This window comes from Salvelinus sp. IW2-2015, linkage group LG32, assembly GCF_002910315.2.
Source record: "Salvelinus sp. IW2-2015 linkage group LG32, ASM291031v2, whole genome shotgun sequence".
Taxonomy (NCBI): domain Eukaryota; kingdom Metazoa; phylum Chordata; class Actinopteri; order Salmoniformes; family Salmonidae; genus Salvelinus; species Salvelinus sp. IW2-2015.
Genome location: NC_036871.1, coordinates 8,408,052 through 8,464,080, shown reverse-complemented (window position 1 = coordinate 8,464,080; position 56,029 = coordinate 8,408,052). Strand labels below are relative to the sequence as shown.

At 41.7% G+C, this 56,029-nt stretch overlaps 2 protein-coding genes and 1 pseudogene across 5 annotated transcripts; 1 reads left to right on the top strand and 2 right to left on the bottom strand.

Annotated features, from left to right (window-relative positions):
• Positions 1-444: 444 nt before the first annotated feature.
• LOC111956387 (E3 ubiquitin-protein ligase TRIM69) lies at positions 445-5,826 on the top strand. Of its 2 annotated transcripts, none has more exons than XM_023976854.2 (11): positions 445-555; positions 1,040-1,155; positions 1,835-1,894; positions 2,027-2,116; positions 2,213-2,329; positions 3,716-3,853; positions 3,973-4,107; positions 4,199-4,250; positions 4,677-4,703; positions 4,811-4,837; positions 4,950-5,826. In XM_023976854.2, the coding sequence occupies exons 1-11, from the start codon at positions 537-539 to the stop codon at positions 5,480-5,482; spliced, it is 1,314 nt and encodes a 437-aa protein (XP_023832622.1). In that variant the 5' UTR covers positions 445-536; the 3' UTR covers positions 5,483-5,826. The 2 variants fall into 2 exon arrangements, with proteins under 2 accessions (XP_023832622.1, XP_023832623.1); XM_023976855.2 differs by having other exon boundaries at positions 455-555; positions 2,027-2,107.
• Positions 5,827-14,092: 8,266 nt separating this feature from the next.
• On the bottom strand, positions 14,093-20,694 carry LOC139023508 (protein DVR-1-like; annotated as a pseudogene).
• Positions 17,609-55,329, bottom strand: LOC111956741 (F-box-like/WD repeat-containing protein TBL1XR1). Of its 3 annotated transcripts, none has more exons than XM_023977306.2 (16): positions 54,952-55,329; positions 53,802-53,863; positions 43,468-43,573; positions 40,094-40,239; positions 35,312-35,546; positions 34,275-34,407; positions 32,671-32,812; positions 32,107-32,170; positions 31,899-31,940; positions 31,678-31,775; positions 26,755-26,937; positions 26,269-26,343; positions 25,932-26,059; positions 25,362-25,527; positions 24,905-25,006; positions 17,609-21,707 (listed from the first exon to the last, which is right to left on the bottom strand). In XM_023977306.2, the coding sequence occupies exons 3-16, from the start codon at positions 43,523-43,525 to the stop codon at positions 21,681-21,683; spliced, it is 1,599 nt and encodes a 532-aa protein (XP_023833074.1). In that variant the 5' UTR covers positions 43,526-43,573; positions 53,802-53,863; positions 54,952-55,329; the 3' UTR covers positions 17,609-21,680. The 3 variants fall into 3 exon arrangements, with proteins under 3 accessions (XP_023833074.1, XP_023833073.1, XP_023833076.1); XM_023977305.2 differs by having other exon boundaries at positions 55,113-55,329; XM_023977308.2 differs by lacking the exon at positions 31,899-31,940 and having other exon boundaries at positions 55,113-55,328.
• Positions 55,330-56,029: the final 700 nt, after the last annotated feature.

Sequence of the window (56,029 nt, the reverse complement as noted above, 5' to 3'; positions counted from 1 at the left end):
ACAACGAGTTTGCGAGTTGTCTTGAACGTGGCATTTGTTTTGATACTGTTTCCCCTTATGACAATGACTGGGCTGCTCCCCACAGGTCGAAATTATAAACCCTGTCTACTTTTTATTCTTCACTGTGTATGAGTTTATTCTGACCTCTAGATGGCATGATTTCTCATTTTATATGCCGACACTGTATGTTATATATATTTATATGGGTTATCATAGGAACCTAACTTTCTGAGACAAATCCATGCTTTAATTGTACAATATTGTACTAGTTTTTAGGTTGTTTTATACTGTAGTAACAGTAATTGGAATAAAGCTGCACTACTGTGTTCCATTTCACTTTCTGTTTATTCATTTAAAGAAATAACATTGTTTGAAATGAACCAGTGGGTGCTAGTGGGCGGAGATTCGGAAACTGGAAACAAACCATCATCAAACAAATTCTTAATTCTGTGGACGGCGGTGAACAACAGGACTCCTGAAAATTATTCTGCATTCTATACTCTCACTGGGTTTTAAAGCACTATTATAGGAAAAAGATGGCTTCACAGACAGATTGTAAGTTGACATTTTTTACATTTACATAAACAATAACAGCTGTTATATCAATTTTCTGAAGTGTTATTATAGTTATTATAGTAGCTATTTAAGCTATTATTTGACCATGCTGGTCATTTATGAACATTTGAACATCTTGGCCATGTTCTGTTATAATCTCCACCCGGCACAGCCAGAAGAGGACTGGCCACCCCTCATAGCCTGGTTCCTCTCTAGGTTTCTTCCTAGGTTTTGGCCTTTCTAGGGAGTTTTTCCTAGCCACCGTGCTTCTACACCTGCATGCTTGCTGTTTGGGGTTTTAGGCTGGGTTTCTGTACAGCACTTTGAGATATCAGCTGATGTAAGAAGGGCTATATAAATACATTTGATTTGATTTAGAAGTAGATCAACAAAGAGGGCAAAGTGCATCTTTTGAAGATATTTATCACAAAAACCTTTTTTTTCCTACACCTGACTCACAGCTCTTTGTTATTAATTGTTGCAGCGATACTGAGAGTTGGTGGCAGTTGTGGCAGCATTGGAAGAATTTGCAATAAAGAGAACAATCCCAGAACCTGTTCTTCACAATCTTTCAACAAGCCATTAATGTGCTTACACAAGGTGAGAAAGTCAAATGTTTAGAGAATATAATTATTTTGTGGAAATTGGCTTGTCATTTAGTTTTTACTGCCAATGCATGCACTGCGTATCTCAGTGGAACGAGCATTCCTTCTCAGCTCAGGGTGTAGTGCCACAGCCAAGATTTGATATGCTTTTGTTCTCACCCTGTCATTATGTGCTGTGTAGTTTCTGGTAAACAACTCTTACCAGAAACGGGTAAGGAAGTTTCAGTTTCAGTTTTGATCACAGGCACCTTTCTTGACACGGTTCACTTAATAAACCAATGTTTCAGTCACGAATGTCTCATCTGACGAAACAGGAACCCCAACACGGGTTTAAATGAACCTTAACATATTGTGAAGGAGCTCCACTATCCAGAATGTTCTTTTTGTCTATTAGTTAGGACTCAGATTATTCCTTCAAGTATCTGGACAGCATTCCACAGGCCAACGATTATTTTCCGAAGCAATCTTAAGAAGTGAAACAGGTTATAGGCAAGGCAAGATACAGATAATCAACCATGACATCTGTTCTCGGCAGGAATGTATTGTGATCAAACGCGTCTTTTCAATGCCAGTAGTCTATAGTATGGAATGTTCTTTGAAGTTCTTTTGACTTCACTTTCACTCTCAAACCAGCAACAGTCATCGTAATGTCCACACTTTGTTCTATTCAACAGTTCGCACAGGGGAAGAAAAGCCTCAAGCGTAAAGTACTTAAGTTGTTGGCACAAATAAAGGTAAGGTGAATTAAATACGTAGTATGTCTACTGCTTAGACAAAGTAGACATGCCACAGCAGTATCACAATGATGTGGGGTAGACGGCAGCAGAATCCTTTCAGCACTCAATTCGTTGTCCCTCTTTCCTTAGGGAACGGACAAGGAGAAAGAAGATTTCACCTTTGATGAGTCTAAATGTATCATCAGAGAGCTTGCTGCTGAACTGAGCAAGGTAATTCAGGTACGTCAGTCTGTATAGAGAAAAGAAGGTATGTGATCATATGTTCTCTTACATGGCCACGAGTCATAATCAGTTGTCGTGCACCGTTCCTCACAGATCAGCAACACCTCCCTTCTGACCAGAGTGAATGAGGATGGATCTTGTCAAGAGGAGCGTCAAGACTTTATACTGCAGTGGGCTGAGGAACTGAAACACTCATCGCAGACACAACGGGTAAATAACACATACACCATGGGACAGTTACCACGGACTCATATTAAGCTTAGTCCTAGACTAAAAATAATTTGAGATGTTGATCCAGGACTAAGCTTATTCTCTGTCCGGGAAACCGCCCCCATATGTTGGAGGTTCACCTGGCGCTGGTTCAAACACAACACTACAAGCAGTATAAGTACATGTCATGTGCATACAGTGTTGACAGCCAGTTGCTCTGGATGAAGTAACATAGAGTGTTGACAGCCAGTTGCTCTGGATGAAGTAACATACAGTGTTGACAGCCAGTAGCTCTGGATGAAGTTAACATAACATAACAGTGTTGACAGCCAGTAGCTCTGGATGAAGTAACATACAGTGTTGACAGCCAGTAGCTCTGGATGAAGTAACATACAGTGTTGACAGCCAGTAGCTCTGGATGAAGTAACATACAGTGTTGACAGCCATTTAGCTAAAACTGGAATTGAAGTAACATACAGTGTTGACAGCCAGTAGCTCTGGATGAAGTAACATACAGTGTTGACAGCCAGTAGCTCTGGATGAAGTAACATACAGTGAGCTCCAGAAGTATTGGGACGGTGAAACATTTGTTATTGTTTTGGCTCTGTACTCTAGCACTTTGGATTTTAAATGATACAATGACTGCCATGATTACATATGGTCCTGAATGAATAGTGAATAATGATCGTTGAGAAAGTTACAGATGCACAAATATCAGACTCCCAAGACATGCTAACCTCTCACCATTACAATAACAYGGGAGYTTAGCATTTTTMGGGGGGTWTGATATTTGTGCGTCTAACTTTCTCACTCATCATTATTCACGATTCATMCAGGACTATCTGTAATCATGGTAGCATCCACATTAATGAAGATGTGTTTAGAAACGTATGACTTTTGCAATAAAAGTGACTCCAAAATGACACAATACATTATTTACCATTTAATTTCTATTGGGCACAAAATAATCTGAAACACAACCAAAACAAACCGCAAATGCATCCAACAAGTGTGTAGAGTTACAAGCTTGATGTAATCATTGCGTGCTAGGAATATGGGACCAAATACTAAACTTTTGACTACTTTAATACACATATAAGTGAATTCGTCCAAATACTTTTGGTCCCCTAAAATTGGGGGACTATGTACAAAAATATCTAAACGGTTCACCTGTTATGGATGAAAATACCCTCAAATTAAAGCTGACAGTCTGCACCTTAACCTCCATAGTCATTATATAATTTAAAATCCAAAGTGCTGGAGTACAGAGCCAAATTAACAACAACATTGTCACTGTCCCAATACTTTTGGAGCTCACTGTATGATTTACTGTTGAGAAATGCAAACAGAGGATTGTAATAAACCACCTGTTTTGCTGTTTACCAGACACCAGCAGGGAAAATCACAAGACACAGGAGAAGTGACGACCTTCCAGATCAACAGAAACCAGACAGGGAACAGAAACTGAGGGAAGCCACGAAAGCCCTGTCTGAGTGGGCCTGGAGACTCAAGGATATGGAACAGGCGAGAGGAAGACCTTAAAACTAAAAAAGAACCACAGAAAATAATCTGTAACATTACAATGATAGATATTACAAGGAGATTATCCTACAATATCACCCTATGTCTCTGCGTCTCTGCAGGACTCAGTGTGTCCGGGTGAGGATGTGTGTTCAGTACTGCAGGATCTGGAAAGACAGTGGAAGAGGGGGAAGCTTCCCAACATGCTCCCTGTCATGGACTTCCTCATCTGGAGCATAATACAGGAACAGSAGCAGGTCAGCCATCAACAGAGACTTATTGAATGTCTCTTTAAGTGACATTTAAATACGGCTGAACTGTAATATAACATGGCTGTTGTTTTCACAGGGTTCCATTGTAAAGCATTGGCTCAGAAATAGACAAAAGTCCAGAAGTCGAGGTGAGTGTTCTGCTACGAAAATAAATAGTTGCACACTCATAATATATATAGACRCCCAGTAAAACACCAACGTTTCGGTATCACTGTGCCTCTAGGTTTCAGAGCAAGTGACGTYACCGACRGAAAGGCTMCTAGCTCGCACCACCGCTAACTAGCTAGCCATTTCACATCCGTTACACCTCCTTCAGGGTGTTTTACCCAATAAATTACTGGGAGTTTATATYTAGAGAGCGTGCGACTCTCTTTATTATTTTTTTTATAGCTTACAGTTTATTCGCTGTTAGTCAGCACCTCCACACAAAATAATATTCTCTTGGTGTGCTCCAGCTCKWGCTTTTTATTAGGTTATTAAATAAGTCAACACAGATCGTACTAATCAYTTCATTTATCTAATATGTTTTGGTTTTCTWKATGTTTTTCCCMTAGTGACTCTGAATCGCGTTCCTGACTCAAGTACGTCAAATCCCACAGTTCACCTCTGCTTAAAAGAAATGACAAATTAAATGTTTTGTAGCTCTTCCTTGCTAACGTGATCCTAAGTGTTGCCTGTTTCATTACAGTTTGGACCTTGATTTTGAAAGCATCAGGTTGGTATGGTTTATTGCCAACGCAAATATTATTCAAATGAGATAAAAACCGAAAGACTTGTTTCATTGTTCTGGTATGATTAACAGCCTCGTTATTTCAATATCTTTGCAGTTGAGATCACTCTGGATGAGAAAACAGCCAACCCAAATCTCCTACTGTCCGCTGACAGGAAAAGAGTGAAAATGGCCACCATCATTGAGGATGTTTTCGATCCCTGGGATGGATACAGCCCTAGTTCCCACAAGTATGATGGCTGGTGGTGTGTGCTTGCAAAGGAGGGCTTTACATCTGGGAGACATTACTGGGAGGTGAGAGTCGGGGGCAAGGCAGAGTGGAGGATAGGTGTGGTTAGAGAGTCAGCACCAAGGAATGGCTTTGCAAATCTGAACACAGAAGCTGGTTACTGGAACTTGCGTCTGCAGCTTGGGGAGCTCATGGCTCTAAGTGCACCAGTCGTTAAACTGAACCAGTCACCACCCTCTAGGTTAGGGGTGTTCCTAGACATAGAGGGGGGACAGGTATCCTTCTATGATGCAGAGGAAAGATGCCACATTTACACTTTTAATGTCAATTTTGATAACTCTGGAAGGATTTACCCTGTGTTTGMAACCATTGAGACAGACAAAGAGCTGGTTATTCTGTAGGGAAAATAACTTGCTGCAAGCTGTCCGGGTTACTTTATGGACATCTCAATGTATAGTTGCTGACTGTCTCAACTCACAATTCCTTGAGATTACAAAAGGTGTTGCTCAAGAGTCCATTTTAGGGCCCGTATTATTCACACTGTATGTAAGCAATTGGGGGAGAACAGCCTTGGTCAGAGAGGTGACCAAGACACAATGGTCACTCTGACAGAGCTCCAGAGTTCCTCTGTGGAGATGGGAGAASCTTCCAGAAGAACACCCTTCTCTGCAGCACTCCACCAATCAGGCCTTTATGGTAGAGTGGCCAGACAGAAGCCATTCCTCAGTAAAAGGCACATGACAGCCCGCTTGGAGTTTGCCAAAAGGCACCTAAAGGAATAAGACGATGAGAAACAAGATTCTCTGGTCTGATGAAACCAAGATGGAACTCTTTGGCCTGAATGCCAAGCGTCACGTCTGGAGAAAACCTGGCACCATCCTACAGTGAAGCATGGTGGTGGTAGCATCATGCTGTGGGGATGTTTAAAATATATATATTATATATTTCACCTTTATTTAACCAGGTAAACTAGTTGAGAACAAGTTTACATTTATAACTGCGACCTGGCCAAGATAAAGCAAAGCAGTGCGACAAAAACAACAACACCAGAGTTACACATGGAATAAACAAGCGTACAGTCAATAACACAATAGAAAAAAAGAAGTCTATATACAGTGTGTGCAAATGGCATGAGGAGGTAAGGCAGTAAATAGGCCATAGTAGCAAAGTAATTACAATTTAGCAGATTAACTGGAGTGATAGATGAGCAGATGATGGTGTGTAAAGTAGTGATACTGGTGTGCAAAAGCGCAGAAAAGTAAATAAAAACAATATGGGGATGAGGTAGGTAGATTGGGTGGGCTATTTACAGATGGACTATGTACAGCTGCTCAGATAGCTGATGTTTAAAGTTAGTGAGGGAAATGTAAGTCTCCAGCTTCAGCGATTTTTGCAATTCGTTCCAGTCACAGGCAGCAGAGAACTGGAAGTAAAGGCAGCCAAAGTAGGTGTTGGCTTTGGGAATGACCAGTGAGATATACCTGCTGGAGCGCGTGCTACGGGTGGGTGTTGTTATCGTGACCAGTGAGCTGAGATAAGCCGGAGCTTTACCTAGCATAGACTTATAGATGACTTGGAGCCAGTGGGTCTGGTGACGAATATGTAGCGAGGGCCAGCCGACTACAGCATACAGGTCGCAGTGGTGGGTGGTATAAGGTGATTTTGGTAACAAATCGGATGGCACTGTGATAGACTGCATCCAGTTTGCTGAGTAGAGTGTTGGAAGCTATTTTGTAGATGACATCGCTGAAGTCGAGGATCGGTAGGATAGTCAGTTTTACTAGGGTAAGTTTGGAGGCGTGAGTGAAGGAGGCTTTGTTGCGAAATAGAAAGCCGATTCTAGATTGATTTTGGATTGGAGATGTTTGATATGAGTCTGGAAGGAGAGTTTACAGTCTAACCAGACACCTAGGTATTGTAGTTGTCCACGTATTCTAGGTCAGAACCGTCCAGAGTAGTGATGCTAGTTGGGCGGGCGGGTTCGGGCAGTGAACGGTTGAAAAGCATGCATTTGGCTTTGCTAGCATTTAAGAGCAGTTGGAGGCCACAGAAGGAGTGTTGTATGGCATTGAAGCTCGTTTGGAGGTTAGTTAACACAGTGTCCAAAGAAGGGCCAGATGTATACAGAATGGTGTCGTCTGCGTAGAGGTGGATCAGGGAATCACCAGCAGCAAGAGAGACATTGTTGATATATACAGAGAAAAGCCCGAGAATTGAACCCTGTGGTACCCCCATAGAGACTGCCAGAGGTCCTGACAACAGGCCCTCCGATTTTACACACTGAACTCTGTCTGCGAAGTAGTTGGTGAACCAGGCGAGGCAGWCATTTGAGAAACCAAGGCTATTGAGTCTGCCGATAAGAATACGGTGATTGACAGAGTCGAAAGRCTTGGCCAGGTCGATGAAGACGGCTGCACAGTACTATCTTTTATCGATGGCGGTTATGATATCATTTAGTACCTTGAGCGTGGCTGAGGTGCACCCGTGACCAGCTCGGAAACCGGATTGCACAGCGGAGAAGGTATGGTGGGATTCGAAATGGTCAGTGATCTGTTTATTAACTTGACTTTCAAAGACTTCAGAAAGGCAGGGCAGGATGGATATAGGTCTGTAACAGTTTGGGTCCAGGGTGTCTCCCCCTTTGAAGAGGGGGATGACTGCGGCAGCTTTCCAATCTTTAGGGATCTCGGACGAAACGAAAGAGAGGTTGAACAAACTGGTAATAGGGGTTGCAACAATGGCGGTGGATCATTTTTGAAAGAGAGGGTCCAGATTGTCTAGCCCAGCTGATTTGTACGGGTCCAGGTTTTCCAGCTCTTTTAGAACATCTGCGATCTGGATTTGGGTGAAGGAGAAGCTGGGGAGGCTCTGGCAAGTAACTGCGTGGGGTGCGGAGCTGTTGGTCGGGGTTGGGGTAGCCAGGAGGAAAGCATGGCCAGCCGTAGAGAAATGCTTATTGAAATTCTCGATTATCATGGATTTATCGGTGYTGACCGTATCGCCTAGCCTCAGTGCAGTGGGCAGCTGGGAGGAGGTGCTCTTGTTCTCCATGGACTTTACAGTGTCCCAAAACTTTTTGGAGTTAGAGCTACAGGATGCAAATTTCTGTTTGAAAAAGCTAGCCTTTGCTTTCCTGACTGACTGTGTGTATTGGTTCCTGACTTCCCTGAACAGTTGCATATCGCGGGGACTATTCAATGCTATTGCAGTCCGCCACAGGATGTTTTTGTGCTGGTCAAGGGCAGTCAGGTCTGGAGTGAACCAATAAGCAAAAGGGGCATGCTTATTTAAGATGGTGAGGAAATTACTTTTAAAGAACAACCAGGCATCCTCGACTGACGGGATGAGGTCAATGTCCTTCCAGGATACCTGGGCCAGGTCGATTAGGCAGGGCCTGCTCACAGAAGTGTTTTAGGGAGCGTTTGACAGTGATGAGGGGTGGTCGTTTGACTGCGGACCCATAGCGGATGCAYGCAATGAGGCAGTGATCGCTGAGATCCTGATTGAAAACAGCGGAGGGCAAGTTTGGTCAGGATAATATCTATGAGGGTGCCAATTTTTACGTATTTAGGTTTGTACCTGGTGGTTTCCTTGATAATTTGTGTGAGATTGAGGGCATCTAGCTTAGATTGTAGGACTGCTGGGGTTGTTAAGCATATCCCAGTTTAGGTCACCTAACAGAACGAACTCTGAAGATAGACACATATGGTGTCCAGGGCACAGCTGGGAGCTGAGGGAGGTCTATAACAGGCGGCAACAGTGAGAGACTTATTTCTGGAGATTCATTTTTTAAATTAGAAGCTCGAACTGTTTGGGCATAGACCTGGAAAGTATGCCAGAACTTTGCAAGCTATCTCTGCAGTAGATTGCAACTCCTCCCCCTTTGGCAGTTCTATCTTGATGGAAAAGGTTGTAGTCGGGTATGGAAATCTCAGAATDTTTGGTGGCCTTCCTAAGCCAGAATTCAGACACGGCAAGGACATCAGGGTTGGCGGAGTGTGCTAAAGCAGTGAGTAAAACAAACTTAGGGAGGAGGCTTCTGATGTTAACATGCATGAAACCAAGGCTTTTTTGATTACAGAAGTCAACAAATGAGAGTGCCAGGGGACACGCAGGGCCTGGGTTAGCCTCCACATCACCCGAGGAACAGAGGAGAAGTAGGATGAGGGTACGGCTAAAGGCTAGAAAAACTGGTCGTCTAGTGCGTTGGGGACAGAGAATAAAAGGAGCAGATTTCTGGGCGTGGTAGAATAGTTTCAGGGCATAATGTGCGGACAGGGGTATGGTGGGGTGCGGGTACAGTGGAGGTAAGCCCAGGCACCGAGTGATGATAAGAGAGGTTGCATCTCTGGACACGCTGGTTATACTGGGTGAGGTCACCGTATGTATTTCAGAGGCAGGGACTGGGAGACTAGCCAGGATCGAGGGAAAGATGAACGGAGCAAAGTACATAGAGATCCTTGATTAAAACCTGTTTCAGGGTGGCTACTTTGAAGAATCTCAAATATAAAATGTATTTTGATTTGTTTAAGCCTTTTTTGGTTACTACATAATTCCATATGTGTTATTTCATAGTTTTGATGTCTTCACTATTATTCTACAATGTAGAAAATAGTAAAAATAAAGAAAACCCTTAAATGAGTAGGTGTGTCCAAACCTTTGACAGGTACTGTATATAAATATGGTATATCAGTTTTTTATTTTTAATACATTTGCAAAAATGTCTTAATGTCTTAACCTGTTTTTGCTTTGTCATTTTGGGGTATTGTGTGTAGATTGATTAGGAAAAAAACAGTTAATCAATTTTAGAATAAGGCTGTAACGTAACAAAATGTGGAAAAAGTCAAGGGGTCTGAATACTTTCTGAAAGCACTGTATATGAACGCTGCTGCCTCTTTAAATCTTTGATGATTCTACAAGTGATGTGCTTTATTTGAATGGTTTTCTTTTATAATATGTACACATATTAATGAAGTATGGAATCAATGTATATAAAAATAGCCTATTTATTTATTTTTTCACCTTAATTTAACCAGGTAGGCTAGTTGAGAACAAGTTCTCGTTTGCAACTGCGACCTGGCCAAGATAAAGTAAAGCAGTTCGACACACAACAACACAGAGTTACACATGGAATAAACAAACATACCGTCAATAATACAGTAGWAAAAGTCTATATACAGTATGTGCAAATGAGGTAGGATAAGGGAGGTAAGGCAATAAATAGGCCATGGTGGCGAAGTAATTACAATATAGCAAATTTAKATTTTAGGACACTGTGGTTTCTACATTGAACTGCCTGCAGAGCTAAACACGTAAAACCTCCAACACCATTGTTCTGAATAAGAATTGTGTTAGTGCATGTAACTCACTACAGTGTCGACCAGTTTGACAGCACTGCAGTCAGATAACAACATGTAGATGGACTCAAAGGCACTGCCTTCTGACAACATTGGAAAGTAGCCAAACAGGATGAATGCTGCTTCTGGCATGGGTGGCAGGAAGCCTAGCGGATAAGAACATTGGTCCCTGGTCTGAATCCCTGAGCCGTTCTGTCGTTGAGCAAGACAGTTAACCCTCAACAACAACTGCTCCCCGGTGCGCCGACAACGTGGATGTCGATTAAGGCAGCCTCCCAGCACCTCTCTGATTCAGGGTTAAATGCGGAAGACGCATTTCGGTTAAATGCATTCGGTTCTGCAGCTGCATTCAGTTGTGCAGCTAGGTATCCCCTCCCCCTTTCCCCATAAAACAATAACTGAAAGCCAGGAACTCTGTTCTGCTTCTTTCCTGCAAACCAAGGCAATTTCAGATAAGAATATAATTCATAATGATGAGATCTGCCAACAGCCCAGGTCTGGTTTGAAAGCTTCCCCCACCTAGACATTCTTTGAAAGGTATAGAACAGGTCTGAGGTTGTGTGATAACAATGGCAGCAATGAGAATAGCCTCATTGTTGAGATTTTCTCCGATCATGACGGCTAAGCAGAAACATCGTACAAGTTCACTGGAGTTGATTATACGATGCAAATATGTTACCAGAGAAGCTGTTTCTAAACATCGACACTCACTCCCATTCTCTTGATTTTTTTTTTTACTGCAGAATGAAAAATAGGTCAAGGATTGCTTTCGGTATGTGTAGTGGCCAGAGGATGGCACTATAAATCCCAGTCTGTGAGAGGTATATCAATTTCTATCTGAAATTTCTGTGTTAGGTGAAATGTGTCCATGTGAAGGTGAAAAGCTTCAAGTTCCTCTGCGTACACATCATCAACAATCTGAAATGGTCCACCCACACAGACAGTGTGGTGAAGAAGGCGCAACAGCGTCTCTTCAACCTCAGGAGGCTGAAGAAATTTGTCTTGGCCTCTATGACCCTGACAAACTTTCACAGATGCACAATTGAGAGCATCCTGTCGGGCTGTATCACTGCCTGGTACGGCAACTGCACTGCCTGCATCCACAGAGCTCTCCAGAGGGTGGTGCAGTCTGCCCAACGTATCACCAGGGGCACACTGCCTGCCCCCCAGGACACCTACAGCACCCAATGTCACTGGAAGGCCAAAAAGATCATCAAGGACATCAACCACCCGAGCCACAGCCTGTTCACCCCATTATCATCCAGAAGGCGAGGTCAGTACAGGTGCATCAAAGCTGGGACAGAGAGACTGAAAAACAGCTTATATCTCAAGGCCATCATACTTAAATAGTCATCACTAGCAGGTACCACTCAGTAACTCAACTCTGCACCTTAGAGGCTGCTGCCATATATACATAGACATGGATTCACTGGCCACTTTAATAATGTTTACATACCGCGTTACTCATTTCATATGTATATACTGTATTCTATTCTACTGTAATATAGTCAATGCCACTCTGACATTGCTCATCCTAGTATTTATATATTTCTTAACTCCATTCTTTTACTTTAGATTTGTGTGTATTGTTGTGAATTGTCAGATATTACTGCACTGTAGGAGCTAGGAACACAAGCATTTCGCTACACCCGCAATAACATTGCTAAATATGTGTATGTGACCAATAACATTTGATTTGATGTGCCAAACTAAGGAGAGAGACCTGTATGATCATCATGTATGTATGATCATCATCTGTATGATGATGTCAAAGCCATTTGACCACTGGAGACTCACTGAATATTTGTGTTGTATGAGTGATAAAAAAAACAATGCATATGACAAATCAATTGTTCCTAAAATCCACTCCACTAATCAACAAGGCATTTTCTTTCTTTTCACACCTCCTCATGTATTTCATCTACAGCCTTCCTCATCCACCACCATGTCCTTGTAGTGGCGTAGGACTACATTGTCGTTGTTGTTGTAGTAGAGCATGGAGACAGGCGATAGGCGGATGGGTACTCAGCTGGGCTGGGGCATGCCGCAGGGGTCCTACTACGTGGCAGTAGTCCTACCAMCCCACGTCCTTGAAGTCAAATCAAATTGTATTTGTCACATGTGCAGAATGCAACAGGTGTAGACCTTACAGTGAAATGCTCACTTACAAGCCCTTAATAACCAACAAAGTAGTTTTAAGAAAATACCAACAACTAAAAAGTAAGAGATAAGAATAACAAATCATTAAAGAGCAGCAGTAAATAACAATAGCGGGGCTATATATATATATTTTTTTAATTTCACCTTTATTTAACCAGGTAGGCCAGTTCTCATTTACATCTGCAACCTGGCCAGGATAAAGCAAAGCAGTACGACAAAAACAACAATGTAGAGTTACACATGGGATAAACAAACGTACAGTCAATAACACAATAGAAAAATCTATGTACAGTGTGTGCAAATGTAGTAAGATTAGGGAGGTAAGGCAATAAATAGGCCATAGAGGTGAAATAATTACAATTTAGGAATAACACTGGAGTGTGCAGATGATGATGTGCATGTAGAAATACTGGGGTGCAAAAGAGCAGAAAAATAAATAAATAAACAATATAGGGATGAGGTATTTGGGTGTGCTATTTACAGATGGGCTGTGTACAGGTACAGTGATCGGTAAGCTGCTCTGACAGCTGATGCTTAAAGTTAGAGAGGGAGATAAAAGTCTCCATCTTCAGTGATTTTTGCAATTCGTAGCAGTCATTGGCAGCAGAGAACAGGAAGGAAAGGCAGCCAAAGGAGGTGTTGGCTTTGGGGAAGACCAGTGAAATATACCTGCTGGAGCGTGTGCTACGGGTGGGTGTTGCTATGGTGACCAGTGAGCTGAGATAAGGTGGGGCTTTATCTAGCAAAGACTTATAGATGACCTGGAGCCAGTGGGTTTGTCGACGAATATGTAGCAAGGGCCAGCCAATGAGCATACAGTTGCAGTGGTGGGTAGTATATGGGGCTTTGGTGACAAAACGGATGGCACTGTGATAGACTCCATCCAATTTGCTGAGTAGAGTGTTGGAGGCTATTTTGTAAATGACATCGCCAAGTCAAGGATCAGTAGGATAGTCAGTTTTACGAGGGTATGTTTGGCAGCATGGGTGAAGGAGACTTATTGCGAAATAGGAAGCCGATTATAGATTTAATTTTGGATTGGAGATGCTTAATGTGAGTCTGGAAGGAGAGTTTACAGTCTAACCAGACACCTAGGTATTTGTAGTTGTCCACATATTCTAAGTCAGAACCGTCCAGAGTAGTTGAAGAGCATGCATTTAGTTTTACTACTATTTAAAAGCAGTTGGAGGCCATGGAAGGAGTGTTGTATGGCATTGAAGCTCGTTTGGAGGTTTATTAACACAGTGTCCAAAGAAGGGCCAGGTGTATACCGAATGGTGTTGTCTGCGTAGAGGTGGATCAGAGAATCACCAGCAGCAAGAGCAACATCATTGATATATACAGAGAAAAGAGTCAGGGAGTACCGGTACAGAGTCAATGTGAGGGGGCACCGGTGTCAAGGTAATTGAGTTAATATGTACATGTAGGTAGAGTTATTAAAGTGACTATGTATAGATAATAACAGAGAGTAGCAGCAGCGTAGAAGAGGGGGGGGTTAATGCAAATAGTCTGGGTAACCATTTGATTAGCTGTTCGGGAGTTGAGAGACCACTCTCCACTTCCGCCGAGAGCAGCACTGGAGCGGGTTCAGGGATATGGGCCACCAATGAGGTCTGGAACTCTGGGAAGGTTACTGTTGGCCCGAACGGGAGAGTGTTTCCCAGGTGGAGGGCCATGATGGTGTCCCTGGCCAGGGTGTGGGTGGGTTGAGGCTGTAGCTCCAGCACGTAGGTCCTCCCTGGTTTAATTAACGCATTGAATAACAGATTCAATACATGGAACAACAGATAGAACATGGAACAAAAACAATCTGAAGGAAGTTTCTTCTGAAGTGTCTGTCCTTTATTGGACACATTTAAGAAAGATCAGGAAACATTTTATAAATATATATWTWTTTTTTTACATGTATTTAAACCATTATTTTTGGCACTAAACTGTCTCCATATAGACTTCCATAGAAAATGTTTAACTGGTACTGAAGTACCTTCCGACGAGTCTCACCTTTCCACAGAGGGGTCCTATTAGTGTCCAGCCCAAACTGTTCGGACACTACAGACAGAAGTTGGCAGATCGGCTCTTCCGACTTCGTGCTTGTGAGAGTCTCATCTTTCCATAGAGTGGTCATAATAGTTTGTAGGCTAAACTGTTCGGACGCTACAGACGAATGTGTGAGAATACCGCTCTAGCTCTGTCACCTTTCACTGCAGATGCAGAAGTGCGACATGCGGTGGATTGAGATGCATCCAATGCAAAAACACTGATTGTGTTGTTATGCTAATTCGATTCACACGGGGCCTTCGAAATTGACTGTAGGGGGTTTTAAGCCAGTTCTCAGCCAAGGCTGTGAGGTCCAGCGTGAGGGATCTGGGCTCTGGTTCTAGCTGCACCTACTGGGACTGGGACAGCACCAGCCTGCGGTTGGCCTTGTGGCTCGCTCCCCTCAGGGTCGCACGCAGCACCTTGTACAGGGATACACTGAGAGCCTGTGGGCCCAGGAGGAACCTTGGTGTGCGGAACACGTCCCACTGGAACTTGATTTCAAGCTGCGCCAGAGAGAGCTGCTCCAAGGGCTGCAGAAAAGACACGTTGAAGAATAGATGTTTCTCCACACAGCCGTGGCCCTCAAGCTCCAGCCTGACACCAGTCAGAACAGAAAAAACAAGACATATTAGGGTCACACTTTAGTAGAGCCCAGGTTTCAATTTACAATTGAATTTTCAATGTCACAGTCAATACAAGCCTTTATCTGTAATAAAGAAAGCTAATGCTCTCTGACTTTGTCCCCCTGGTTGATTTTTCATTGGTATATTTTGCCCCAAAAACAATAGGAGTGAATTAACTCAGAAGCAATTGTTTTCAAAGACCAAACGGTATCTCTTGAATATCAAACTTGTTTAAAATTGATTGTGTATGTATGCCTATGTTGGGATGGCCCTGGAGAAATGTAACCACTCAAATTCATAGACAGATCTATGGATGCAATGACTGACCATCCATAAAATATTGTTTATACCATGTTTTAAGCTAAACAATGTTTGCTTACAATTACATTGTTTACAATGGAGTAGGCTACAACAACCCAATGGGCACAGATGTCAATTCAATGTCTATTCCACTTTGGTTCAACGTAACTTCAATGAAATGGCGTGGAAACAACGTTGATTGACCAGTGGGAAGCTTCTTCCTGGGTTCTGATGGTGTAAGACAGTAGAACTAAGCTCATGAGGCATTTAGTCCAAGTTATATTCCTCAAGAGTCAATTACGTGTTTTTCTGTTGCGTGATTTCAGTCTTGGAGGTGTGTTTCCTGACCTATTCTGCGTTTGGTTAATGATATTTGTTCCACATGAGACGCAAAAGCCTATTTCACTTCCTCAAAATCGCCAGAATGAATGTAAAATAACTCAAGAAATCTGTCATTAATGTCGACATTTTGGCCAATAATGTTTTAATTGCTCAATTGTACATCTAACTAAGGTGTTTGGTGTAGTATTTCTCAAGTAAAAAAATGSGCAACGTGTTGTCATATGTAAACAAAGTCAGAGCTGCTGGGCAGGTCTGTCTTACTGTCTATGCTATTGGATAGAGGGCAATCACCGCAACTGTACACCCCAAGTTAGTGGGCAAATGGACATTGTCAAATCAAAACCCAACCTTAATTTACCCATTGTGATGCAGTGATGTTCCAAACTCCGTTTTAGACAAGACTGACTTCATGACCAAAATTATCCTGTTTACAGTTTGTAGTCAATTTTGACACTAGAATAACTGTTTCTGACTCAAATCGATGCCACATAGGCCATTTTCGATGGGATTTGTTGCCTTTGAAAGGCAGTCGCTCATTAAATGTCCACAAATGTAGCAATCACAGATTGCCTCTTTAAAGTCTACTCGTCAGTGTTGTAATTGGCTGTGACAATCGCCAATTAATTTCTCGCGCTGGACCAGAAAAATGCGAAAACTGTTTTGACTTTGTGGCTGTGTTATTTAATGGAAACCGGGGCAAGCAGCCAATGTAGAAACCGCTGTAATTTTCCTGGTTGCTAAAATTCTACACTGTTCGCTCAATTTCTGTTTAAGTGAGAAAACAAGCACTGAATAGTGTAGGATATAATTTTACCATCTGTGAAATATATTTTCAATAAAAAAAATAGCTTTTACAGCTGTTTGAAGCTGGTGGACCAAAACAGAAAGTAAAAGGCTCAAGTGGGAGTCTCTGCCATGTTACTGAAATGGTATTCTGGGGAGGGAGATTTGAATGTAGCCTAGTGTTGTTGGAATTCACCTAGCTTCCACATAGGGGAGAAATTCGGAGAAATTGTGTGTAGCACATTTAACTTCCCAATTTCATAATACTTTATTTCATAATACTTTTGACCACTAGATGCCAGTCACTGGCCTTTAAAAAAATGCCGGCTATGCTGTCTTCTGGACTGCATGTTTCCTTAACTTGTAGCCTGGATTTAGAGCATGCAAACATCACAAGAGCCGAAAGTGCTCAAGACATTGTGCCATGTACCATGACCAAGGATAGAGTACTATACACAACCAGCCCCTATGGCTAAAGGGGATACGGCTACCATTAAATGAGCAACCAGCAGTTGCTACATCAATTATTTTTTACTTATAAATTGATATTTACCCATTCATTATTTTAGAATATAACTTACGACTCATGAGCTAAGTTCGACTGTCGTACCCCATCAGAACCCAAAATACAAGCGTGTAAATGTTTATTTTTATGTCAAACCGCCTCAAAACATGGTTTAAACTAAAACGTTGATACCATAGATAGTCAATCCTTGTATCCATAGCTTGGTCAACGATTTGAGATAACATTTCTCCAGCCTCACCCCTCATCTTTTTACCGAACCGGGGTGGGGAGGCCACTTAGTTATTGTTTCTACTGCTGATTGCCACTTTAACTGTACATTGAGGGAGAATGCAGAACAACAGAAGGCCCTCTAGGTGTCATGAGGAACAAAGCAAGTCAACAGAAAAACCACTTGGCTATTATCAAAATAGATTTTATTCTAGACGTTTCAAAGATCTGAGTGATATTACAACAGTCAAATGCGTAGGTTGCAGAGAGAGTCTCAGCAACCATATGAGAGAGAGAACATAACAAGGGTGAGGGCAAAGACAACATGGAACAAAAAAAATCTGCAAATAGGTATTTACATGGTCCATGGTGTTATGACACGTCCTTGTTAAAGTTGAGATTTATTGTTTTTGTTCATTTTTGCGTACATAGCTACAAATAAATCTGAATTATAAAAGTTTCCAAAGAGTACAAAACCTTCAAGGGCTTTTTAGACATAGCAAAGATAGAATTAGTACTTTAGGTAGGAACAAAAAAAAATTAGCAAACACTTGAATGCAGTGTAAAAAGCGTCTCTTTTTAAAAACAAAAGGGTTATAAAATACCATTCCACTGTCATAGACTTCATAATAAATTGTGTCATCATGGTACAATCCACTCACTGTTGATTATATTAAAGAAAACTCCAAAATACTCTTAGCTTCTGTACAAAATGTGTTTGTAAAACAAGTGACATTCTGAGAAAGAAAATCGCAAAGGAGGCTTTTGAAAAGACAAAAAAACAACAACATTGGTGTTTTAAAGCGACAGGATGATAGCTAGGGCTAAGATATGGGATTTCGGAATGCCATGAAGTTGGCCTGGATCCAATAAGTCAACAGTTTAGACACTACTATTTCCCCTTCCGTTTTAACGGAACTACTGCACACGTTCAGCTGAGTGAAATAAAACCACGAGCATTAATCCCTGTCTGGATGTGCCAACCAGGGTTAGGAGTCAACTCCAAATGAAATTTATGGGATGAACTGAAATTCCAATTCAAGAATGGAAAAAAAGTGCCATTCATTTTCAATGAGGATTTTTTTTTCAATTCAAGAATTGAAAGTTCACTTACAGAATGAATCAACATAGAAATGACTACAACCCTGGTTTAAACATCTCCCTGTTACACATTATTCTGAAGTGCAGGAAAAAATAGAACATATAAACCCAGTCTTAGGGCTGCTCTTCTCTTTTATAGCTATGACCGTTTAATGGTATTTTATAAAGAACCATTTCTCATGGTAAAAGACCCACATGATGTATAGTACCGCCACATTTTCCAAGCATGTCTTCGAGAGTTACAGATTTTTCTTAAAACCACCCTTGCACTTGAGTGGCATATAAAAAGAATCGCCTGTGATGTCACAGATATATTATATGTAGTTACAATGTTACATGAAGTCATATATGTTCCAAAGTCCGCTTCTCATCTCAACTAATCTCCCTGCAAAAAAAACAGAAGGAAAAAAAGGCTTTAAAAAAAAACTGCACCTTCTGAAACACTACAAAACAAAAACGCTGTCTATCCATGTATAGGCCTCAACACAGCCTGTGTTGGTGCTGTGCACAAAATCACTTTTAAAACCACAACCAAAGAGCAGACACAGCATTGTGTCCTAAAACAGAACACTTAAAGCAACGGATCACTCCAAAAATCTAACTTTGTCAGATGTTTATAGAACTCAAAAGTAGTCTTGGAACGTGGACTAATCTTGTGTAAAGGCGTCCGCATGCTTCCCAGACGAAACAGTTCGGAYGAGTTTGTGCATATATTATGACGACATTTTGTGATGTTTTTGTTCGTTTTGGACTTCGGTAAGGGTTTTTCAGGCACACATTTTCTCGAGGAAAGCCGAGGTTGGTAGCTGAAGTCTACACCCGTTCGTCAGTGATTGGTCAACAGTTAGGATTCTTCAGTGAAGTCTGTTGATATTCAACGAGACAACTCATTTTCATGCACATTTTTCCATTGAGAAATACTGCACCAAAGATCTTAGTCGCACAATTTTATATCTAAGATCTCCTCTGCAAAAATGTCAAAATTAATGATAGATTTGGGGCGGCAGGTAACCTAGCGGTTAGAGTGTTGGACTAGTAACCGGAAGGTTGCAAGATCGAATCCCAGAGCTGACAAGGTAAAAATCTGTCGTTCTGCTCCTGAACAAGGCAGTTCCTAGGCCGTCATTGAAAATAAGAATTTGTTCTTAACTGATTTGCCTAGTTAAACAAAAAATAACTAAATCCTGAGTTATTTTAGATTCATTTGGATTATTTTGAGACAGTGTATACTGGCTACGGTGTCTCAAAATAGACAAACAGTACTATTGCCGCTTGTTTCAAATTTTTCAAGTGAAGGTCTTTTAAGGAAGTATACGAGCAGTTCGCCTAGCCAACTTTGGCTCGCCGCCAGCCAAACTGAAGCATGCGGACGCCACCACTTTCAGGTCCGAAAACTACCGGKTAACTTTGACATCGGAGTCAACCACCTAAACATGACACCTGAAGACATCAACATAAACATCACTAGATCCCAGACATCAACAGTCAATGACAATCATAAACATTTTGTTCAACATGACAAATTGCAATAAGGTTGCCCAGCGGTAACATTTCAAATGTGATAAGAGTTGGTTGTCGATTGAAGGAAGCATGGTTGAAACTGACTGCCGACATTTGAAAGGGCCGGCGTAATACTTATGTAGGTGCTATGAAGGTCCTATGTACAGTACACGCCACTCTATGCAAGTGTTACTGCTGAAATCAAGACAGCTACAGTATGTCCAGATTAATTACCAAGCAAGACCGGTCAACAAAACAAAGCAAAAAAAAAAACTTAGTGATGGCTTAGTCTGATTATCATTTAGCATTTGTTAGCTTAGCACACGATGGACTGTGGAGGTACAACATATTGTGAATAGCACAGCTCAGATGTTAATGGTAACGTCCTCTATCAACCAATCAGGATACATGGAGCGTGTTCAATAGGGAGAAATCGTTCTGAAACGTGGAGGTTCTAATTGAACGTGTCCAAAGTGAAACACTTGTTTTCCATTGTAAAACTTGTTGCTACTTAGTGTCCTACTGAACACAACCCGCCTGTAGGACATTGTGGCTTTGGATGTGGGTTGTCCTGTCATTCATGAGCTACCCAAAGCACTATGTTCTGGCTAAAAGCTCCCTGGAGACACAGATCGAGGATCAGCTTACCCTCCCCCAATCCTAGCCATAGCCATTACGGGAGAAAACGCCAAACTGACCTTAGATCAGTGTCTGCAACTTCCCCTAACCAATCAATTACACTCAAATCTAACATCACATGTAGTTAGAATGTAAGAGGATGGGGCTTTCTAGTAGCTGCAGTGATGATCTTTAGTCCAAGAGTTTATTAGAATTATCAGATATCTATTAAGCTAACAGTTTTGCACACCTGAAGCCATTTAAAAGGTAATAAGAAGTACAAGTATGCATATGGCACCTTTAATCCCCACTAACTGTGCTCCCAGAAATGTTTAATAAAAGGATTTTGGCAAACTGAAAAAAAAAAGCTTTGAATTGAAAACAAATGAAACAATTTCAACTTTATAAATATATATTTGTTGTTCAATGTATTTTTGAACCACAAAAACACACATGGACAGTGCCAAAATGAACGATTTCTCCCAATATCAGTTTGAAACCCAAATTTAAGAAAAAAATCCTACTGACCTTACCTCTCTCGACATGTAACACAAACCTAAAGCAAAATAAATGGCCACAGGACGACAAAAAATGTGGACATGTACAATATGCACACACCAACGACGTGGGGGGGGACAAAAGCTTAACATTTCTAATTTCTGGTATAAAGAATAGAAAATAAATAAACAAAACAAATTGCAGATATTTTGGTATGTATGCAATGGGTCCTCTTCTCTTCAATATGATTTTTGTCTCGGTGACCATAATATAGTCCTTTTTCTCTCCTGTGGGTCTGAGTCTGACTTGAGGGAAGTCCAGATCCCCTTTGCTGGGGGTTAGTTTGACCTCTTCTCTGGAGGGGTAGTCTGTGTGTTTATGGGGGTGTTGGGGTGCTCTGTTTGGCTGTGATGGTAATGGTGGTGGTGGTTGTGATGACGGGCCATGGCTTCTGATGGGACTACAGCAGTGTAGACGACAGGCTGGGACAGTCATTTTGGCTATGTACACATTCGTAGTCGGTCCATGGCTCCCCAAACYAGCGTCATTTCCTCAGGTCTAATACACAAACCTGGAACGGAGAGAGAGAGGTTAAAGGTCAAATGTAATGAGCAGGGCAAGGTTGTTTTTTTCTGACCATGTGACCAGAGAAACCCCTGGCCTTAACAATAAGACAAACACYCATCCATTATTAGCCTAAGTAGTACCGTTTCCTCTGCTGAAAAACACTTCCTTTCATTATTCAACTTTAGAACTCTCAGCTGCGCCAATGTGTAAAACCTCTCAAGTCCAGTCAGAACGATAGCTATTGACTTCCTAACCGTCCCTGTCAATAGACACTGCATTATGCAAGGAGATAATTGGTGGTGGGTCTCACTGTACTAGGACAATCCCTTACAGATTATCCGTAGATGCTCAAGCCTATCTGTTTGATTAATTACTCCACAGCTGCAACTATGGACATTAAAAAAACATTGTTTACTGCTCTAGCTGTAATACTGACACTTGATGAATAAAACAGATACTGGAAACTGGATAGGTAGTTAGATTCCTGGTGGTCCCGGGAATCTAACCCACCATCTTGGCATTGTTAGTGCCATGCTCTACCAACAGAGGACCTACATCTAGAGATCATTTGCGACGATAAAAAAAGAGTCTTAAATCCATCATGTATTTAATGAATTATAGCACATAAAACATTTTACAGTAACGGACAAATAATGAATGATGTTCATGGATTTTGGTGGGAAATCAGGTTTTCAAATTAGACAAATGTTCCTTTTTTTCTCTCCTTAGACTACACATATACACTGAGTTTACCAAACATTAGGTACACTTTCCTAATATTGAGTTGCAACCCCTCCCCTTTTGCACTCAGAACAGCCTTATTTCGTCAGGACATAGGTGTCGAAAGCGTTCCACAGGGATGCTGGCCCATTTTGATGCTTCCAACAGTTGTGTTAAGTTGGCTGGAAGTCCTTTGGGTGGTGGACCATTCTTGATACACACGGGAAACTGATGAGCGTGAAAAAAACAGCAGCATTTCAGTTCTTGACACAAACCGGAGCGCCTGACGCATGGCACACACCATCCATGTCTCAAGGCTTAAAAATCCTTCTTTAACCCATCTCCTCCCCTCCATCTACTCTGATTGAAGTGGATTTAACAGGTGGGATCATAGCATTCACCTGGTCAGTCTATGTCATGGAAAGAGAATGTTTTGTATACTCAAGTCTATTTTCAAATGGTATCAGGTATTTTTTTAATATCTTGTGTCACATTTTTACATTTGTCATTTCAGACTCCCCTATCCAGAGCGACTTACAGTAGTAGTGAGTGCATACATTTTCTCAGTACTGGTCCCCCGCGGGAATCGAACCCACAACCCTGGGCGTTGCAAGCGCCATGCTCTACCAACTGAGCCACACGGGACCACGAGTCATGACAGCAGTCAAATTCCACGTGGCCGTTTAGTCACGGCAACTAGGCTTCTCCAAGCTCTGATGTTGCGGATGGTCATCAGCAGCCTACCAAACTTGCTTACTGCCTGGTACTCAGCGCTCCGTTGTCCCTTGAGAGGTGCGTCGGAGCACGGCAGCCGTGAGAAGGGAATTACAATTAGCCTATCATATTCAGGCCAAGGGCACAATGGCCACTTTGGCCACAAGAGGCATGGATTCTTTTTTATGGGCCACACAAGGGGGATTCCGCCGGGAAATTCAAGGCCTGGTGAGAATATTATCAAGTGCTTGTCAAATTGTGAATGGGAGACTGATGGTGTGCAGCTTCCGACTTTTTCCCAAATCATCATTAGTCTCATCATGCAGCCTTAGAATGTATTAAACATCAAAACATATAGCCCAACCTTTGTATCACAATTAAAGTTACGCATATACCATTTCTTCGTTAACCGCTCGACACAGAATAGTCGCATGTGCGCACTTCCTTTGAAATCATTGAGAAAATAGTGTTTCCATTTTATTAAGCTTTGTTCAATTGTATTCTTCATACTATAAAATTATTTAAAAAATAAAGCCATGGAATTCTAAGCAAATCTGCTAAATGAACTAGTGTAGCCCACAGCCATATGGCACAGCCAGATCAGGGCCTAACATAAGGACAACTCAGAGTATGCTATTCTGTTCTTCTGAAATGGACTGCATTTTCTTCATATCATGTTTCTTTAGACCGGTCTAAAATAAATCATGGATATATTGTGATGGCGTAGASTATATTAAATTGATTTCTTAGACTTTAAAAAAAATGTAGATGTTCCAAAGGTTTGCGTCAGTGGCTTGTAAGATGTGTGTGGAAGCCAGGAGATGCTAAACTTGGTTATGCTAATTAACGGTCAATTACTGTGAGACTGGCAGTTATTTGCTTGACAGTCACTGGCTGACAATTTCAGGACCTGCCACAACCCTAGGTGGAATAGGGCTTTACAACCACAAAAACGTCCTCCGTTTAAGCCTACCTACACTTTTCTAGACTGCCTCTTTAATTACTGTTGTCACGTTCTGTTGCATAATTCAACAAGCGTGTCAATAGCAGGATACGCTCTGATTAAAAAATCAACACGCTCGGCTCTAGATTACACCCATCTACAGTATACACACTTTACATTGTTTTCCGAGATCAGATATAATATCACTATAATCCGAGTGTTCATTTTCGGAAGTTTTTAATTTCAGCTCATCTAATTTGCAAACATTTCAACTGTATCAAATGAGAACTTTTTTTGTGTAATTGAAAAAAGTTATCTTTCGTGTGATGCAAGTGTCYAGATGTGTTAAATCCCTGACGAAGCTTTAGCGCTCATATAGATTCACTGGAAAAACGATGTATTCCATTGAGCCCATTTCAGCCATTACCGGGGTGTGTTTGACAGGTCATTCCAAACATTTTCGCGGTCGTAACGTTAACAGGGGGAAAAAAACAACAGGTATGAAAGAGTATGATGAGTAAAATGAAAGCAATCAATCCAGCGAGATTGAAGTGAGAATTGGATTTGGCACCTCTCAAAAACACAGGCTGAAAAAAGACAGATTCTCAGGTGGGCTGGGCATGCGAGTTGCTATTACCACAGTGCCATTATCCATATATAGGTGTCACTAATAGGTGATCATGAACAGTGACCATAAATGAAGCCAGGAAAAACTTGGGACCCTAGATATAGCTTTTAACTGTGGTCTAATATTTTTTCCTTCTCAGTTCCTTCTGAAATCAGGAAAATAACTCCCGGCCATGAAGAGGTGGCTGGTGACTTACTGATCCATCTGACGCGCTGGCTCCCACTTTGTCCCCCGTAGCGTTCCAGCACACCTCGAAGATGCCCCCTGTTCCCCTGTAGCTGTGAACTAAAGCACCCGTCTGTATGGACAGACAGACAGACAGGGATGTGATCAGCAAAACAATGATAAGCAGGAGAACTGGGGACAAGTCAATTTCAATCATGTTTTACACGCATCTCACTTAGGGCTGAATCCTTACTTGAGAATAGTTAGAACAAATCACCGGTTGAAATCAACGCATGATTTACGTGAAAGTCAGAGTTTTGCGCTCAGATCACAAGTTAGGATTTGGACCTAAATATTCAAACCCATGCATCGACCATTAGACCAGCCCTGCAATAAACAGTAGGTCTTGAGATGTGAATGACATATGAGTTAGAAGAGCGTGTGTGTGTGTGTGTGTGTGTGTGTGTGTGTGTCAGTCCATCCCGTACCTGTGTGTTCCAGATGTGGACACACTTGTCGAAGGAGCCGCTGGCTAGGTGGCGCCCGTCGGGGCTGAAGGCCACACTGTAGACGGGCTCTTGGTGGCGGGTGAGCGTGTGGATGCACACGCCGCGCTCCACGTCCCACAGGCGCACAGTCGAGTCAAACGACGCACTGGGGGGGAGATGGAATAAGACTTTAGTGTCCATCTTGGAAAGGAAATGCATTTTTTGCTCTGCTCCTAACCTCCGAGACGCCACAGAAAAGCAGACAACACACTCGGGAGGGAGTACAGGGTCAGCCCCAGTGCAGCGCCCCGAAGCAATTTAGGAGAGTAAAAGGAGAGGAGGAGAGGAAAGAGGGAGATAAGAACCATTCACTTTCATTTGATTACAGTGACTATCCTGGGATCTATTCAGCTGGGGCAAACCGAACGTAACAGATTGAGAAGCATAGAATGAACATACATGACTCCATCATGTACAGATCCTAAATGTATTTGTTTGACACAAAACCCCTTATTAGCCCAAACCCCAGAGGCATGCTGGGAGTTGGAGTGGTTCCTAGCCTTGTATTACCTGGCCAGCATCAGATTGGCATTGGGGTTGTTGGTCCCGGGCCCCGTGGGGCTCCACTTGATGGTGTAGATCTCCTTACTGTGGGCCTGCAGGTCGTGGACACACGAGTCCTGCTTCATACTCCAGATCTGGTAGAGATGGAGGGGAGAAGAGAGAGAGAAACGTGAGGACTCCAATCAATTATATGTACCGACTAGGGAAGAAGAGATTCTAGTTACGGCTTATAAACTACAGCCAAAAGTGGACCCCGATAACACTTACTTTGTACCGTTACTACTCCATGAAATTACATATTTGGCAGTAGTTAGGAAGTTGTGTGTGAGCTGTGTGTACTGACCTTGAGTGTCATGTCGTCGGAGCAGGAGGCCAGCAGACTCCCCGTAGGATCCCACTTGATTGCGTTCACTTCATTCTAGAGGGAAAAGAGAAAGGGATTATGAGGGAGGGAGGATACAAGGAAACATTTTGTGAACTTTATAATATAGGTAGTGCATAAACAGGGTGCACGTACAAAGGCACTTCCTGCAGTGACGTGACGAAACAGGATGGACAAAAGCTTTCACCTATATTCAGATCAATGCGTTTGAACTAGAGGGTGCCACTTTAGACTACTGAGATTAATCAATGTCAGTCACAATGGCCGCGTATACASAGGCAGGCTAATTCTGATGTTTTGACCAATCAGATTAGATATTTTGCAAATAACTGAGTAAAAGATCAGAATTGGTCTGCCTGTGTTAACGCAATCATTGTTAACGTGATAGGGAGAAGAGACTATCGAGATGCACCCAGGCCAGAGAGCCAGTCCAGTCTCAGGTCTTACCGTGTGTCCCTGGAAGGTCTTGACTGGCCGGTCCTGGCCCAGCTTACACACATGGATGCACATGTCCGTGCTGCAGGAGGCAAACGTGTTGTTGCTTTGCCAGTCCACGTCCAGGGCCGGCGCTGAGTGAAAGGGAAATTGCTGCTTGGCCTCCCCTGTGTGAGCATCCCAAATGATCGTGGTCTAAACGAGAGAAGGATACATTGTCAGAGGCTTTTCGTCATGTGTGTGACGAAATGACAATACCATGACAAAGCAATTACATATTAAAGGGATGTTAAATCCAAATGGAAAAAAACATCTGGTTTCTTCTATTCTTAAATGGCTTTCTCCACATACTCATTCCAAGGTTCTCTTTATTTTTACTATTTTCTACATTGTAGAATAATAGTGAAGACATCAAAACTATGAAATGACACATATGGAATCATGTAGTAATAGAGGTCGACCGATTATGATTTTTCAACGCCGATACCGATTATTGGAGGACCAAAAAAAGCCGATACCGATTACGTCGGCCAATTTATATATATATATATATATATATTTGTAATAATAACAATTACAACAATACTGAATGAACACTTTTATTTTAACTTAATATAATACATCAATAAAATCAATTTAGTCTCAAATAAATAATGAAACATGTTCAATTTGGTTTAAATAATGCAAAAACAAAGTGTTGGAGAAGAAACTAAAAGTGCAATATGTGCCATGTAAAAAAGCTAACATTTAAGTTCCTTGCTCAGAACATATGAAAGCTGTGTTTCCTTTTAACATGAGTCTTCAATATTCCCAGGTAAGAAGTTTTAGGTTGTAGTTATTATAGGACTCTCTCTCTCTATACCATTTGTATTTCATATACCTTTGACTATTGGATGTTCTAATAGGTACTTTAGTATTGCCAGCCTAATCTCGGGAGTTGATAGGCTTGAAGTCATAAACAGCGCAATGCTTGAAGCATTACTAAGAGCTGCTGGCAAACGCAGTAAAGTGCTGTTTGAAGGAATGCTTACGAGCCTGCTGCTGCCTACCACCGCTCAGTCAGACTGCTCTATAAAATCATAGACTTAATTATAATATAATAACGCACAGAAATACGAGCCTTAGGTCATTAATATGGTCAAATCCGGAAATTATAATTTCGAAAACAAAACGTTTATTCTTRCAGTGAAATACAGAACCGTTCCGTATTTTATCTAACGGGTGGCATCTATAAGTCTAATTATTGCTGTTACATTGCACAACCTTCAATGTTAAGTCATAATTACGTAAAATTCTGGCAAATTAGTTCGCAACGAGCCAGGCGGCCCAAACTGTTGCATATATCCTGACTCTGCGTGCAATTAACGCAAGAGAAGTGACACAATTTCCCTAGTTTAACCTCTCTGGGGTAGGTGGGACGCAATCATCCCACCTGGCCAATAGCCAGGGAAAATACATTTACATTTACATTTAAGTCATTTAGCAGACGCTCTTATCCAGAGCCATATTCAAATAAAATTATATAAAAATCAAACTTTCATTAAATCACACATGTAAGATACCAAATTAAAGCTACACTCGTTGTGAATCCAGCCAACGTCAGATTTCAAAAAGGCTTTTCGGCGAAAGCATAAGATGCTATTATCTGATGATAGCACAACAGTAAACAAAGGGCTTTTCGGCGAAAGCATAAGATGCTATTATCTGATGATAGCACAACAGTAAACAAAGAGAGTAGCATATTTCAACACTGCAGGCACGACACAAAACGCAGAAATAAAAATATAATTCATGCCTTACTTTTGACTAAATTATTTTGTTGGCACTCCAATATGTCCCATAAACATCACAAATGGTCATTTTGTTCGATTAATTCCGTCGATATATATCCAAAATGTCAATTTATTTGGCGCGTTTCATCCAGAAAAACACAGCTTCCAACTTGCGCAACGTCACTACAAAATATATCAAAAGTTACATGTAAACGTTACCAAAACATTTCAAACTACTTTTGTAATACAACGTTAGGTATTTTTAAACGTTAATAATCGATCAATTTGAAGACGGGATGATCTGTTTTCAATACAAAAAGAAAACAAACTGACGCAACTTTTTTGGTAATGCCTCTRTCAAACAATTTACTTCAAGTGACCCTCATTTACGATGGCCGTACTTCTTCATTACACAAAGGAATAACCTCAACCAATTTCCAAAGACTGGTGACATCTAGAGGAAGCGGTAGGAACTGCAAACAAGTCCCTTAGAAATCTGGTGTCCCAATGAAACATCCCAATGTTTTGCCTGCTACATAAGTTATGTAATACTCACAGACATCATTCAAACAGTTTTAGAAACCTCAGTGTTTTCTATCCAAATCTACTAATAATATGCATATCTTATATTCTGGGGAGGAGTAGCAGGCAGTTGAATTTGGGCATGCTATTTATCCAAAAGTGAAAATGCTCCCCCCTACCCCGAAGAAGTTAATATTGCCTGCTAACATGAATTTATTTTAACTAAATATGCAGGMTTAAAAAATATATACTTTGTGTATTGATCTTAAGAAAGGTATTGATGTTTATGGTCAGGTACATTCGTGCAACGATCGTGCTTTTTTGCAAATGCGCTTTTGTTAAATCATCCCCCGTTTGGTGAAGTTGGCTGTCTTTGTTAGGAAGAAATAGTCTTCACACAGTTTGCAACGAGCCAGGAGGCCCAAACTGCTGCTTATCCCGACTCTGTTGCACAGAACGCAAGAGAAGTGACACAATTTCCCTAGTTAAAAGGAATTCATGTTAGCAGGCAATATTAACTAAATATGCAGGTTTAAAAATCTATACTTGTGTATTGATTTTTAGAAAGGCGTTGAGGTTTATGGTTAGGTACACATTGGTGCAACGACAGTGCTGTTTTCGCGAATGCGCTTGTTAAATCACCCGTTTGGCGAAGTAGGCTGTGATTCAATGATAAATTAACAGGAACCGCATCGATTATATGCAACGCAGGACAAACTAGATAAACTAGTAATATCATAAACCATGTGTAGTTAACTAGTGATTATGTTAAAATTGATTGTTTTTTATAAGATACGTTTAATGCTAGCTTGCAACTTACCTTGGCTCCTTGCTGCACTCGCATAAGAGGTAGTCAGCCTGCCATGCAGTCTCCTCGTGGAGTGCAATGTAATCGGCCATGATTGGTGTCCAAAAATGCCGATTACTGATTGTTATGAAAACTTGAAATCGGCCCTAATTAAAATCGGCCGTTCTGATTAATCGGTCGACCTCTATGTAGTAACCAAAAAAAGTGTTTAAACAAATCAAAATATATTTTATATTTGAGATTCTTCAAAGTAGCCACACTTTGCCTTGATGACAGCTTTGCAAACTCTTGGCATTCTCTCAACCAACTTCATGAGGTAGTCACCTGGAATGCATTTCAATTAACAGGTGTGCCTTATTAAAAGTTAATTTGTGGAATTTCTTTCCTTCTTAATGTGTTTGAGCCAATCACTTGACAAAGTAGAGGTGGTATACAGAAGATAGCCCTATTTGGTAAAAGACCAAGTCCATATTATGGCAAAAACAGCTCAAATAAGCAAAGAGAAACGACAGTCCATCATTACTTTAAGACATACATTTCAAGAACTTTGAGCATTTCTTCAAGTGCAGTCGCAAAAACCATCAAGCTCTATGATGAAACTGGCACTCATGAGGACCGCCTCAGAAATCGGCAATTAACTGCACCTCAGATTGCAGCCCAAATAAATGCTTCACATAGTTGAAGTAACAGACACATCAACTGTTCAGAGGAGAATGCGTGAATCAGGCCTTCATGGTCGAATTGCTGCAAAGAAACCACTACTAAAGGACACCAATAATAAAGAAGAGACTTGATTGGGCCAAGAAACACGAGCAATGGACATTAGACTGGTGGAAATCTGTCCTTTGGTCTGATGAGTCAAAATTTGAGATTTTTGGTTCCAACTGCCCTGTCTTTGTGAGACACTGAGTAGGTGAACCGATGATCTACGCATGTGTGGTTCCRACCGTGAAGCATGGAGAAGGTGGTATGATGGTGCTTTGCTGGTGACACTGTCTGTGATTTATTTAGAATTCAAGGCACACTTAACCAGCATGGCTAATGACCCAAAACACACCTCCAGGCTGTGTGAGGGCTATTTGACCAAGAAGGAGGGTGATGGAGTTCTGCATTAGATGACCTGGCCTCCAACTTCACCTGACCTCAACCCAATTCAGATGGTTTGGGATGAGTTGGACCACAAAGTGAAGGAAAAGTGCTCAGCATATGTGGGAACTCATTCAAGACGGTTGGAAAAGCATTCCAGGTGAAGCTGGTTGAGAAATGCCAAGAGTGTGCAAAGCTGTCATCCAAGGCAAAGGGTGGTTACTTTGAAGAATCTCAACTATACTTTTTTAGGTACTACATGATTCAATGTGTTATTTCATTGTTTTGATGTCTTCATCAATGTAGAACATAGTAAAGATAAAGAAAAACACTGGAATGAGTTGGGGGGAGGGGTTGTTCTTAATGTTTTGTACACTCATGGTATTTCACTATGAGTTTGGAATAATACTGTGAAATTGTTACAATTATGATAAAGCCCTTTTAGTTCAAGAGTAGTTTTTTTGGCCTGCCAGTAAATTAGTTAAATAGACCAATAAGAAAGAGAGTTCCAAACCTCTCAGCCAATAACAYCTAGTTTTCCCCTCCACACTCAGACAACAACCAGACAGTCCTAGCAAAAATCTTAATTGAGAAATTGCTCTTTGCCAAGAAGCTATTTTTATTTTCAATGAAAATGGCCCGAAAAGAAACAATCACAGTAAGGCACTTAATATCAAATCCTTTCTGAGTAAAAATGTAGATACAAATGTCTGCATTGGACCTGTAACACACAAACCATTATCTTACCTTATCTACTCCTGCACTGAGGATAAAGTTGCCTTTCTTATTCCATTTGAGGGCAAATATAGGACCTTTGTGCTGGCCCAAGGTACTGGCGAGGTTACCTGCAAAAAACATGTCATGGTGCTTGTTTAGCAAGAGAACAGTACTTTAGACCATCTGTGAATGTGTTTAGAAATGTTGAGATGTGAAAGTTCTGACATTAAAAAAAAGAGGCAATACGGAACTTTTGCCTTCGAGGTTGCTCTTGAGCCACACAAAGGGGTCCCCTAAATGGACAGAAATATTGTCCATAATGACCTAATTGGACAGACAGCGTCACTCCTCCCCTCGCCTGTGAGCAAAAGCTTATATTGTTCGTCTAAAACTAAGGATTCAAGCCAACATTTTACYTAAACAATTAGCATGCCCATAGTGTATCTTTAAATTGCTTACCGTCTTTAGTCCATATTCTGGCAAAGCCATCGTATGAGCCTGTGGCTAGGAGCGTACCCTCACTCTGAAAGATAGAAATTCCTCAGTTAGTCATTTTTGGGACCAAAACCAAACCTTTTCAATAACCTGAAGTTCTGGGTTTCTGTTGCACCCCAAATTAGGACAAAACATGGCACTGATCCTAACTTGAGATTTGTGAATTACTCAAATCTTAGCTTAAATCTCCTGATGACAAACATTTGAGAAAGTCAGTTTTTCCTAATTATCTCGAGTTGTGATTTGGCCAAAAGTACATAAAAATGCTGGTTCAGTATCCTCCAGCAACTTGTAGAGCAGGGAGAAATGACAGCSTGCTCTACTGTAAGTCTATATTCTGAGTAGCGGTAGTGAAAGCCCTGCATTTTCCATGGGAGGGAACGAAGCCGTCCCATATATCCGGTTGGGAAGCGCTGCCAGAGAATGCCTTTGGCAGCCYAGACACACACGCACACCAGAGTGTGTACACACACAGTCTGTCTGCCCCCACCCCTCAAAACACACACACACATTCTCTCTCTAACCCACATTCCAGTCCAGTGAGGTGACGTCTTTGTTGCTGGGTACGTCCTGACCCCCCTCCCGTATGCAGTGTCTCAGCACCAGCTGGGTGGAGCTGCCTGTGCTGTTCTCACTCAGGTTCCAGATCCGCGCCGTTGAATCCCCAGACCTGCGCGCGCACACACACACACACACACACGTTACACACTGTCGTCTAATGTGCAACTTCTTTGGCTGCTTGTCAGCCTAAAACATAGCATCATTAACCCTTTACACTCGTGGGAATTGTACTATAGCAATAGGGCTAAATMGAATCTTAAAATACTCTGGATACATTCAGTGAAATGACAAGACTAATTCCTGGAAAATGTGGGGTAGGTGCAACATAAGATAAAAAAAAATCAAAAAAAGTGTTTGAGTGAGAGGACTAACTGGTGTCTCCAAGTGGCCACACACATCTCCAAAGCGTACGTAGTTCCTAAGCATTTTCAATACACTTTTATGACTAAAAGAAAAGAAGAGTCAACTATAAGTAACTTTTTATTTATTTATTTTTTGAGCTCTCCTAGCTGGGCCGTTGAGGAACTAGAGCAAGCACACTTGTAGTTGTTTCGTTTGGAACACAACCCTGCATCCCCGACATCACACAATTACTGTTGTTTACGCAATCCAAAAGCGGTCCATTTTAAATAGCAATCTGGGTCAGGTGGYCATGATTTGAAAGCTTGCTCTATTGCCAACCTGACTAGTTAATAAAATACGATCTTACAGTATAAAATACGATCTTACAGTGTTAGGCTTTCACAAGGCGATTCAGAGAAACAGGTCGTAATTTMMGRGCGCATAGAAAGAGTCATGKGTGCATTCAGGTGCATTTGCTGCGGCAAGTTTTCACAATAAACCAACGGCGGCTCATTCTGTTCGGAACAGAATCATTAAGCCTAGGCCTACTCACCAAACAGATGTCATGGCCGTAATTCATCACCATGCAACGTTCAATGTGGAATTGTTAATCCGTTTAGAAAATCCCAAAGAACATGCAGAATAAACTAAATTGAACATCTGTCTGTGTATCTCTGAAAACATTGTCTTTCAACTCACCAAATTGAGCCCTGTTTAAAATAAATCACTCTGAGGAGAGAGCTCTGACGTCATGTATAGCAGGTTACTGTACAGACACTACGTTCCAATTTAGGCACTTATTAGTGCCAAAATCTTCAATTTTCAAACTGTATACGGGTACGTGTGTAAAGGGCTAATAAAACACACACTTCTCAGGATTAAATTAGATGTGCGAGTACGTAAGCCTGCCAAATATACACATGCTTTATCTTAAGTTAACCAACCAACACTCTGTTGTAAACTTCCCTGATTAAGTTCTGCTCATCAAAATGTAGGTCAACGCATGAAAACTGCCAATGCTATATGAAGGGGGAATTTACTTCATGAACAAAAAGCATTTAACTTTAGGCTGTCTTTCACTAGAAACAGGGATAGAGAAGTAGAAGGAGACAGTGAGTGATAGGAAGGTGAGAGAAAAAGGAGAGAAGACAGACAGTGAAACCGAAGGAGAGAGAAAGAGAAGTTAGAAAGAGAAAAGAAACAGAAGGATAAAGGAGTCGGTTCTGTACCCTGAGGCGAGCAGGTCATTGACGGGGTTCCAGGCACAGATGAACACCTCGGACTCGTGGCCACGCAGCACCATGGCCTTGTTCTGGGGAATCTCAACGTCCCCGTCCACCTCCATCATGTCTGCATGGTGGTCTGGAGGGGAGGTGATGGAATACACCATAGAGTTAGATAGAGGACTCAACTTTGTATCAAATGGATTATATCCATCTTGTCCGCTTACCATCACATTGAGGTCTTGGGCTACGCCCTAAATCTCCCAACTGTGCACTTGAACATTCCCTGATTATCATTTAAAAGTGCAGGATTGATGTAAGCATTGGCTGAAGGGAGTTTCGACCACTGTAAAAATGCATGACGGAAGAAACCTCAATATTTTCATTGGTCCGGCTTGTCAAGTAGCACCTAAACCTACGCTAGTGTTAGTAGGAATGATTTGGAGAGGAAAAGGTTGTGCTTTAAACTTTAAACTCAAGGAGGTGATTATGTAGCTCTATGTATTGTAAATCATTTGTACTGTTATGACCAGGGGTTAAACAAATCCAATCTTAATTCAATTCCCTCTTCCAATAAATTCCATTTAATTCAATTCAAACTCCAGGTCAGTCTTTGAATTCAGAGACAATTCAAGTCCTCTCAAGTCCAATGTTAGGTGAATTACATTTCTAGTTCAATATTATCCCCAAGAATTCCCCAAATTCCAATTTGATTTCAATTCCCTCAGGCTTTCAGGGCGATAATGTCAATGTTCAGACAGCGTCGCTATACCAGAAATATACAAAATCAGTTGAAATTATTTCTAACAAATCTTGCAGTAAATTTGATACTAAGTGCATTCATTTCATTAACTGACTAAATGTTTTTACAATTCAACACAATTCCAAAACTTGAATTCAATAGAATTCCCTTCATAAGTTAATAAAAAAATGGAATTGGAATTTCAAATAAAATTGGAATTGAACCCAACCCTGGTTATGTTAACTATTATGTAAAATTCAACAAAAATAAAAGAGGTGTCATAATGAAAGGTTCTGCTCACTTGCTAAGGCGTGGGCACCATTCTCCTCGCCGTTGGCAGCGGTTCCACCCTCTCCGTTCTTGGTGCCGCTGGGCTGGGGGCCCTGGGTGCCACTGGCGCTGCCAGCCCCAGCTGCCTGCTGCTGATGGGCCAGCTTTTCCCGGTAGGCCTGCTGCCGTGTCTGCACCACATCGGGCATCACAGCGTCGATCAGAGACAGCGACTCGATGGGCCGCCCGTCAAACAGAGTGCCATCCTGGGTGACATGATACAGGGGTCGCAGCATTAACTTTCAGAAATCTGCATTTTCAAAACGCTGACCGTCAAATAAATCTGCGATTTAATCTGCATTGCATATAGGAATGGGCATTTGGCCTTTGACTGTACAAGTACTCGCATGAGCTATTTTTAGAACAAGGGGAAAAAATGTGCACATTTATCTATATGCATCTACATTTATCTAAATGTAGCTCATGTATCCCATCAGTTAGATACGTTTTTATACGCATTTATTTCTGTAGGCGCACTCAGCACTTCTGTGTAAAGGGCGCGGTCGGACGAAAAACGAGCTAGTGAGACAGAGGGGAAAGGGAATTTAGGCAGCAGAACCGTGTGATGCCTGGCCTGTTTTTTTTTTGTGTCCCACAAATGCACAAATGGAACACTAGAATCAAAGCAAATGAACGTTGTCTTCAAGACAACATTGACCAAAATGTTTACAGTATAAAAAATATTTAAAAAAATTGACCTCCGGGTTAAAGATTGAGTTTTGACATCAGTTTGAGTACTCAAGCCCATTCCTAGTTTCACATTGAAAGTCAGTGTTTTTTTTGCTTCAATTGAGTGATACAGGGCATGCAACTAGTTTTTCTTCACACAAAATGCATTAGTGCAACACATTAGGCAGAAAACCGTTTTTATCAGATGACAACAGAAGAAGTGCTAATCTATTTGGCTACCAGCCACGCAAGTAAATTAGCGTACAAAGAAAAAGCAAGGTATTTTTTTCAAAAACGATGCATATTTTTTTTATGTTTATCATAGAAAGAATGTAACCAGCTACATTTCCTAATGTTTTGTTTGAAGTTAATCTTGCATTTTAAATTTGCGACTGGAGAAAAAAAATACACCGGAGAAAAGTAACCTATACATCAGTCAGAGCGCTGTCTGGTGGTTCAATGACAACAGCAAATAAATGTAATCCCAGTGGAGAAGTGCAACTGAATTTTCAATAGGAAGCACTTTAGATATCCGTTTACAAAATGCAGCAAGAACTTTTCTACATTTTAACGTTCCTTTTCTATGTAAAAAAAACGCATCATCCTGCATTAACACGACCTGAGACATGCGTTTCAACACAGCAGTTGCCATTAACCAGTGATACAGGTTCAGAAACGTTTTCATTAAAAAAGGGGAATTCCACTCAAAAGTTAAAATTTGATGTTTCGTTCTTAACCTTCTAATATTTCAACAGATATGTCTAACATAGGGCTGGGCGATATAGCCTAAATATCATATCACAACATTTTTCACTTATTAGACTGTATGACGCTATTTTATGTTTTTGATTAATAAAAGTTCTAAATATAACCCTAGGGTGGCAACACAAATTGTAAGTGACTGCAATGGGGCTTTCTCCATTCTGATTGTTTTATACTGTTCAAACCAAATTCAGCRTTTTAAACAATTTCTGCATTTCTTGCACTTTTGTTATAATTTCCACACTGTGCCATGCAGGGCTGCATGATATGGGCACACATCTAGGCCTGGTTAATTGAACTGTTTGAATCACATAATTATTATTCTAATCCTATTGGCGGAATATAGTGGGCAGGGAGCTCCTTGAATGCATTTATTTCTTTATTATTGAATGATTAAAACATACAATATACTTGCGTAAAGCCACTCAACAACTACATCACATTAGTCATCCAACAGACTCCCATCCAGAGCGACACACACAAGCAACCAGGGTCAACGCCCCGCTCAAGTGCACGTCGACAGATCTCTCACAAGGTCAAAAAACGGGGACCTGAACCAGCGACCCATCAGCCACCGGCCTAAGCGCCCAACCGCCAGCCCTCCAAGACCCCCCCCCCCACACACAGATCCCCAAGAGCTGCCCCTCAACCATCCGAGACCCCCCTCCCTCCACTCAGGAAAAAAATATTACAAAGATCGTAACAGCCAACTGAATATGTTTGAGTGCATGTATGGCACTATTTACCTGTGTGTGTGTCCGTGTACGTGCAGATTTGAATGAGAGTGTGTGTATACGCATGTGTACAAACAGCAGCACGGCATCAGCCTCTGGCAAACAGGCATTAGCTGTAAAAACACTGTTCCACACCGTCATTCAAACTTACGTTTTGTTTTATTCAGACTTCATTTTTTTCTTTTTTTACTTATCTTTGGTCACGATACCAGTATCCCGATACTCTGAGATATCGTGGCAAGGAAACAAAACATGAAGCACGCTGAATTTCCTGAGGGGGGAAACAGTTTTCCCAGCAACTCCACTCCCACTTGTCTCCAATTCCATATCCCAGCCCTCTGCTTCCCTCAGATCTCTGCTGGCCACCCTCTTCAGATTTATACGCACCATATATCTTTCAACTATGCTGTGCTGTTTGACATACAATTTCAATCCATCTAATCAAATAGAATCCAAAGATAGCGAGTTGAAGATAAATACTTTTACTAAGAATATTAGTATATTATTAATTGACTGACCCGGTCTCTCCAGATCTACCAACAGCACTATTTATAGGGTCTATTTTAGATCAATGTTCTGCATTGTCAGCCATTCCTGAACCTGAGACCAGAAACAGGCTACCTACCTGAGGGCAATACCAAAATAAATGGTCTATTGATTCTGTATCCTCACAACAAAATCTGCAGAGCTTCGATGATTGAATGCCCCAAATATTCAACATTTTGTTGGTGGCAAGAATTCTATATAATAATTTTAGCTGAAAAGCACAAAGTCTTGAATCTTAGGTAGTTTTATAAACTCAGCAACAACAAAAAACCATCCCCTTTTCAGGACCCTGTCTTTCAAAGATCATTCGTAAAAATCCAAATAACTTCACAGATCTTCATTGTAAAGGGTTTAAACACGGTTTCCCATGCTTGTTCAATGAACCATAAACAATTCATGAACATGCACCTGTGGAACGGTCGATAAGACACTAACAGCTTACAGACGGTAGAAAATTAAGGTCAGTTATGAAAACTTAGGACACTAAAGAGGCCTTTCACTGACTCTGAAAAACACCAAAAGAAAGATGCCCAGGGTCCCTGCTCATCTGCGTGAATGTACCTTCGGCATGCTGCAAGGAGGCATGAGGACTGCAGATGTGGCCAGGGCAACAAATTGCAATGTCCGTACTGTGAGACGCCTAAGAAAGCGCTACAGGGAGACAGGACGGACAGCTGATCGTCCTCGCAGTGGCAGACCATGTGTAACAACACCTGCACAAGATTGGTACATCCAAACATCGCACCTGCGGGACAGGGTTTTTGGATATAAAGAGACTTTATCGAATAAAAGGAACATGTATTGAGTAAATGAATGTCTGCTGAGTGCAACCATATGAAGATCATCAAAGGTAAGGGATTAATTTGATCTCTATTTCTGACATATGTAACTGTTCTACTTGGCTGGCTACTGTTTGTAATGATTTGTCTAGTGGGCTATGTTCTCAAATAATCGTACGGTATGCTTTCGCTATAAAGCATTTTTAAAATCTGACACTGTGGTTGGATTCACAAGAAGTTAATCTTTAAACCTATGTAAAATATGTTCTGTTTTCTGAATTTTTATAATGAGTATTTCTGTATTTGAATTTGGCGCCCAGCAGTTTCACTGGCTGTTGAAGAGGTGGGACGCTACGTCTCATGTGCCCAAGAGAGGTTAAAAACAAAATACCCTTTTCAAACATCTTTCCCATAAATACAGGTATTTTATCAACCAGCACATTTGAGTTCAGCCATAATATTTGTTGTGCATTGTTGTTTGACATGAAAATGAATTTATTATTGACAGGGTAGGAACCAAAGTGTTGGTCAATGTTTCCAGGGGACCGTAATGAGATGTTTTCTCAAACCATGTAGCTAGCTAACATATGTTTCACCTATTCTTCTCGGATTTAAGATATTGTTGCAGAAACACTGGTACCAGGCTGTATTAGCTTTATACATTTGTTCTGACTCTTAGTACATTTAGCAAGCTAGCTAGCCAGCTAACTAGCAATTAGCATTAGCAGCTAAAAATATTTATTTTAGTCACAAATGGCTAAGAAAATACAAAATAGCAGATAGTGTATCTTATTGAGTGTATCTTACTGAGTGAGTGTATCTTACTGTCTGCAAACTACTATTAGTTTGTGTAATTATAGAACACATGGAAAGCAGCATTTTTTTCACCAACATCTTGTTCCATCTATCTGACCATGCAGACTGCCGAGTGAACGAAAATAAAGTGTTCGTGACTCCGTGGTCGAACAACTGCTCTCTCCTTGTGTGACAGGGGCAGGGCTTTGTGTTTGGAAGTGGCATGCAGCAGGAGGGAGAAAGACGACTCAAGTAGCAAACGGAGTAAACTATAAAAACMGACATTATACCTGCCTGAGTTGCGTATCACATTTAACCAACCAAACATTGAAATACCGTTATAGATTGTAAAGTAAAACCCCAAACCGGTCAATGCATCAATACCGGTATATAGTAAAATGTGGTATACCACCCGGTTAGTTTGGGGTACAGTCAGTAAATAGGAAAGTTAGCATTGTGGGTACTGACCTCATTGATGCTGACTTCTGCCTCTACGTACTGCAGGCCCTTCTGGATGATGGAGATGAGGGCAGCAGGGGGAACCAGGGCTCCGTTGATATTGGACTGGCTGATGTGGCTTTCTATGCCAAAGGTGAACGCCGAGTGGGAGAAGCCTGACAGAAGGATGGAGCGAGAGGAAGGGGAAAATGAGTTGCACACCACTGTCCTTCAAATCGGCACACCACTGCATCACTGTTTACATTCACCTTGCAGAATTTACACTCAGCGGGCAAAACTGGTTGAAATTATATCATAATAATGTAATTTCAACCAACGTCTGGTTGTAATAAACAATTGAACTGGCTTTGCCCGCTGGGCCGCACTCAGTTAAGATTCATTTTGGGGATTATGGTAGCTGAAATGTTTGCGATATTAAGCATTTTCCCTGGATTTAAGCTAGATAAATTGCAGATCTGATCATGGAAAATGTATTGCTTTCCCAAATATTTCAAAAAACTATTTCAAAAGGGTTAGACACTTATTTCCGGAACCGACTACAGCACAATGTAATCGGTAGCTGACTCTATAACCACTCCTATCTGTCATATCTTTTTTGTATTATCTGAGACTATAGGAAAGTCTTTGTCCTAAGGCCTGGAGGGAAYCCAAAGTAATTCCGCTACCCAAGAGTGGTAAAGCGGCCTTTACTGGTTCTAACAGCAGACCTATAAGCTTGCTGCCAGCTCTTAGCAAACTGTTGAAAATTGTGTTTGACCAAATACAATGCTATTTCTCTGTAAACGAATTAACCAAAGACTTTCAGCATGCTTKTAGAGAAGGGCACTCAACATGTACTGCACTGACACAAATGACTGAAGATTGGTTGAAAGAAATTGATAAGATTGTGGGAGCTGTACTGTTAGATTTCAGTGCAGCCTTTGATAATAATATTGACCATAACCTGTTGTTGAAAAAACGTGTGTGTTATGGCTTTTCAACCTCAGTTCTGAATCCACGATTTGGCAATCTAATAGAACTCAAAGGGTTTTCTTTAATGGAAGCTTCTCTAATGTCAAACATGTAAAGTGTGGTGTACCGCAGGGCAGCTCTCTAGGCCCTCTACTCTTTTCTATTTTTACCAATGACCTGCCACTGGCATTAAACAAAGCATATGTGTCCATGTATGCTGATGATTCAACCATATATGCATCAGCAACCACAGCTAATGAAATCACTGAAACCCTTAACAAAGAGTGGCAGTCTGTTTTGGAATGGGTGGCCAGTAAAAAACTAGTCCTGAACATCTCCAAAACTAAGAGCATTGTATTTGGTACAAATCATTCCTTAAGTGCTATTTCCCAGCTGAATCTGGTAATGAATGGTGTGGCTGTTGAATAAGTTGAGGAGACTAAATTACTTGGCGTTACCTTACATTGTAAACTGTCTTGGTCAAAACATATAGATTGAATGGTTGCAAAGACGGGGAGAGGTCTTGGCAGTAATAAAGACATGCTCTGCTTTTTTGACACCACACTCCAAAAAGCAAGTTCTGCAGGCTCTAGTTTAGTCTAATCTTGATTATTGTCCAGTCGTGTGGTCCAGTGGTGCAAGGAAAGACCTAGTTATGCTGCAGCTGGCCCAGAACAGAGCGGCACATTTTGCTCTTAATTGTAATCAGAGGGCTGATATAAATACTATGCATGCCAGTCTCTCTTGGCTAAGAGTTGAGGAGAGACTGACTGTATCACTTCTTTTTATAAGAAGCATTAATGTGCTGAAAAWCCCAATTTATTTGCATAGTCAATGTACACAGCTCTGACACACACACTTATCCCACCAGACATGCCACCAGGGGTCTTTTCATAGTCCCCAAATCCAGAACAAATTCAAGAAGACATACAGTATTATATAGAGCCCTTATTGCATGGAACTTTCTTCCATCTCATATTTCTCAAATAAACAGCAAACATGGTTTCAAAAAACAGATAAAGCAACACCATACCTCTCCCCTATTTGACCTAGACAGTTTGTGTGTATGCAATGATATGTAGTCTGTGTGCGCCTTTTTAAAATGTATGTAGTTCTGTCCTTGAGCTGTTCTGTATTATGTTTCATGTTGTGTGCGGACCCCAGGAAGAGTAGCTGCTGCTTTTGCAACAGCTAATGGTGATCCTAATATAATAACAAATACCAAATGTTTATGTGTAGATATACAGTGCATTCGGGAAAGTAGTCAGACCCCTTCAGGTGCATCCTGTTTCCATTGATCTTCCTTTATTGGAGTCCACCTGTGCTAAACTCAATTAATTGGACATGATTTGGAAAGGTAGTCACCTGTCAGAGCAAAAACCAAGCCATGAGGTCGAAGGAATTGTCCGTAGAGCTCAAAAACAGGATTGTGTCGAGGCACAGATCTGTGGAAGGGTACCAAAAATATTCTGCAGCATTGAAGAACCCCAAGAACACGCTGGCCTCAATTATTCCTAAATGGAAGAAGTTTGGAACTGCTGGCCGCCCGGCCAAACTAAGCAATTGGGGGAGAATGGCTTTGGTCATCTTTCTGACCAAGAATCCGATGGTCACTGACAGAGCTCCAGAGTTCCTCTGTGGAGATGGGAGAACCTTCCAGAAGGACAACCATCTCTGCAGCCCTCCACCAATCAGGCCTTTATGGTAGAGTGGCCAGACGGAAGCCACTCAGTAAATGACAAACCTGGCACCATCCATACTGTGAAGCATCATACCGTGGGGATGATTTTCAGCAGCAGGGAGACTAGTCAGGATCGAGGGAAACGAACGGAGCAAAGTACAGAAAGATCCTTGATAAAAACCTGCGCCAGAGCGCTCAGGACCTCAGACTGGAGCGAAGGTTCACATTCAGAGATTGTCCTGAAGCCAATCCTGCGTTGGCTTGGCTGTGTGCTTAGGGTCGTTGTCCTGCTGAATGTCCTTGAGTGGTTCAGCCTGAGCCCGGACTTGAACCCGATCTAACATCTATGGAGAGACTTGAAAATAGCTGTGCAGCGATGCTCCAGATCCAAACTGACAGAGCTTAAGAGGATCTGCAGAGAAGAATGGGAGAAACTCCCCAAATACAGGTGTGCCAAGCTTGTAGCATCATACCCAAGAAGACTCGAGGCTGTAATCGCTGCCAAAGGTGCTTCAACAAAGTAATGAGTAAAGGGTCTGAATACTTATGTAAATGTGATATTTCCYTTTTTATTTTTGCAAACATTTCCAAAAAACGGTTTTTGCTTTGTCATTATAGGGTAGTTTGTAGATTGATGAGGATTTTTTTAAATCCATTTTGGAATAAGGCTATATAACGTAACAAAATGTTATAAAAAGTGAAGGGGTCGGAATACTTTCCGAAGGCACTGTAGATCAGATGTGGGTCTTACCTGACTCTTGCAGGTATCTGTACACCAGGAAGTTGACCTCATCACTGCTAATGCTCATTTTTAATCCTGGTGGTCAAACCATGGGGTCAGCGAAGGGAATGGGAGCCTAGGAAGAGCGAGAGACACACACACATAGTTACAACACAGCCTGACAAAATATGAATGCTGTACAGCTTGTGTTATACTCAGATACTTAAACAGATTAAAACAGACACTTCAAATGAACCCAGTGCCTTCATCATGGTTGAACATTTGAATGCTTGCCGATGGACTTCAGCTTATCACTACACTGATTAGTGACTAGGCATCTAGTTGGAACTGAGCTTGCTTTTGAACTTGGGAGTCTTGGCGAGTGGCAACATTTACAATCTAGACTACATGTTGAAAGTCAATGGATAGTAGATCCATGCAAATAAGAGTGCAAATACCCTGAGTCAATTCCCAAGTCAATAAAACAAGGTGTAAAATGACACGAACTCACAACGCAGAGTTCCACACTAACATTTTCCCCTGGTGGCACTGGTGCCTCTAACGGTTTCAGTTAGTGGCACCAGCCCATGATTTGGTGGCACCCCCTAAACATATTTGCAGTGTCACACACGCCTGCTTGTTGAATATCTCATCCCAAAATCATGGACATCAATATGGAGTTGGTCTCCCCTTTGCTGCCATAACAGCCTCCACTCTTCTGGGAAGGCTTTCCACTAGATGTTGGAACATTGTTGCAGGGACTTGCTTCCATTCAGCCACAAGAGCATTAGTGAGGTTGGGCACCGATGTTGAGCGCTTAGACCTGGCTCGCAGTTGGCGTTCCAATTCATCCCAARGGTGTTCAAAGCGGTTGAGGTCAGGGCTCTGTGCAGGCCAGTCAAATTCTTCCACACCTATCTCGACAAACCATTTCTGGACCTCGCATTTCGCACGGGGGCAATGTCATGCTGAAACTGGAAAGGGCATTCTGCAAACTGTTGCCATAAAGTTGGAAACAAATTTTGGCACTAGAATATTAGGACACACAGGCCATTTTGAAAACGAGAAATAGCTTTTTAGGGGCAGTCTCCCTCTTTAATAGCGACACTAGTTGCTTCCAAAGTTGTGATTTTCCCCCCCATTGTTTTTTGAAATATTATACAATAGGGCTGGGAATTGCCATTGACCTGACGACACGATATTATCACGATACCTAGGTGCCATTACGATATGTATTGCGATTCTCACAATTCTATATGTATTGTGATTCGATACTGCGATCTGATGCTCCAAACATATTGCTCATTATGTCTGCTGCAGACAAGCGAGAGCATGAGAAAATTAGTTATAGGGTGTAAAATACCGGCGTTTTGGCACTAGTACAGCTGACTAGCGTTAGCTAATATCTAAAACCGATAGTTTGACTCCTCCAAGTATCAATATAAGCGTTCAAAAATAATATTGTGATATGCAACTATCATTTTTCCCCCATCACTATTATACAATCATGAGGGGGGACAGAGTGTGTGAGGCTTGCACATTACAACAGCAAGCCCCAGCTAAACAGGCAGGCACAGCAGCAGGGCAAACACAGGAATCACGAGGATAATGCAATTTACTGTTTAACAAATTAATGGTTTTATCTGCCCCAAAATTTGAACGTTTTGATTGAGGTGACCAAGTAGAATGTGCAGCTTGCACCAGTGCGACCAATTTAAAAATGTTACTTGCACAGCTAAAGGGTCACAAAATGTGACTAAATGGTCTCAGTCTGTAGCCCTGCCAAAAATTGACATAACACCATATCAAATGGGCATGCCTTTTGATCCCTGACCTTGCCTGACCTACTTTGGGCCAAATTCATAACACTCTGTGGTTACAGCCAAAGTTATCATCATCAATTGGCAGTACAATCATGGAGTTAAATTCCATCCTGGCCCTTAGGCACGGCACCAGTTTCCATTCATTACCCCCACAAATGGAAATAATTACTGAGCCCTCCTTAAGAGGGCAGGCTGATTCATGTGGACAAAACCACTGGGGGAAAGGAAACAGGGGGGGGGGGGGGGGTTGGGAATAACATCCCGAATAGTTTGTATCCCTGAGATGCCTATTTATTCAAGTGAGCCACACACTGTTTAAACAGGACCGTGGAAATAAACAGGGACGGACGTGTAGGATGGCTGGATTGGAACTTCTAGCACTTCATCATGCTAGCCCACTGAAAAGTACACACAGACCAGATATGATATCTAATGGTGATCAAATCAAGAGAGCCTTGGACTCTGGAGATGCACTTCACGACACACAGACAGAATCATGACAATGTTGGGAATGGGATCGTGTTGCAATATGTTGGCGTTAGTCACGGGTACAGCTGATGGGTTTGGTTGTACATTCGGGATAACACACAGGAGACACCCATAGTTGGTCCTATTCACATCGACTATGAGGGGTGAGGTCGCCGAGAAACAAGCGGTGTCTACATTTCCAGATATACAGTTGAAGTCGGAAGTTTACATACATCTTAGCCAAATACATTTAAACTCAGTTTCTCACAATTCCTGACATTTAATCCTAGTAAAAATTCCCTTTCTCTGGTCAGTTAGGATCACCACTATATTTTAGGAATGTGAAATGTCAGAATAATAGTAGCGAGAATGATTTACTTCAGGTTTTATTTCTTTCATCACATTCCCAGTGGGTCAGAAGTTAACATACACTCAATTAGTATTTGGTAGCATTGCCTTTATTAACTTGGGTCAAACGTTTCAGGTAGCCTTCCACAAGCTTCCCACAATAAGTTGAGTGAAGTTTGGCCCATTCCTCCTGACAGACCTGGTGTAACAGTCAGGTTTGTAGGCCTCCTTGCTCACACACGCTTTTTCAGTTCTGACCAAAAAAATTCTATAGGATTGAGGTCAGGGCTTTGTGATGGCCACTCCAATACCCTGACTTTGTTGTCCTTAAGCCATTTTGCCACAACTTTAGAAGTATGCTTGGGGTCATTGTCRATTTGGAAGAACCATTTGCGACCAAGCTTTAACTTCCTGAAAGATGTCTTGAGATGTTGCTTCAATATATCCACATAATTTTCCTTCCTCATGTTTCCATCTATTTTGTGAAGTGCACCAGTCCATCCTGCAGCAAAGCACCCCCACAACATGATGCTGCCACCCCCGTGCTTCACGGTTGGGATGGTGTTCTTCGGCTTGCAAGCCTCCCCCTTTTCTTCCGAACATAATGATGGTCATTACGGCGAAACAGTTCCATTTTTGTTTCATCAGACCAGAGGACATTTCTCCAAAAAGTACGACCTTTGTCCCCATGTGCAGTTGCAAACCGTAGTCTGGCTTTTTTATGGCGGTTTTGGAGCAGTGGCTTCTTCCTTGCTGAGTGGCCTTTCAGGTTATGTTGATATAGGACTCGTTTTACTGTGGATATTGAAACTTTTGTACCTGTTTCCTCCAGCATCCTCACAAGGTCTTTTGATGTTGTTCTGGGATTCATTTCCACTTTTCGCACCAAAGTACATTCATCTCTGGGAGACAGAACGGGTCGCCTTCCTGATCGGTATGACGGCTGCGTGGTCCCATGGTGTTTATACTTGCGTACTATTGTTTGTACAGATGAACGTGGCACCTTCAGATGTTTGGAAATTTCTCCCAAAGATGAACCAGACCTGTGGAGGTCAACAATTTTTTTCTTGTCTGATTTCTTTTGATTTTCCAATGATGTCAAGCWAAGAGGTACTGAGTTTGAAGGTAGGCCTTGAAATACATCCACAGGTACACCGCCAACTGACTCAAATGAGGTCAATTAGCCTATCAGAAGCTTCTAAAGCCATGACATAATTTTCTGGAATTTTACAAGCTGTTTAAAGGCACAGTCAACTTRTGACCCACTAGAATTGTGATACAGTGAATTATAAATGAAATACTCTTGTCTGTAAACAGTTGTTGGAATACTTGTGTCATGCACAAAGTAGATGTCCTAACCGACTTGTCAAAACTACAGTTTGTTAACAAGAAATTTGTGGAGTAGTTGAAAAACGAGTTTTAAAGACTCCAACCTAAGTGTACGTAAACTTCKGAACTTCAACTGTAGATCCTGAGAAATAAATCTAAAAAGTTTATTTAATTTCTTTTCACACGCACCAGGTGTATGTTATATGCCAAGTACACTGCTCTTCTCGTGTCCCATACCAATAACAGGCAGGGTCCCTTTCCTTGATTCCACACCGCCTCCTCAAAATGCATTGGAGGAGAAGGTCCGAGGTGGTTCACCTCTTATTGGAAAGACGAATTGAGAAAGAGCCAGGGTGTCGTTCTAACTTCTAGCTGCTGAAAAACACCATCCCTCTGGCCAGGATTAGTGAGGTTAAGCCAGACTATAGCCTGGATCCTTGACCTTATTATTTTTTATATGTAACCTTTATTTAACTAGGCAAGTCAGTTAAATTCTTATTTACAATGACGGGGGCTGGGATTAAAAATAACATGACAAATATATAAATATAGGACAACACACAGACATCACGACAAGAGACAACACTACATAAAGAGAGACCTAAGACAACAATATAGCAAGGCAGCAACACATGACAACACAGCATGGTAGCAACATAACATGACAACATGGTAGCAGCACATAACATGGTACAAACATTATTGGGCAAAGACAACAGCACAAAGGACAAGGTAGAGACAACAATACATCACCCAAAGCAACCATAATTGTCAGTAAGAGTGTCCAAGATTGAGTCTTTGAATAAAGAGATTGAGGTTACTGTCCAGTTTGAGTGTTTGTTGCAGCTCGTTCCAGTCGCTAGCTGCAGCGAAGTGAAAAGACGAGCAACCCAGGGATGTGTGCGCTTTGGGGACCTTTAACAGAATGTGACTGACAGAACGGGTGTTGTATGTGGAGYATGAGGGCTGCAGTAGATATCTCAGATAGGGGAGAGTGAGGCCTAAGAGGGTTTTTATAAATAAGCATCAACCAGTGTGTCTTCGATGGGTATATAGAGATGACGAGTTTACAGAGGAGTATAGAGTGCAGTGATGTATCCTATAAAGAGAATTGGTGGAAAATCTGATGGCCAAAAGGTAAAGAACATCTAGCCGCTCGAGAGCACCTGCCGATCTATACATTATGTCTCCGTAATCTAGCATGGGTAGGATGGTCATCTGAATCAGGGTTAGTTTGGCAGCTGGGGTGAAAGAGGAGCGATTACGATAGAGGAAACCAAGTCTAGATTTAACTTTAGCCTGCAGCTTTGATATGTGCTGAGAGAAGGACAGTGTACCGTCTAGCCATACTCCCAAGTACTTGTATGAGGTGACTACCTCAAGCTCTAAACCCTCAGAGGTAGTAGTCACACCTGTGGGTAGAGGGGCATTCTTCTTACCAAACCACATTACCTTTGATTTAAAGGTGTTCGGAACAAGGTTAAGGGCAGAGAAATCTTGTTGGACACCAAGAAAGCTTTGTTGTAGAGCATTTAACACAAAATCCAGGGAGGGGCCAGCTGAGTATAAGACTATCATCTGCATATAAATGGATGAGAGAGCTTCCTACTGCCTGAGCTATGTTGTTGATGTAAATTGAGAAGAGTGTGGGGCCTAGGATTGAGCCTTGGGATATTCCCTTAGTGACAGGCAGTGGCTGAGACAGAAGATTTTCTGACTTTATACACTGCACTCTTTTGAGAGAGGTAGTTCACAAACCAGGCCAAATACTCCTTAGCCGGCCCACAAGAACGGAATGGTCTACCGTATCAAAAGCTTTGGCCAAGTCAATAAAAATAGCAGCACAACATTGCTTTGAATCAAGGGCAATGGTGACATCATTGAGGACCTTTAAGATTGCACTGACACATCTGTAACCTGAGCGGAAACCAGATTGCATACCAGAGAGAATACTATGGAAAAGAAAGCCAGTCAGTTGATTAAGTTTTTCCAACACTTTTGATTAACAGGGCAAAATAGAAATAGGCCTATAACAGTTAGGATCAGCTTGATCTCCCCCTTTAAATAAAGGATGAACCGTGGCTGCCTACCAGGCAATGGGAACCTAACCAGAAAGGAGAGACAGGTTAAAAAGGTCGGAGATAGGCTTGGCGATGATAGGGACAGCAACTTTAAAGAAGGGTCTAAACCATTGGACCCAGATGATTTTTTGGGGTCAAGTTTCAGGGTCTCCTTTAGCACCTCAGTGACTGCTTGCAGGGAGAAACTTTGTAGCGGTGCAGGGGAAACAGAGGGAGAAGCATTGGTGATAGTCACATTAGAAGGGGTGGGAGATGAGGAAATGTTGGACGGGCAAGGAAGCATGGCTGATAGATGTCAAATAGAAATCATGACTTAATGAAGTGGTGATTAAAGTGCTCAACCATGTGCTTCTTGTCAGTAACAACCACATCATCAACTTTAAGGGACATGGGCAGCTGTGAGGAGGGTTTATTCTCCAGGCCTTTAACCGTTTTCCAGATCTCCTTGGGGTTAGACACACAGAGAGTGGGTCTAAAAGAGAGTGGGCCTTAAACCTCTGATATGAAGAGAAGGTCCCTGGAAGCGTTGATCCTCAGCTCGACTTTATATCGGAGATGCTAACTATGGCGTTGTTGTTCAATACATCAACAAAATAACAACGAAATGCCAGCCATTCTAGCCTTGGACCATTTCTTTCCCTCCACACATTTCAGTGGAAAGGATTGTAGTCCGTTTGTATACAAGCCTCTGTGGGCTATACTGTAGCTTCTACTGTATCTCACCTTTTGCACTTTGCCCACGGACAGCACTCTCTCTCTGAACACGAGGCCCAAGGCTATAAGTGTGAATGCATTAAAACAGCACAGTTTGTATGAGAGTTAATGTGCAGGAAATCATGTCAGATACAGCTCGAGAAGCCAAGTCAAAATGGGTTGAGGCGTTTATTAATGGTCATGGCTGTGTATTCCTACTAACCCACGCAAATATTTACAGCGCTTGGGGGACGAAAAGTATTTTTTAACGTTTTTTTTCCTTCTAGAGCTGGGCGATATGGCCTTTTCAAACTTATCGGTGATTCACAATATATATCTAAAAATGCTAAGGGTCAATACACTATTTCAAACAGTCAGGAATAATCGAATGAATTCCGGCCTTGTAAAATTATACCGAGGCTAAATATAAGATCCACTACAAATGAAAATATTATAACCTGCTTTGTTGCAATAATCACTGATCTGACTATCAAGTCTAGGAAAATTCCCTTTTTGTTACAAATTTAACCAGAACCATGCACAATGCACATCCACTGATAATGGCCAACTTCTTACCAGGCATTATAGAACATTAACACAGGTCTCAAACAATCTCTCAAYCACAAGCCCACCTGCTAGTGAGTAGCCAGCTAATCTTTATATTTCAAGTTTAGCCAACTTGGATCTACAGTGCATTCGGAAAGTATTAAGACCCCTTGACTTTTTACACATTTTGTTACATTACAGCCCGATTCAAAAAATGTATTTTATATATCCTCATCATTCTACACACAATACCCCATAATTACAAAGTGAAAACAGTGGTTTAGAAAAATTTGCAAATGTATTATAAAAAAACAAAAAGACATACCTTATTTACATAAGTATTCAGACCTTTTATGAGACTTGAAATTGACCTCAGGTGCATCCTGTTTCCATTGATCATCCTTGAGATGTTTCTACAACTTGGTAAATTCAATTGACTGGACATGATTGGGGCGGCAGGTAGCCTAGTGGTTAGAGAGTTGGGCCAGTAACCGAAAGGGTGCAAGATCGAGTCCCCAAGCTGACATGGTAAATATCTGTCGTTCTGCCTCTGAACAAGGCAGTTAACCCACTGTTCCTAGGCCGTCATTGTAAATAAGAATTTGTTCTTAACTGACTTGCCTAGTTAAAAAAAAATATGTAAAGAGTCATTTGGAAAGGCACACAACTGTCTATATAAAAAGGTTCCACAATTGACAGTGCATGTCAGAGCAAAAACCAAGTCATGAGGTCGAAGGACTTGTCCTTTGAGCTCCAACACAGGATTGTGTCGAGGCACAGATCTGGAGAAGGGTAAATAGAACAAGTTTGGACCTATCAAGACTCTTCCTAGAGCTGGCCGCCTGGGCAAACTGAGAAATCAGGGAAGAAGACCCTTGGCTCTAGAACCCGATGGCTCTAGAGTTCTTCTGTGGAGATGGGAGAACCTTCCAGAAGGACAACCATCTCTGCAGCACTTCACCAAATCAGGCCTTTATGGTAGAGTGGCCAGACGGAAGCCACTCCTCAGTAAAAGGCACCTGATAGCCCGCTTGGAATTCTCCAAAAAGGCACCTAAAGGACTCTGACCATGAAACAAAAATCGAACGCTTTGGCCTGAATGCCAAGCGTCACGTCTTAAGGAAACCAGTCACCATTCCTACAGTGAAGCATGGTGGTGGCAAGCATCATGCTGTGGGGATGTTTTTCAACAGCAGAGACTGGGAGATGTCAGGATTGAGGAAAAGATGAATGGGGAAAAGTACAGAGATCCTTGATGCAAACCTGCTCAGGACCTCAGACTAGGGTGAAGGTTCACCTTCCAACAGAACAACAACCCTAAGCACACAGCCAAGACAATGCAGGAGTTGCTTCGGGACAAGTCTCTGAATGTCCTTGAGTGGCCCAGCTAGAGCCCGGACTTGAACCCGATCAAACATTTCTGGAGACATGAAAATAGCTGTGCAGCGACGCTCCCCATCCAACCTGACAGAGCTTGAGAGGATCTGGAGAGAAAAATGGGAGAAACTCCCCAGCTACAGATGTAAATGTGATATTTCAGTTAATACATGTGCAAAATGTTCTAAAAACCTGTTTTTGCTTTGTCATTATGGGGTAGTGTGTGTGTAGAATAATGAGGATATATATATATTTTTTTAACCAAAATCAATTTAAGAATAAGGCTGTAACGTAACAAAATGTGGAAAAAGTCAAGGGGTCTGAATACTTTCCAAATGCACTGTATTTGCTTGCTAATGGACACACCTTCCTGTCCGTCTCCAACTGTTTGAACAAAATAGCCTGATCACTGTGTTTAGATGTGGAAATCAAGTGGCCTACCTGGACAAGAAGATGCTTATTTCTCAGAACGAGTTGCCAATTCCTTAAATAAATGCGTATTTTTATGCTCATTGCACATTTACAAAACACAGACTAGACAGCTAGCGCATAACAGTCTGGCTAAAATGCTGCTAACGGTACATGGTACTGATGCCGCCTGCGACAAACTGAGTTAATTTTCCACATTCATTTACATTTACATTTAAGTCATTTAGCTGACGCTCTTATCCAGAGCGACTTACAATTTGGAAAGTTCATACATATTCATCCTGGTCCCCCCGTGGGGAATGAACCCACAACCCTGGCGTTGCAAGCGCCATGCTCTACCAACTGAGCCACACGGGACCATTCATAGATGCTGCAGTCTTAGTATGGTCTGCTCTACATTTTGGGAGTGGAGACATAAAAAGGGTATCGTTATAAAGGTTAAGTTCTCCTCCATTACAGTACAAATAATGTCTCAATGTGTTTCGGTGTCCTTATGACCGATTATGTTAGACCAAACCTCAAATAGCGAGTTGAAACTGCTTGTTGTCAGAGAGGAAGTGGAAGGGGGAGGGGCTTGGTGTCTGTGTGCAAGTGGGGAAAGTACACAGTACAGAAGGAGCGAAGGAGACGAGACCAAAAAGACAAAACACTCATAGAAACGAAAACAATTAAATAATACTTGACTTTTGCAATACAGGTATTTGGAACATTGCGCTAAAACATTAATTTGAAATCATTCAATATACCGCCCAGCCCTAGTTTCCCTCGTGCCTCTTTGGGGTGATGACAACTCAGTTGGGTCAAGGAGGGCGAATATGGCTCACTGGTGTGAGTTAGTTGTCTCTCTGTTTGACATGCACTGAAGTACAGGCCTCAACCCCAGAGTCCTGACACCTTACCGAGGGTGTGACTGCATCTGCAGACTCCTCTCCTGCTCCTTCACAAGAGTTGACGATCTGTTTGGGGATTTGAAAACCCAAAAGTGCACAGAGTGGATGAGAAAGGACTATGTTGATGGAAAGTGACACACATCATGGGAGATGTGCTCCTGTGGGATATCCAAAACAACTCCGCATTCTGGTAGTCCAGGTTTGAGCCAAAGTATGGAGAAAGTCATCCTTACAATGCAATCGTCAGGCATGTCAGTGTGATTCTGTGATAACCACTGTGCTTTCTAATATACTACATGCGACAAAAGCACAACTTGTGTGTTGTTTCGGAAACACTTCTCAGCTATCACATACGATTATGTCAGCCCCAGACTACTCACCATGTGATCAAGTGTCTTTCAGAAGCTCATTGCTCCACCGTCCAGAGGAGGAACTCAGCAATCTAGGAACGAAGACAGTGAACAGAATAATTACATATACACTTGAGTCATTTAGCAGACGCTCTTATCCAGAGTGACTTACAGTTAGTGCATTCATCTCAAGATAGCTAGACAACCACATCTCAGTCATAGTAAGTAAGTTTACTCAATAACGTCAGTGCTGGAAAAGTCAAGCGTGAGTGTTAGTTCACGAAATACATGTATTTTTAATTCCAGTTTATACACTGTTCATGTTGACCCTCTGAGTAAGTACATAAAAGTGAAACCTTGAGTATACTGTTTAGAAGTATATAGCTAGCATGGCAAGAGGATGATGCTTTCATAGCAACGTCAGAGCTAATAATTATGCACGACAACTGGGACTTAACAATCCCAGTACATTGATATTACCTGCCAATATTGTATGGAAATTGTAAGGGAAATGTTGCAGTGCCTACGCAGGCAGATTGAGGAAAGAGTTAAAAACTGACTGGCCAAGAGGGGTGTGTCGCTATACTATCAGACTAGGTCAGTGTTGAATCCATACAGCCAATGGACCTTTGTGCTACAAGTGCCCTGGTAGGATTACGCAAGAAGCAGACTGGGAAGAATAATTACCTATCTACTACTGTAAAGTTACATGTACAGTACCTTCGTGTACAGCTGTGATAGAAAACGATATCATAGTCAACGTTACAACATTAGCACACTACACCAGTCGGCACAATTTACTATCCGTAACTTAACGTTAACTACCTAACTGCGCAATTTAGGTTATCTAATTTATAACGTTAGCTAGCGACAGTAATATTTWAAAAACGATTTCGTCTAACGTTAGCTAGCTACAGTAGCTACCGTTAGTTGGCGTTATGTCACCGGCTAGCCTAAGCTAACGTAGCTTGCYTTGCTAACTAGCTAGAGCGAAGAGCACAAAGCCCATCCCCCACACGGTTGTACGCAAGAGGCTAAGCTAACGTAGTGATTAGCTAGCTAGCCTGGGCACAGCGACGTGGTTTTTCGCTCGCCACTCTCCCGCGACCATGAGGCATTGCTAAACAAGGATTTAGCGGTAGCTAACTAGTTAGTCACAAAAACATATTACAGGGCATACCTTTAAAAAGTGGTCGCAATATTTTGCATTTATTCCTGTGTTCCAACAACAAACCAAAAAAAACAAGATTCGTTCTTATATGAACGGTGCTGGTTAGCTAGCAAGGCTAGTTAGCTGCTCTTTCAAAATGTGTCCCCATAATCCAGTAGCTAGCTACCTACTTTGTCTGAAATCTTTTGATAGATGGCTTCCGCTGTAATCCACGTGTTAAAGCTAAACCATGTTATCTCTTTCCAAAGATTGCAAAATTGATATATCAAGGAAATTAATTAACATTTTAACGCTAATAGATAAGATACAAAGCCAGGCGGTTCGAAGCCAACGGCTTCAGACACTCAACACAGTGACGCGACTTTCCCTACAAAAATGGGCAGTCCAGGCAGCTTGCTACAGTATTTCCAAACATCACTCATTGAAGCGAGGCACAGAAAGAAAGCATAGTCACAGAAAGAAGAAGCAGTGTACAGGAAATGTTTTTTTTTCTTCCCGAAACGCAAAACGATTAAAACGTATGGTAAACCAATATTGTAGTAATTTAGATAATTAGATGCCATACAGTTCTGTGAATGTATATTTTATACAACCAGTCTCTTTGAATGTATTAATATTGTCCATAAAGAAATGGGAGAGTTCAACTACTCAGAATAGAATTATGAAGAAATAGGCAACTCACTTTCACAATCATATACAGTACTTAGAGCAGCACACAAAGGCTCCATCACAGAATAACCATCCCTCCCCTCCTCCCAAATTGGGTTTAAGAACCTTCACTTGGTTCCACCAATCAGATGAAAAGGAAAAAGTATAGAGGCCTCAAGCGTTACAGCCAGCCACCAGTCAAAACAGTGTTTCACCCATCCCCCACCATTGCAAATTTTTGCCTGGCTGGGCACCACTAGCCATAGATAAATTACTCCCCACCCTCTATCCTTTGCTGGTCATTCATATTGAGAAAGTCAGTAACACGCGGACGTTATTGATGTGTACATATATAACTGTTTTCTATTTGCATACATGTTCCTAAGTGCATTGCACTGTTTTAGCTGGAGATGCTGATCAAAAGATACACGGGAGTAAG

What these genes read in the sequence shown, in the direction of transcription:
- LOC111956741 (XM_023977306.2), bottom strand. Translation starts at nt 43,525, where the DNA reads ATGAGCATTAGCAGTGATGAGGTCAACTTCCTGGTGTACAGATACCTG. An exon ending in TCACCTCACTGGACTGGAAT is followed by an intron (nt 32,171 to 32,670) that starts GTGGGTTAGAGA and finishes TCTATCTTTCAG; the next exon opens with AGTGAGGGTACGCTCCTAGC. An exon ending in CAGAATATGGACTAAAGACG is followed by an intron (nt 31,941 to 32,106) that starts GTAAGCAATTTA and finishes CTGTCCATTTAG; the next exon opens with GGGACCCCTTTGTGTGGCTC.